Consider the following 72,089-nt stretch of genomic DNA (forward strand, 5'->3'; position numbering starts at 1 on the left):
ATAAAGCAAAGGACGCTCCCCCCGCAGCAGCTCCACAAGCCGCTGTCCAGACCAAGTCAGCTAAGCCTCCAAAACCCAAGTTGACAAAGTCTCTCCCCCCCCACCCGATTACATGATGCAAGTTCGCAACCTGTGGACGAGTCAAACGTCTTCAAAGCATCAAACTTCGCTCTATCTTTCACATAAAATTTATTAAAATAGCGCTTTCGCCGGTTAAGGCATCATCAGTTTGAATGATGCCTTAACCGGCGAAAGCGCTATTTTAATAAATTTTATGTGGAAGTATACAAAAAATGTCTTTTACATTAAAACCAACTTACTTCCACCAAGGATACAAAGCAGAAAATTCGCTCTATCTATCGTTCAGAATGAGGATTAAAGACGAGTTAGGTTCATGCCTGACTTCTCAACGTCAACTGACCTGTCCCGCCTCATGTACGAAGAGATGATAGTAGACGACAGTCAGCTAAACAAAACGCTGATCACTGAAGACCTAGACTACTACACAACTGCAATGATATGGCTACGCATCCTTGGACTCAAGAACAAAAACCAAGACGTAATGACTGATGCAGAACGTCGTGTGGCAGAATTGGTAGGTGACACCACCTTCAATTTGCCCGAACCCCTTCGTCTGTATTTGCTCACTTACGGCAACATCACGACAGCCATCGGAACTCATCTGTATCCAGAGTTTCCTCCCCTCCCTGAAGCTTTGGCCCCTTGGCCTCAGTTTCCAAACATCGACGTCCCCGGCTTTTACGCAACAGGCCCAGTCGACCTAAAGACTCACAATCTCTACGAGGAAGTTCCCCCCCTTGGTATGGCACTCGCAGCCCTCGTACAAGCTCAGGCTAACAACGTAGGCGCAATAAATTTATGTCCACGATATAAAATGTAGTTTGTAAAAAGTGTCTGTTTATTTTTGTTTGCCTTGGGTGTGTCTAATTAAAAGTCCAAAGAATTAACAGAAAAAATCAGAGTCCTTGCTTAGTTATAGAGATAAATGGAATAAAGTTAACATTACGGAAGATAAGAAAATCAGACTCCCCTTAATGCACTGAGGTTTTATAGACATTGTTTTAATATAACCCCACACAAAGTAGTCAAGTAGATATAAATCTGGTAATCTTAGTGGTTACTTGCTCTTCTGCTTATCCAGCAATTTGTAAAAATACTGTTTTAATACTCGCAGACATGCAGGCCACAGTGTAAAGGTACTCTACCCTACTGGAATCAAACTTAATTACAATTTTTAGTCGTTACTTGGATAGCCGGATAGACCTGATTTACTGGTATACCTCGGCATTGAGGTTCCCATCAATAAAAAAGGGCCCAACTAACTGTCTCAAGAGATGCACAATTATGTGCACTACGATGATTTATACACAATCTCTAAGGACGAGAGAGCATCGAGTTATCTACACGCAACTTAGCTAAGGTCAGAAAGGTTACCTCAGAGGTATATGTACAAAGGAGTATAAATTTTGATTGAAGTTTAATTTTTATATAGACAACACTATGTCATCGATGTTGTGGATATGATTCCATGATATTTGGCTCAGCATTAGCGAATATTTTCACACTGGTCTTAAGGGTATGTGAAAGTTTCTTTCCTGTCTGTCTTTCTGACACAAAACATCCGGAGAGGAAAATGAGCTAGAGATATGAAATTTTCTAAACAACCTGAGCGAAGGATGTTACGCGACAAGTAGTGTGGCGTAATTTTATATACGAGTAATTATAGCAATAACAAGGAATGATTCCTAACAATCGCTGTTTTGTAGTCCACGTAATTTAAAAAGAAAAGAGTTCAGCGATAGTTGAAAAATGGATAGTGTAATATGTTATATCGGTCTTGACACGTATGTTTTTACGTTACTAAATTACTGAGAGGGTATCGGGATAAAGTATTAAACAGCAATAAAACGCTCATCAACGGGATAACATCATTAACCGCCCTCGAGGGACAGGGGCCACAAGGCTATTACTGCTGCCTCAGCCTTGTTAAGCTGCTCGCTACTTAAATATAAAAAGGACTAATTCTCTACACTTTTGGATTAGCGCAACGAGCATAGTTTTTACATACATACATATAGTTGTTTATAAACACTATGCATGTTTTTTTTTTAAAGAACAATCAAGAGGGTTAACTGATAGGAATTAATCCAAATACGTGGAATAAAATAATACATGGATTGGAACAAGGGTTGTTCAGATTGGAGAACTGGAAAACAACATGTGCTGTGGCACGCATGTGACAAACCTGTCACAACTAGAATTGATCAAAGTCCTTCGAGTGGAGAAAGGAAAGAAGAAGAAGGAGGAGGAGGAGAAGAAGCAAAGCACTCTCCTACATTTCATAGTTGGGCGCAAGAAAATATTTTATAAATTCAATAATATGTACTGGACAGAAGGCGTCCTGTCGTCAACATTGGAGAAACAACCATATGAGATCTGCACGACTATTGTAGAAATGAACGAATTCCAGAAAAGGTCCAAGCAGTAAATCAATGCCTTCAAGGAAGTAAACGTAATGTTGCAAGTTGAAATATTGAAGGAAAAGACACCAATGCAGGAAATATCTTTGCATCGAAAAGATGGTGATGTGGATCTGCTCAACTTTACAGCAAGGCAATTTGCGGATTAACTGAAAACCAACTCAGAGTGACTCTTTCCCTCAGGAGAAGATGAGGGAAATCTTCTCCTAGCAGGAAATGACAAATTTATACAGCAAGTGGGACCTGTGGTCTGTAAGGTAATGAGTGGCAGGGGCCAACTTAAAGGAGACTAGTACCGAGCGAGAGTACTGATGAGTGGCAGGAAGAGCGTGGTTAGCTGTTCTCTCAGCTGTGTCTCAGGAGTGATTCTGTTGTTGGTGTAGGTTTAGTGTTAGGTAGGGGTAGTTGTAGGGGTCGCTTCTCGGCCTTTTGGCTAAGATCAAATTGATCTTAGCCATAAGTTTGAGTCTCAGAGCGAGCGCTTGAGGCTTTTTGTTTGGATTTCCTGGGGGAGTGGTGGGACGCACTCCTGGCGGCTTCGCCCTGCCTAACCAGGAGTCCCGGTGGGGCTGGCTAGGGGCACCAGCTCTCCCGAATAAAGCGTTGAGCTGTAGGAGACCTCCAGTGCGGTGCTGTTCAATGTGGTGGGCCGCTGACCCATCATCTGCGGCACCGTGTGTCCTATGTAGGCCGGCTGCATGCCTAAACCTGCACTTTTTCGGATTTTTGCCTTTTTCTCGACTTCTTTTTGCTCAATTTTGTTCCGGTTTTTTGCATTTTTCTCCCACTTCAACTCTCCTTCTTCGTCATTGCATGCCGGCTTGGCTACATGCCCCCATCTATTTACTACGGGTCTTTTTCATGATTCTTTCCAATTTTTCTCTGCTTCTGCCCCATATTCTGCTTCCCCCCGTCTTCTGCTTCTTCCAACTTCAATTTCTGCAATTGCCGGTCCTGCATGGAGGCTCCTCCTACCCTATACATTGCCCTGCCGGTCACCAAGCGGTTTCAATGCCCTGTTTGTCGTGAATCGGGTGTGTTGACAATCAGAAAGCGGGAGGGACTAAAACGGCACCTCACTCAGGACCATGGGCCGGGATGGGAGCTCTCGTATGTGTGCTGCGATATTGAATTTAGTTGTCGTGAGCACAAGTACTCTCTCAAGAGAGCTAAGGCCCATTTTGAGGAGCAGCACCAGGGAACACCATTTGTGGTGGGGGATGAGGACGAGTTGGGGATTGCTTCAACATCCTTTGACGGCCTGCAGGACCTCATTTTGCGGGTCGCCACCCCTGCTCGTCCTACACAGGAGTCTCAGGCTTCACCTGCCCCCACATCTTCATCATCATCTTCCCCTGAGTCGCCGCCCACCCTCCAGCGGGCTAGATCAGCGGCGGCAAGAGCGCGGAATGCCCTGAGACGTCGCCGTCTGCCAGAGGATCGGGAATTGACCCCTCCCAGGGTCCCCTTAGACCACCCCCCACCTGTTGGACTACCTTCTCCGCCCTCTCCGCCGCCGCCTCTGCCTTCACAGGTACATCCGCCCTTGGCACCGCCTCCACCTTCGCCGGAGCCTTCGCCCGGCCGCCCTCCTTTGCCAGACCCCCCACCATCTCCGGCAACGCCCTGTCACGGAGCCATGCCGCTTGGCCGTCGCTCACCTGGAGCCCCAGATCCTCCACCTGATCCTCCGTCGCCTGGGTTACCTCCTGGCTCTCCTGCTGAGCTTCCTGACCATCTCACAGCTTGGCAGCGTCAGTGGCTGCCCCGATTCATCCCGGGGACCCCATGGGACGAGTTCATCGTCGCTCTGGATGAGATGACGGCCTCACTCTCGACGGCACCGCAGCCCACAAATCCTCCTAGGCTTCCTCGTCGCCGTGCTGCTGCTGCACCGCGTGACAATCGCCAGGACGTCAGGGAGGCCGCCAGGCTCCAGCGCCTCTACCGACAGGCTCCTCGGAAGGCGATGAGGGAAGTTTTGGGCTCCTCATCGCCATTCTGTTCCATCCCTGAGGAGACCATTAAGAGACACTTTGAGGCCTCTTATACCTCGAGAGACGGATGTGCCGGTGTCCCTCCGCCGAATTGCCTGGTCCCTCCCGCTCCGCACCCCCCTCCACTGCTTGACTCTGCGCTACCTGAGGAGATCTCCCTCCTGCTGAGGAGGGCCTCCAATACTGCCCCTGGCCTTGATGGGGTGCGTTACAATGTGTGGCGCCGTAGAGACCCGACAGGACACGTGCTGGCGGCGGTCTTCAACCTCTGCATCACCGCCAGACGCTTCCCGCCATCTTGGAAGTCCTCCTCTACGGTGCTGATACACAAGAAGGACAACCCTGGCGACATCTATAACTGGCGTCCCATCGCCCTCTCCAACACTGCGGGGAAGCTCCTCTGCAGTCTCCTGGCGGATCGTCTCTCCAGGTGGGCCTCCGAGAACAATCTCATTTCTGGGGCTCAGAAGGGGTTCACCCCAGCGGAGGGCTGCCTGGAGCACAACTTCATCCTCCAGGAACTCCTCGATGACGCAAGGCGGCGTGGGAGTGAGCTCTGCGTGGCGTGGTTGGACCTCGCCAACGCCTTTGGCAGTGTCCCCCACTCCGCCCTCCTCGCCGCGCTCCGTTCTGCTGGGCTCTCACAAGACCATCGAGGACTTGTACCATAGGAGCTGTACTTCCATCCGCCACTCCAGAGGATCGACTGACCCCATCGCCTTTGGAGCTGGAGTTCGCCAGGGCTGCCCACTCTCCCCCATCCTCTTTAACCTGGTGATGGAGTACCTGATTCGGCCGCTCACTGCACTGGAGGACCAGCATGGAGCAGTACTTCACGGCACCAGCGTCAGCGTCCTGGCCTACGCCGATGACCTCGCCCTTGTGGCGAGGTCGGAGGCGTCTCTTCAGGCTCTGCTAGACGTCGTCGTTCCAGCTGCGACGTGGGTTGGTCTACGCTTCAAGCCCACCAAGTGTGCCACGCTCCATGTTGCCCGGAGGACTGCTTGACCTTCTGTCTTCCGGATCTACGGTGCGCCGCTTCGGGTCCTCGGCGAAGGGGAGTCCTATCAACACCTTGGAGTCCCCACTGGGATGAAGATGGATCAAACCCCGGTCGCCACCATCGCCAGGTTGGAAGCCGAGACTGAGGCCGTCCTTCAGAGTGTGCTGGCGCCTTGGCAGAAGTTGCACGCCTTGCGGGCCTTCATCGTTCCGCAGCTGGAGTTCAACCTCAAGACCGCACGGATCCGCAAGGCTGCACTTAGGAGCCTGGACAGTAAGATCAAGTGTGGTGTGAAGAGGATCTTCAACGTCCCTTCACGCGCCAGTGCCGAGTTGGTCTTGCTTTCACCTTCCTGCGGCGGGGCTGGACTCGTCCCGCTGGCTGACCTCTCGGACCTGGCCGCCATCAACCACGCGTTCAGGTTCCTCACCTCACCGGATGCCAGGGTGGCTTCGCTTGCGCTGGAGGGATTAGCGGCCTCTGCGGGCCAGAGGAGTGCTGCCCGCGCCGGAATGGAGTTCCTTGTGGGATACCTCAACGGCGACTTCTCCGGGAACTCCAATGTCGCCACCACTTTTTCTACCGCGCGGGCAGCCTTGAATAGGCTGAAGAAACGCCTACCTGACCTGCGCTGGGGTTGGTGTGCCGGCAGGGCAACATTTCAAATCACGATCCCTAGGGATAGGGCCCTCAGGATCGTCGACAGGGGCTCCCGTCACACGCTGTCCGCCAATCTGCGCTCCTCGCTGCAGCAGCACTTCAGGGCCATCCTTTCCGCGAAACCCGACCAGGGAAGGGTGGCCAGGGTCACCACCACCTGCGCCACTGCCAAGCACATGCTGCACGAGGGACGCTACACACGCTTTGCGGACTGGCGGTTTGTTCACCGGGCCAGGTTGAATGTCCTCCCTCTCAACGGCAGCCGACGCTGGGGAGTCAACGATCGGCGTTGTAGGCGGTGTGGTCAACACGACGAGACCACCGCCCACGTGCTCTGCCACTGCACCTCCAGCCTCGCTACTGGCATCACGCGTAGACAAAACGCCGTCCAGGATCTCCTCGTCGCTGCCATCAGACCTGCGGAAGGAGTTGAGGTCCGCGTGAACCAGCGGGTGCCCCTACAAGCGCTGCTCCAAGGCCGAGACGATTTCCCGGAGGAGATGGTGCGCTGCCGTCCGGATGTGGTGATGATCGACGCTCACAACAAGATCGTCAAGATCGTCGACATCGCCGTTCCGTACGAGGACGGCTGGCGGGCCATCGAAGCTGCGCGGGAGAGGAAGCTGGACACCTATGGACCACTCGCCCGGATGCTGACGGCCGGGGGCTACAGGACTTCCGTGGACGCCTTCGTCGTCGGCTCCCTGGGTGCGTGGGACAGTGCCAACTGGGGGACCCTGGCGCGTCTCGGGATCCACCGGAGATACGGAAAATCCCTCCCCCGCCGCTGCGTTTCCGAGGCCATTCGCTGGAGCCGGGACATATGTCACCCATGTATCCGGCGTCCAGCAGTGGCAAGACTAATCTTCCATATGTTTTTTATTTATTTATTGCATGTTATTTATTATATATTGACTATTTTAACTATCGCATGTTATTTAGTATATATTGACTATTTTAATTATTGTTACTGTTATTGCATGTTATTTAGTATTTTAGTAATTTATTGACACTTGATTGGCACTCTCTCCTACCTTCTAAGACTCGACAATGTTATTATTATTTAGATTAAGATATTTGGATATTGTATTAACCATATTAGAAATTAGACACTAGTTATGTAAGATGAAAATAAAGGCAAAAAATAGAAGACCCAATCATTTCTTTGTTCATTCGGAACTCGCCTTGCACATGATACCAAGTGGAATTGGTTTGGTGTCTTGCTTCCTGCTGACTTACCCTTTGCAGGGAGCAAGAACTCTAAATTGATTAGTAGTATAATTTATCTAACTGTGCTTAACTCCTCCCTTATATATGGGATGTTTGTGTTTTCTAGTGTATCAGTGTATGTAGATTGTGTTAAGTGAATATATATATATATGCAGGGTACCCTTCTATTAGGTAGCAAAATTTGAGTTCTTCACTTTGTGACATCGTCAGTGTGAGTGTGCTTTGTGAGATGAGTCCACTTAGGTTCTAAGAAATGTTTGTGTACGTTTTTTTTACTTATTTATATTTAATTTATAATGAAACTTAATAACAAGTCTTATGGAGTAGTGAGCCGCAAATTTTAGCACAAACGTAGTGTTCTCGTGCCAGTCACTATTCCGTGACCGTCCCCTATTATCCAGGGCGTTGGTCGACTCAATGCTTTTCCAAATCTTTGGTGACTACATTTTAGTTGTTATACTTCATTTTAGTTGTTCAACAAAGATAATGCGTTTCAAAGCATTTTGACGGAAAATGAGTTGACCCATTAATAAATGTTTACTGCTAATTTGGGGCAATTTATTCATCATTTCTATGTATACGTATTTATCGAAATACTGCAAGAGCCTTCGTATGCATCATTTATGCTATAGTAACACATATATAAGTAGACACACAACACAAATAATAAAACACAAATAAATATATTAATACAAATATTAATGCAAAGTTCTTCAACTAGGTATAAATGGTCTTCATAAATATAAAAACAATTACATCAACACAGAAAAATATAAAAAAGAGTAAATATATGACTGAAAATAATAACGCCACAGCTGTGTCTGCCTTGTTGACGCGATCAAAATTACAAATACATAGGTCTCGGATACTTACGGTAAAAAGAGTATTTCAATGCTTGTTTATATTTACGGTCCACGACACTTTCCGTGCTATAGTAGTTTCCTTCGTTACTTGACCCGAAGAAGTAAATATATTTAGATACTTAGGGAAGATGGAAACAAGTATACACAAACTCGTAACATGAAATATGATTACCTGAATTAAGAGTTTTCATTTAAGAGTCAAGTGTAAAAGAAGAACGTTTAACGATAATGTACACATAAAGCAGTCGCCTGTTTAAATTAAAAGTATGGATACACTTTGTTTAGTTTTTAATGAATAAATACAAAAGGATGGAATTCGGGGTTTTAAGAAATATAAATAAACGTACTCTGAGTTATAGTGTTTCTACTGCAGTTTGTGCATTTAATGATGGTTATATAAGTAAAGTAAATTTATCAGAATCCAAAGAGTTCATGATTAATGTTATATGGTCTATGGTCCCAAAAAGGGTCTCTATTACATTACCTACTCTAAATTGTAGTGTTTCTACTGCAGTTTGTGCATTTAATGATGGTTATATAAGTAAAGTAACTTTATCAGAATCCAAAGAGTTGATAATTAATGTTATATGGTCTATGGTCCAAAAAAGGGTCTCTATAACATTACCTACTCTGAATTATAGTGTTTCTACTGCAGTTTGTGCATTTAATGATGGTTATATAAGTAAAGTAAATTTGTGGAGCATTTAGGTTTGAGTGTAGGAAAACATCTGGTGAATTCGATCAAAAATATATGAGCGAATTAAACTGCAAAAAGTTGAAAAAGGAGCTAATCAGATAGGCCAGGACTCATAAAAAAGAAAGGTTGAGGATCTATTTTATAAACAGAAGGATACAGACAACTCTGAACACTGTCCTGAACACTACCCAACAATTACATAGCTTTTTACACTTACTTTTGTTTCTTTTTATGATTTCCGAAACTTGTGTTTTAAATATTTTGATGCCACTATTTTCACCTCAGGAAGATCCTACACTAGTGAAATGTTTACTACATATCTTTTGTAATATGAGCTAATCATAGAAATAGGAGTTAATAAAACTTTAATTCTAAAAGTTGGAAAAAAGGTTACTTTAAAATGTTTTTTGATCAATTTATGTACATAATATACATTCTTGTAAATACATTTTTTCGTTTAATTTTGTTTGCCTCGTGAGCGTGTGTAAATAAAAGTCCAAAGAATAATGAAAAAAAATTAGATTCCTTTATTAGTTATAGAGATAAATAGAATATCGTTAACATTACGGAAGATAGGGAATCAGCCTCCTCTTAATGTACAGGGGTTTCGTTTTACAGACATTGTTTTTAATATAACCCCACAAAAAGTAGTCAAGTGGAGATAGATATGGCGATCTTAGTGGCCACTCAGTACTTGCTGTTCTGCCTATCCCGCGATATGTAATAATATTGTTTAAATAATCACGGACATGCAGGCCACAGTGTGGAGGTACTCTATCCTGCTGGAATCAAACTTTTACAGTTGTTGGTTGTTACTTGTATAGCTAGATAAACCTGATTTGGCAACATTTCCTGGTATACCTCGGCATTAAGGTTTCAATCAATAAAAAAGGACCCAACAAAGTGTCTCAAGAGATGCACAATTATGTGCACTACGATGATTTGTACACAATCTCTAAGGACGAGAGAGCATCGAGTTATCTACACGCAACTTAGCTACGGTCAGAAAGGTTACCTCAAAGGTATATGTACAAAGGAGTATAAATTTTGATTGAAGTTTAATTTTTATATAGACAACACTATGTCATCGATGTTGTGGATATGATTCCATGATATTTGGCTCAGCATTAGCGAATATTTTCACACTGGTCTTAAGGGTAACCATGATAGCAACTGGAAAATAAGAGAATAAATATATTTGTAAAGAACCTGAGTTCATTCACATGACATTTTAACATGTGACATTTATATTCATAAACTAAAAAAAAAAAAAAAAAATAGAGTACAAAATCAAAGCTGAAAGTCCGCGAACAGATTTGATATCAGTGCACTCTTGCGTTGCAGTGTTCTTGCAATGATCACATGAATTATTATTATTATTTGACACTGCAATGAAATCTTAATTCATGAATATAAATGTGAATGTATCATGGGGCATTATATCCAGAGAAAGATTTGAGCCGTAGATTTCAAATATTTCATGAAGCTTACTTCCTACATAGACAAGAATTTTAGAATGGTGCACATCCAAACATGGAGTTTGGCTGAGCGTCATTGAAGCCTATCAAGTAGTAGGCTGACAGAATTTCTTATTTTTCTGCCTGGATATGTAAAAGTTTCTTTCCTGTCTGTCTTTCTGTCACAAAACATCCGGAGAAGAAATTGAGCTAGAGATATAAAATTTTGTAAACAACCTGAGCGAAGGATGTTACGCGACAAGTAGTGTGGAGTAATTTTATATACGAGTAATTATAGTGTACCATAGTTCTAATTCATTTATGCTGAATCGCGGTAGGAAGTAGGCTCTTGTTAACTAGACGCGGTGCGTGGACATTGTTTGTTCAGTTAGACCGGTCAATCAGCTGATCGAGCGACGGTGATACGTTCCGACCCGGCTCGCGGCAGAGAGAGAAGCGGTCAGTCGAGTCTTGGAGTTTCAAGGAGAAGGTGTACCGGTCGAGTTAGAAGCTGAAGTTCTTTCTCTAACCCAATAGTTGGGATTTAGAGTAATTATTTATCGCGTGTAAATTCAATTTCAAGTATTTAAATTTTTAGTGCGTTTAATTTTCCGATCTGCCTCCGTAATCTTCAAAGTAGTAAGTCCCGTACCAGCGTATAGTTAATATCTTTTATTTTTATAATACTGTAATTAAAATTTCTAAAGTTTCCCATCTTTCAGAGTCTGAAAATTTAATTCAAATTTTTTGAAGTATTGTGAATTAAATTTTGGTGATAAAGTAAATATCAAGTTTTGTGTTATATTAATTTTGAGTATTTTGAGAAGAGAACTTTTTATTTTGTTTTGTTAATTTAAACCTTTTTGGAGAAGTATACATTTTTAGTTTAATTTTAATTTTAATACCTTTTGATCAGACTCTTAATTAGATTTGTTCCATTGAGTGACATTTTGAAGAAAATTTAATCAAAAGTTTGTAAACTTTGTTCACTTTTGGTGAACTTAAATTTCGGAATAAATCAAGTATTTCCGAAAAGTTGTTTTAATTTATAAAGTATTAGCTCCATATAAATTTAAAATATATGTGCTATAATAACGGTATAATAGCAATAACAAGGAATGATTCCTAACATTAGCTGTTTTGTATTCCACGTAATTTAAAAATAAAAGAGTTCAGCAACAGTTAAAAAATGAATAGTTTAATATGTTATATCGGTCTAGACACGTATGTTTTTACGTTACTAAATTACTGAGAGGGTATCGGGATAAAGTATTAAACAGCAATAAAACGCTCATCAACGGGATAACATCATTAACCGCCCTCGAGGGACAGGGGCCACAAAGCTATTACTGCTGCCTCAGCCTTGTTAAGCTGCTCGCTACTTAAATATAAAAAGGACTAATTCTCTACACTTTTGGATTAGCGCAACGAGCATAGTTGTTGCATACATACATACAGTTGTTTATAAACACTATGCATGTTTTTTGGGAAAGAACAATCAAGAGGGTTAACTGATAGGAATTAATCCAAATACGTGGAATAAAATAGTACATGGATTGGAACAAGGGTTGTTCAGATTGGAGAACTGGAAAACAACATGTGCTGTGGCACGCATGTGACAAACCTGTAACAACTAGAATTGATCAAAGTCCTTCGAGTGGAGAAAGGAAAGAAGAAGAAGGAGGAGGAGGGGAAGAAGCAAAGCACTCTCCTACATTTCATAGTTGGGCGCAAGAAAATATTTTATAAATTCAATAATATGTACTGGACAGAAGGCGTCCTGTCGTCAACATTGGAGAAACAACTATATGAGATCGACACGACTATTGTAGAAATGAACGAATTCCAGAAAAGGTCCAAGCAGAAAATCAAGGCCTTCAAGGAAGTAAACGTAATGTTGCAAGTTGAAATATTGAAGGAAAAGACACCAATGCAGGAAATATCTTTGCATCGAAAAGATGGTGATGTGGATCTGCTCAACTTTACAGCAAGGCACTTTGCGGAGTAACTGAAAACCAACTCAGAGTGACTCTTTCCCTCAGGAGAAGATGAGGGAAATCTTCTCCTAGCAGGAAATGACAAATTTATACAGCAAGTGGGACCTGTGGTCTGTAAGGTAATGAGTGGCAGGGGCCAACTTAAAGGAGACTAGTACCGAGCGAGAGTACTGATGAGTGGCAGGAAGAGCGTGGTTAGCTGTTCTCTCAGCTGTGTCTCAGGAGTGATTCTGTTGTTGGTGTAGGTTTAGTGTTAGGTAGGGGTAGTTGTAGTACCCAATCATTTCTTTGTTCATTCGGAACTCGCCTTGCACATGATACCAAGTGGAATTGGTTTGGTGTCTTGCTTCCTGCTGACTTACCCTTTGCAGGGAGCAAGAACTCTAAATTGATTAGTAGTATAATTTATCTAACTGTGCTTAACTCCTCCCTTATATATGGGATGTTTGTGTTTTCTAGTGTATCAGTGTATGTAGATTGTGTTAAGTGAATATATATGCAGTATACCCTTCTATTAGGTAGCAGTAGTTGAGTTATTCACTTTGTGACGTCGTCAGTGTGAGTGTGCTTTGTGGGATGAGTCCACTTAGGTTCTAAGAAATTTTTGTGTACTTTTTTTTTACTTATTTATATTTAATTTATAATGAAACTTAATAACAAGTGTTATGGAGTAGTGAGCCGCAAATTTTAGCACAAACGTAGTGTTTTCGTGCCAGTCACTATTCCGTGACCGTCCCCTATTATCCAGGGCGTTGGTCGACTCAACGCTTTTCCAAATCTTTGGTGACCACATTTTAGTTGTTATACTTCATTTTAGTTGTTCAACAAAGATAATGCGTTTCAAAGCATTTTGACGGAAAATGAGTTGACCCATTAATAAACGTTTACTGCTAATTTGGGGCAATTTATTCATCATTTCTATGTATACGTATTTATCGAAATACTGCAAGAGCCTTCGTATGCATCATTTATGCTATAGTAACACATATATAAGTAGACACACAACACAAATAATAAAACACAAATAAATATATTAATACAAATATTAATGCAAAGTTCTTCAACTAGGTATAAATGGTCTTCATAAATATAAAAACAATTACATCAACACAGAAAAATATAAAAAAGAGTAAATATATGACTGAAAATAATAACGCCACAGCTGTGTCTGCCTTGTTGACGCGATCAAAATTACAAATACATAGGTCTCGGATACTTACGGTAAAAAGAGTATTTCAATGCTTGTTTATATTTACGGTCCACGATACTTTCAGTGCTATAGTAGTTTCCTTCGTTACTTGACCCGAAGAAGTAAATATATTTAGATACTTAGGGAAGATGGAAACAAGTATACACAAACTCATAACATGAAATATGATTACCTGAATTAAGCGTTTTCATTTAAGAGTCAAGTGTAAAAGAAGAACGTTTAACGATAATGTACACATAAAGCAGTCGCCTGTTTAAATTAAAAGTATGGATACACTTTGTTTAGTTTTTAATGAATAAATACAAAAGGATAGAATTCGGGTTTTTAAGAAATATAAATAAACGTACTCTGAGTTATAGTGTTTCTACTGCAGTTTGTGCATTTAATGATGGTTATATAAGTAAAGAAAATTTATCAGAATCCAAAGAGTTCATGATTAATGTTATATGGTCTATGGTCCCAAAAAGGGTCTCTATTACATTACCTACTCTGAATTGTAGTGTTTCTATTGCAGTTTGTGCATTTAATGATGGTTATATAAGTAAAGTAACTTTATCAGAATCCAAAGAGTTGATAATTAATGTTATATGGTCTATGGTCCCAAAAACGTAACGGTAAATTAAGTAATATAGAACTTTACTTAAAGACATTTCTTACTTATTTTAACCTGACAAATCATAATTGTGGTGAACTTTGATAGAGTAATTCATAGGCCATTTGCAAAACGAGTGTAATAAAAAGTTACGATTTGTTTTAACGAGAAAGATGAGGGTGCCGTGAAGCAGTTTTCAAACAGGCGCGCGCCAAAATTAAAAACGTTACGTTAAAGTGGTGTAAATTGGTGAAATTATTACTTTAGTATTGTATTACCAGCCAATACAAAAACTAACTTCTTACATGTTTTACTATTGATATCACATGACTCTAGACTGTTTGTTTATAGACCTGTTTATTATACAATTTGCTAGTTAACCATTGTATAAAATTTAGATTGTTATATTTACTCCTAAATTTTACATACAAACACAAAAACAGACTAATGGATAGACATAAAACGGCAAGAATAAAGAAGGACATATTGGTCCTTCTTAAGTAGTTTTATTTAAGTGGTGTACAGCTTACAGTACTAGCCACTGTCTATAATGTGGTAACGATTGGGTTTCCTCACACTATTACAAATAATGTTTTGACGGGTTTATACATTAATGTTTCATACGAAATTTGAGAAAAAGTGAGTTTTAAGTATTTATGGGACTCGGTTTTTGCAAACAGTTTAAAACAAGCATTACATGCAATGAGATAAAAGGTCACAAGCATATATTCATCAACAACCGGCAACCAACAATTATTACCGACATAACTTATTTTTATAGTAGATGTTTTTGACAGCCTCTATGTGTAAGTATACCTGTAGAAGACGGTAGTAACTATGAATTATTAACATAACCAATTCATAATTCATCTAATACATTACTTTTAGAATATTGGTGATCCTGGTGATGTTTTACTGAACTACCATATATATTTGAGTCAAACAACTACATTGTGTGTAAAAAATATAAAGCATACTGTTATAATAATATTTAATTCCTAATGTTAACCAAAAGAGCTTAAAACAAAATTATCAGTGCAAGACTAAATTTTTCTAAAAAAAATATTTATTAGGAAAAATAATAGAGATTATACTTAATTTTATTCCTTTCTTAACTTTTGTCTAAACACCTTGCCTTCACCTTTTAAACTAATATGTCTTATTACTTAAAATACAAAAAGACTGGTGTATTGTCAGTTCAATAACTTTCAAAAGAGTATAACCTGACCTAGAATATGGTTTATGATCAAGATTGAATCACTCGAGATCATAGGACTAAAGCAGTTACAGAATGCAATAAACCTGTATTTTCTTCAGCGTTTTCACATGTTAGAGGAAAACTTATTGTCTTGAGAACAGACTTCTATTTTCACAACAGAAACACAATAAAACTTTTCCACTTGAGCACTTTCGGCTGACAAAGTGTTTAGAAACAATAGCGTGGCTTTTATAAATCATAATGTCGCGCGGAAAGACTCTGTATAAACTTTCTTTAAAAGGATCCTGGCTCAGTAAACAGTTTCTTTAAAAACAATTGCTTGATTTAAATTATTTTAACGATAAAAAAGTTTATGTACGATTTCGTCAACTGTACACTGCTGTATAGGAGTAAAAATTACACTAACTATTTAAACAGGATAAATAACTATATAACAAAAATTAATCATGTGTTTTTATGTATCGATCCTAGACAGTAGTGACATTCCTACAATGAGCAACATTTACCGTATTATTTATAAGTTATGATTAGGCAATATAAAAGATACAATAAACTACTAAAACAATGTATATTAATTTGGCACCATTTACCCATCTCTTAAATATATATATGTATAATTTGTATTTGGCCATATATGTCACAAATGCAAGTACTTTATACAGGGTGACAATTAAGTCTGGAACCTCTTTTTTAATTTTTGAACCATAATAGAAAGAAATACCAAAGTTCACAAGTGCTTACTGGTGATAGTAACGCACACATCTGCCCAATTACCGACCGGATAATCCCTTTGGGGGACAGTCCACAAGGAGTCAGATAAAATTCTTAAATAGCAGCATAGGTCAAGTTTGGTATTAAATTAAAGGTATTAATTAGCAGAGTACAATGCCGCAAACCGGACTTCAAAAGGTGGATTCATTCAGTAGTTATAGCTATTTGAATTTTAAAGCAATTGAACAATGTAAATTATTAAGTATTACAAGTAAACACCAATGTTTAAGAACCTGTGATCAAAGTAAGTGTTCAAAATGTTCCCCTCCCATCATCTGACAATGTAGTAATCAAAGGCAGGAATTAATAATTATTACCAATAACACAATTACTGTTAGAATGTGAAAGTGGCAGATTGAGTCATACTCAGCATCCACAGAAACTTAACGATTGGGCAGGTATAATAGGAAATCAAATTATGGGCCCATTATTTATCAATGGTAATTTAAATGGTGACTCGTAACTAGCAATGCTCCAAAATGAGATAATTCCTGCACTACAAGCTGCTCTTGGTCGACAATTTCAAAGAATTTATTTCCAACAAGATAGCGCGCCACCACACTTTGTTCTCCTTGTTAGAGAATACTTGGATACTGTTACATATTGGTAATATGTTGTATATTTTATATAGTAAATATCTATATTAATATGAATGTGGCAGTGTACCAGTATTGTAATGGCACACAGCTCCACGTAAGATAGATTTAAGAAGATGCTTAGAAGAATACATTGTGTTGTGAACATGTGCCGTATTATTTAAATCCTATTAAATCCTAATTAATAAGTAATAATTAAAATATCACCTAAGTGATATTAAACATGGTGTCAGGTGTGAATACTGTAAAAGTAGTGTCGTTAAGTAATAATGTCGATAACCTTGTTTTTAAGTAATGTTAATAGATTGAAATTATAACCTTAAAATGGGTTTTAAACAACCTCGAGGGTTAGTGATTGATGAAAACGTAGCAAACAATTGGGCTCTGTTTAAACAAAAGTTTGGAAATTTCCTCCTTTGCATCAGGCAATGATGGAAAAGAAGACAAGGTTAAAGTAGCAATGCTTTTACATTGCATAGGGGATGAAGGTATGGAAATTTATAATACATTTAAACAAGACGAAGCAGATACTTTCAAAAAAGTGATCGAACTCTATGATGCATACTTCAATCCTAAGAAGAATGTTGTGTACTGTAGGTATAAATTTTTTAGTAGAATACAACAAGAAAATGAACTTAAAGATCATTACGTTACGTCATTGAAAGCTCTAGCCAAACCTTATGATTTTAAAGAAGACGAAGACAGTCTAATAAGAGATAGGGTAGTGATTGGTATTAGCGACAAACAGTTACAGGAAGCTCTACTTAGAGAAAGCGATTTAACTTTATTTAAGGCGTTGAATCAGTGTCGAGCTGCTGAACTGAGTAGGCAGCAAGCACAGGTGATTCAAGGCAAGGTAGGCCTAGGTACTGCAGATAGCGTAGGCTTGCATGCAATCAACAAGAAAGGTTATATAAGACCTAAGTATTTCACTAATGATAGGCCTAAAAACAATAATTTTAGTTCAAACCAAAAACTAAGCGACCAATCAAGAGGTCAAGGAGCTCGTCAAGATTTTAATAAAGGACAAACGTATAAGTGTCCCAAATGTGGAACTGAGCATACTAGGGCTAATTGTCCTGCGTATGTAGGAAATGTGGACTTAAGAACCATTATGCCATTGGTTGTGATGGAGCAAATAAAAATAAACCAAAACTTAAGAAAACCGTTCATGACGCTACGATGGAGCGAGAAGACATGGAAGATATTTTCATAGGCGCCTTATTCCAAGAAGATGTATCCAGGGAGGTCCAGTCCAAAGAAGAGGTGTCCAGGGAGGTCCAGTCCAAAGCTGAGGTGTCCAGGGAGGTCCAGTCCAAAGCAGATGTGTCCAGAGAGGTAAACAGTCTTGAGAAGAAAGTGGAAGTGTTGTCGTGGATGCAAAATGTGAAAATAAATGATCAAAATGTGAGTTTTAAGCTTGATAGTGGTGCGCAGTGCAATGTGTTACCATTACATGTGTTGAATCAGTTGAAGTTACCTAAGGTAAGACTTGAGCCTAATAATAGTAGAATTCTAAGCTATGACAATCAAGAGTTAAGTTGTTTAGGAAATATTGTTCTTGACTCGGAGATTGATGGTAAAAAATACAGGATAAAATATGTAGTAGTAAAAACCGAAAGTGTCCCAATACTTGGTTTAATTGCTTGCGTAAAGTTGAATTTGATTAAAAGATTTAATAATTTGCAAGTAGGTCTAACTTCAGATACTAAAGAAAGTTTTGTAAATAAACATAAAAATGTCTTTACTGGAGTAGGAAAGTTCCCTAAAAAATTGACTCTAGAGTTAAAAGAAAATGCTAAATCTGTAATAAATTCTGTTAGAAGAATTCCTGATCAGTCAAACCTAAACTAAAAGAGGTCCTTGATAGGCTAAAAGAAAATAAAATAATTGAACCTGTAGACTATCTGACTGATTGGGTTAATAACATTGTAATAGTAGAGAAACCAGATAAATCCTTACGTATATGTTTGGATCCTGCTCAGCTTAATGATTGTGTAAAATTGGATCCTTATCCAATTCCCTCTGCAGATGAGTTAGAACTATTGTTGAGAGGAAAGTCTTGTTTTATTGTACTTGATATGAAATATGGGTTTCATCAAATTGAATTAGATCATGAAAGTAGCTTGTTAACAACTTTCATAACTCCTTTTGGTAAATATAAGTACAACAAACTACCTTTTGGGTTAAGAGTAAATCCGGAAATCTTTCAAAAATATAATGTACAAATGTTTGATGATATTCATAATGTAGGAATTTATTTTGATGACTTCATAATTGCAACTGAATCAGAAAAAGAACATAATGAAGTTTTAAAACATGTAATGGAAAGAGCGTTAAAAATAAAGTTCAATGCTAAAAAATTACAGTATAAAGTAAGCAGTGTCAAATATCTTGGTATGATATTTTCTAAAGAAGGCGTAACTCCAGAGCCTGAACGTGTCAAAAGTATTGTTGCGTTAGAAGAGCCGGAAAGTAAAAAAGAATTGCAAAGTGTGTTAGGTGTAACTAACTACTTATCTAAGTTTGTACATAACATGAGTCAGTTAACTGAGCCCTTAAGGCAATTGCTACAAAAAGATGTTGATTTTTTTGTGGACAAAAGATCATACAGAAGCGTTCAAAACACTTAAGTCTAAGATTGCTGAGGCAACATCGCTTAAAATTTTTGATCCTAAGAAAGAGTGTGAAAATTTTTGTTGATTCATATAATTTTGGGTTTGGAGCATGTCTCCTTCAACAAGGGTATCCGATAGCATTTGCTTCTAAAGCGTTAACCGATACAGAAATAAGGTATCCCATAATAGATAAGGAGATGGCAGCTATGTGTTTTGCCCTGTCAAAGTATCATAAATTTATTTATGGTCAAAAGGTTACTGTATATACTGATCATAAGCCTTTGGTTTCAATTGTTTCAAAAAACATGCATAAGGTTTCTAATAGGTTACAAAAGTTTAAACTTAATCTACTTAAGTATAATATTGAAGTTAAATACTTACCTGGAAAATCTAATATTTTAGCAGATTTATTGTATAGAAAAGTTTCATGTAAAAATGAATGAAAAGAATGAAAGTTATTTGAATAGTGAACTTGAAAAATCTGTTATGGTTCATAGCCTAAAAAATCAGTTAAGTATGTCTGAAAGTAAAAAACTAGAATTTAAAAGTGCTACTGAGAATGATAGTGTTTTGAAAGGTATTGTTAAATACGTACATGAAGGATGGCCTTCATATACAAGTTTGAGTAATGAAATGAAAACTTATCATAAAGTTAAAGATGAAATATCATATGAAGATGGTTTGTTATTTTTTCGCAACAAAATCATCGTTCCTTCTGTTTTGCAACAAAGTATGCTAAATTTAGTACATGAATCTCACCTTGGTGTAGTTAAATGTAAAGCCAGAGCAAGGCAAATTCTATATTGGCCTAACATAAACGGAGACATTGAAAACCTAGTTTTGAGCTGTCAGATATGTGAAAAATATAGGTTTGCAAACGTAAAAGAACCATTAATGTCTCACGAAACGGCTAGTAGGCCGTGGCAATTTGTATATAGTGACATACTAGAGTATGGTGGTCAAAATTATTTGGTAGTTACTGATGCTTATTCTAACTGGGTAGAATTGAGAAAATTGTATGATAAGTCAGCCAACAGTGTTATTAGAGTTTTGAACAATATTTTTTCTCAGTTTGGTGTGCCAGAACGCTTTGTTTCAGACAATGTTCCCTATAGTTCTCAAGTGTTCAAATCTTTTGCCAATGAGTACAATTTCATAACTGTGACAAGTAGTCCATTTTATCCTAGAAGTAACGGTAGATCAGAAAAAGCTGTTGCAATATGCAAAAATCTTTTGAGACGGGCCAAGGATAGTGGTAAGGATATTAAGTTGTTACTTTTAGATTACAGAAATACTGCTCTTAGTAATGTGACTGTCACTCCTGCACAATTGTTTTTGAATAGAGTGTTAAAGTCAAAATTGCCTGTAAATACTAATAACCTCAAGCGTAAAATAGTTAATGTCAACAGAAGTAGACTAAATAAAAAATCTAAAAAATATTATGCCAAAACATCAAAGTCACTTGGTAGTTGTGAGAAAGGTGATAATGTTTTGATTCAAAAAGGTAAAGAGTGGATAGGTGGTAAAGTAATCGAAAAGTTAAGCTTTCCCCCACGAAGCTATGTAGTTGAAGATAAATATGGGCAAGTGTATCGTAGAAATAGAATAATGTTGAGAAAATGTTATTATGAAGTTGGTAAAAATTATTATTATGATTTAATTGTAGAAAATGATGTGGGTAGGCCAAATGATAAAAATATGAAAAATGTTGTTGAAAGACCTAATGTTGTTCCTGATAGGCCAGTGCAAAACCAAACAACTAGATGTGGTCGGGCTATCAGAAAGCCTGCTCATTTGAATGACTTTGTTTAGAGATAACTTTTGTTTGAAAGTTGTTGGTAACATCCATTTTCATAATTATATTAACTTTAATCTGTTTGTGTTGTTTTATCATTTTTATTAAAAAAAGGAGGATGTTACATATTGGTAATATGTTGTATATTTTATATAGTACATATCTATATTGATATGAATGTGGCAGTGTACTATTATTGTAATGGCACACAGCTCCACGTAAGATACGTAGATTTAAGAAGATGCTTAGAAGAATACATTGTGTTGTGGACATGTGCCGTATTATTTAAATCCTATTAAATCCTAATTAATAAGTAATAATTAAAATATCACCTAAGTGATATTAAACAGATACAATATTCCTTCACAGATGGATTGGAAGACGTGGTGCAGTAGAGTGGCCTGCTCGTTCCCCTGATTTATCTCCGATGGATTTTTCAAAGATAAAGTTTATCTTACTAAGCCTCGAGATTTGGCGCACCTAAGAAATCTCATAGTCCAAGAAGCTCAAGATATTCTTCGTGACTACCTTCAAAATGCAGTGGATGGCTTTTACAACCGCCTAGGACATTGCCAGACGATGGGAGGGGAACATTTTGAACACTTACTTTGATCACAGGTACTTAAAAATTGGTGTTTACTTGTAATACTTAATAATTTACATTGTTCAATTGTTTTAAAATTCAAATAGCTATAACTAATGAATGAATCCACCTTTTGAAGTCCGGTTTGCGGCATTGTACTCTGCTAAGTAATACCTTTAATTTAATACCAAACTTGACCTATGCTGCTATTTAAGAATTTTATCTGACTCCTTGTGGACTGTCCCCCAAAGGGATTATCCGGTCGGTAATTGGGCAGATGTGTGCGTTACTATCACCAGTAAGCACGTGTGAACTTTGGTATTTCTTTCTATTGTGGTTCAAAAATTAAAAAAGAGGTTCCGGTTTAATTGTCACCCTGTATAAAGTACTTGCATGTGTGACAGATATGGCCAAATACAAAATAATTTAATCGTAAAAAGTGAGGGCTCTGTGGTGTAATGGTAGCACAATCACCCGGCAAGTGAGAGATCCGGGTTCGAGTCCCGACGGAGCAAGTACTTTTTGCGATTCAATGTTTATTGAAATTAAATAAGGCTACTGGCATTTATACAAATTTAATATGTGTGTGTATGTGTGTGTGTGTGTGTGTGTGTGTGTGTGTGTGTGTGTGTGTGTGTGTGTGTGTGTGTGTGTGTGTGTGTGTGTGTGTATATATATATATATATAAAACACTGTTTACCATTCAAAAGTTAAGGTGATTTGGGGTGAACTATGAGACACATGTATAACCTACTTTTTTAAATTACAACATTTATTTTAAAAGTAAAAAACATTGAAGTTTATCATTTGTTTTATTAGTGTTTCTTCACTTTCAACTGAAACAATTTTGTTTGTGTCAGATGGAAGTGAAGAAGCTAAAACTTACTCTATACTGACACCACTACCGTATGATGAGAAACTGCTAACAACTAACGTTGCTGATGAGGTGACTGTTAATTGCTGTGACAGTGTGAACGATAAGGACAATAATTTAGATGAAACAGCCATATCAACTATTTTTCAAACTGAGGAATCACAAGTATACGACATTGAAAAAGAACCAAAAAAGGGGAAGAAGATAAAATCCAACCAAAATAACTGGAAGGAAAATATAGCTAAACGCCTTAGAAACTCAGGTCAAGCCTACACTTCTTCCTCTAGCAGCAAACGAGTTTATAAAAAAAAGGTTTTAGGGAAAACCTTTTAGTGAGAAATGTCGACTGAAGTGCAGCACAAAATTTACAGGAGAGGAGCGTCAGAAAATACTTGGAAGAATTTTGGATACTAGGCGATAACGAAATAGAACGATATTTTATTTTAAATTCTATGCAGACTATAACACCAAGATGTTACAAAAAAGAGGAAAGTCGCAGTAAGTAAACAATGCATTTCACCTTAGTATAAATGACCAAAAAGTGCGAGTTTGTAAAGTTTTCTTTATGTCAACTCTAGCTATCAACAGTCGCCCTATTCGAACTGTTATTGAGAAAAAAAGCACACTCACGGGAGCTTCCATCAGTTCAGACTTGCGTGGAAACATGGCCACCATTCGAAACTTCCTGACTCCATAAAGAATGATATAAGATCTACATAGAATCTATTCCTAGAATGGAAAGCCATTATTGTAGAAGCAACACTACAAGTTGAATTTTTCGATGGTGGGAAGACTTATGTGTGACTTGAGAATGAAGGAAAGAGAGGAGCAAATGAGATAGCGTCCTGTGTTCTGAAATAACTTGAGAGCCTGCAGGATAAGTTGAAAGAGTGTAACAATAAACCACTTGATATTATTCTTTAATCGGAAAACTGTTGTGGTCAACAAAAAAAACCGGTTTGTGATAGCCATATACTTATATGCAGTAGCAAAATTAAATTTTATAAACTCAATCACACATAAGTATTTCATAACAGGTCATAGTCAAAATGAAGGTGACAATATTCACTCTATTATTGAAAAACAAATTAAATTAGCACTGAAATCAGGGCCAATATTTGCTCCTGAGCAATACATATCCTTGATTAAGGTAGCTAGAAAAAATTATCCTCCCTTACTGGTCCATGAACTTACTCATGAGGATTTTTATGACTTCAAAGAGTTTCTTACTCACCTTGGACAGAACTTCAAATGTAACGAAGAAGCATCACCACTCAAATTCAGTGTCATTAAAATTATAAGAGTAGAAAAGGAAAACCCATGTGTTTTCTTTTATAAGCTGTCCTTCAGTGACGAGTATGAAAAAGTAAATTTAAATCATACCATTGAGTCAGCCTCAAAAAATACAAAAAATTTGAAGACCAGGAAGACTAAAAGAGTAGGCAACATAAGCAGTCTAATACTTAAAAATGCGTACAAGACCAAGTTGCCAATTAGTGACAGGAAAAAGAAAAGTTTGATGGATCTCGTCAAAAAACAAACAATCCCTAAATTCTACTCATCGTTTTATGAAAAATTGTAAAACTATGACTACAATAATTGATGTTTAATGTTTATGTTAGTGTTATGTGTATACACACACACCTCTTATGTGTCTTAACGTACTATCTGTAAATCTAAAAATCAGTAAATAAAAACAGTTTTATAATTATTTCAAGGGTTTTAAGTTTAATTTGCCCTGGTATAAGTGAAAACATGTAAGAAATAATTTAAGGAAAAACGTCATAACTCAAAATAATATTTAAAATCTATTTAATAAAATGTAAATAGAAGAAAAAAGTAGTTATATGTATAGTTTAAATTCTGAACGACACATAGAATCTGTATTTTCTTTTCTTTCTTCAAACAATAACCTCTAGATAGATTTTTAAAGTGGGGCAAACTTTGAAGCGCTCTCCTGTAAAATTTGTAGGTCATGAGTTGTGACGTTTTTCTTGTGCATGAGCGATATACAGGGTGGTTATAAATTATTTTACACATTTTAAGATTGAATAAATAAATAACCAATCAACTTAAAAACATGGGAATTGTTTTATTAAATTGTAAATTTAAAACAGTTTTATATACTGACTGAAAACTAATAATTGTACACATTACAATAATTATAAAAAGTAATTATAAAAAGAAAGTAAAAATGTCACTTAAACTGTGGGTGTAAGGTATGATTCTTCTCAATGACTTGTGTTGTGACATAGTCAGCTGGTCAACAATGGATCTTTCCACACCAGCTGTTAATTACAGTTGACTAAACAAACACTAAACTAACCTCAGTATCAAAATGGCTAGTGTGCAAGAAAAAAGCAATGTGTGTTCTTTGGTTTCATGAAAACAGATCTGTAATAACTGTTCAAAGAAGGTTTCGTTTAGAGTATGGCCGCAATCCTCCGAGTAACAATTCTATAAAACGCTGGTATAGGCAGTTTGAACAGACGGGAAGTGTCCAACATAGAAAAGGTGCTGGTAGACCTCCAGTTTCTGAAGCTATTGTTGATCAAGTAAGAGAATTGTTTACGAGGAGCCCTGGTAAGTCTACTCAGCGTGCAAGTTTGGAATTAGGATTACCTCGATCACCAGTCTTAAAAATTTTGCACAAACACCTTAAGCTCCATCCATACAAAATTCAGTTATTACATGAACTAAAACCTAACGATAAACCTTCACGCTACGATTTTGCTGTTAGATTACTTGACCTCGACGAACAAACAATAAACATTGGAGAAAGCAATTTCTTGAAAAAAGTAATTTTTTCTGATGAAGTAACCTTTCATGTTTCTGGTAAGGTGAATAGACACAATTGTAGGATTTGGGGTACTGAAAATCCTCATAACGTTCGAGAACAAGAAAGAGACAGCCCTAAAATAAACGTTTGGTGTGCATTGTCTATAGATGAAGTGATAGGACCCTTTTTCTTCGCAGAACCGACAGTCACTAAAGAGGTATACCTCGACATGCTTGAACTTTTTTGCAATACCGCAAATTGAGCATAGACAACCAAATGTTTACTGGCAGCAAGATGGTGCCCCTCCACACTGGGGTAAGATAGTACGTGACTACCTAAATGACACGTTTCCTGGTCGTTGGATTGGACGGGATGATCCAATTCCTTGGCCTCCACGTTCCCCAGACATTACACCCTTACACTTTTTTTTGTGGGGCTATGTCAAGGACAGAGTCTTCGCCAAAAAAGTTCAAGATATTGAGGAACTCAAGAATAGATTTCGAGAGGTTATTGGAAGCATAACTCCAGCAATGGTCAGAAACACATGGTGTGAGGTTGAATTTAGACTACAAACTTTGCGTGCAAACCTCGGAGAGCCCGTGGAATTAGTTTAGTTTCCTTGTAAAAGTATGAGTAACAGTAATCTTTTTGTCCTTCATTGGTAATAAAACTGTTTTAAATTTGCTATTTAATAAAACAATTTCTATGTTTTTAAGTTGATTGGTTATTTATTTATTCAATCTTAAAATGTGTACAATAATTTATAACCACCCTGTATTGTTTTTTGAGCGTTTTAGAAAAAACGTCATTTTTAGAGTTGTGACACTTTTGTTCTTAAATAATGAAGAATCGTTAATACTAGTTTGCTTTACTAAAAATAATGACTACAAAACGTACAGAACTTATAGTAAAATTAGCAAAAAATCTTCGATTAAAGAGCCACTGTCAGTTAAATCAAAATTACGAAATTTCACGAAAAAATGAGACATGGATAGTTGATCCGAACATTGAAAATACTGATGTTGTACCTTCACAAATTAAATCTAAAAGCATTTTAGAAGACATCCAATAATTTTACAGAATTACATACTACAAGAAGACATTTCTACATTTCTACAAACACCAAGAAAGTTTTTCGAATAAATAACTATAGCGAAGACGAGTCCCATAGTTTTGATGATTCAGATGTTAATCACTATTACGAGCCTAATGAATGTACAAAGTCAAAACATGTTTTTCGTTATGGAAGGAAAAATTACACAAGTATCAAGCCAAGAAAAACAATATTTGCGTAATGTAAAGAGTTCAAGTAGTGATAGCGAGAAAAGTATAGTTGATAATGCGAGTGTTACCATAGATTTTCTAGAAAGAGAACCACAACAACAACGCAGAAGAGGAAAAAAGAGTATCTAATAAAAGTAAGTGGTTGAAAATAAAGCCAATCTACTGAAACAATCTGGCTAGGCGTATATTTCCATGTCAAAATCCAAGAAAGAGGTCCCAGAGAAAAATCTGAAACCTCGTTGTGATAACCGATGTAGGTTAAAATGTTCAGAAAACATAGCCCATGATCAGCGTCAAGAAATTTTTATAATTTCTGGAAATTAAAAGATCTTTCACGTCAACGAGACTTTATTGCTTCACATATGCAAGCTATTCAACCAAACTACAGGTAATTTAAACCTGATATTAGCAGAAACTAAATAACGCATTTTACTTCCATGTAGACAATAAACGCTTTACAGTTTGCAAACTATTTTTTTAAATACACTTAACATTACAGACAGGCTCATACGCACTGCCATAGACTTAAAGATAGATGGTGGTGGATTTGTGATGGAAGATCTTCGTGGTAAACGTCAGAAACACAAAATGTCGGATGTCGAAATTAAAGAAGGAATTAGAAGTCACATACAATCAATCCCTAAAATAGAAAGCCATTACTTGAGGGAAAATACAACCAGAGACTACATTGAAGGAGGCAAAACAATACCTGATTTGCACCGTGACTACTAAATTGATTGTAAACAAGAAAACCGCCCATTCGGCAACTATGTAATGTATCATTCAATCTTCAACGAGGAGTATAACATATCAATGTTCACACCGAAGAAAGATCAGTGTGAACTCTGCCATTCATTTAACACAGCAGAAGGGACTGATAAAGAGAAGATTATTGAAAAATATGAAAAGCATATAATCGATTAAGACCTTTCAAGACTCCAGAAACAAGTCGACAAAGAAAAGTGGGTTGTGGTTGCTTGCTATGATTTACTCGTACTAGCAGCTTTACCTTGTCCAAAAGGGGAGGTTTCTCTTATGTACTGTGAATGCAAAGTAAACGTCTTTAATCTAACTGTTTGTGAACTAAAAAATGACTCTGCAACATGTTTTGTCTGGCATGAAGGGGAAGAGAACAGGGGATCCAGCGAAAGCAACATGCGTTTTAAAGTTCATTGAGAGCAAAACAACCAATGTCAATGAAGATGCAGAATTTATTTTTTATTCAGAGAATTGCGGTGGGGAACAGAAGAACAAGTTCGTTTTTGCCATGTATTTTTATGCTTTGGAGAAATATCCAATAAAGTCCATAACACATAACTTTTTGATAAAGGACAATAGGGAGAATGAAGGCGATTGCGTCCATTCTATGATTGAAAAACAGGTGAAAAAGGCTTTGAAATCTGGACCCATATATCACCCGGGGCATTATGTTTCCCTTATGAAAACTGCAAAAATAACTGGAAACCCATATAAAGTGGTTGAACTGAGTCATACTGATTTTATGAATTTCAAAGATCTGTGGGACCAAATTTTAGTAAATTCTACAGTAACAACTAAAGCAAAAGAGTGTTCACGAGTGACATTGAATTTGTAAAAGTTAACAAAAACAGTCCTTTAGTTTTTACGTTCAAGACTACTTTTGATGGGAATGAAGAATACAAGAACATATGAACTACATATGAATAAATCTTAAAAAAAACTTCATTATCTTAAATATCTGTAAACATAATTTAGGTGAAATAACTGAAATGTATATTAGTAGTGCCTAATATGCCTATTATCAACAAAAAAAGTATTAGCTTCACATTAAAAAAAACTACTGAGAATACGAGTTATTTTCATTACACTTCAAAGCCCAATTTATACAAATAAATAATGAGTACAGAGTTAGTATTTCGTTAATATTAACTGTCTATACTAATTTATCTTGTGTTTTAATTATAAGTGGATTACAAATATTTAATATTATTGATTTTTAATATTTATACTGTTTTTTAATATTGATTTTTAATATCAATACTGTGAAATAAGAAGAAACGTTTTCCAATTTCCTTGGCTGAGTGAAGTCGTTTTATTACATACAATATTGATAAATACAACTGACAGCTGTTACTCTTTTCTACTCGACAGTTCTATTTACCGCCTTGATAGTTCACTTGAAATTCATAACGATGTTATCAATTCCATTGGCAAACAATAAAATGAGCGGAAAACATGATTACGTAGTACGATTATGTTTGCAATAGAATATAGTTAAAACACATATTTTAGCTTCATCGAAAATATTATTATAAATTATTCCTAAAATATATTAGGCAGCAGTAGTGTATTATAAAAAAGGCTGATTTGTTGCAAATGTAATGAAGTAAACTATACGTGTAACCATATTAAATAGTAATTAATTCATTTTATTTTGAGAGCATTCCGATAATCCTTGTCTCTTAAATATAACAGTTCAGTAAGTACTGTTCTTGATATCACAGAAAGTAAAGAATTCTATGTATTTAGTTCTTTTTGGAGGAAAAGTTTTCAACAATAAGTAATATTATTTATAATTTTTTAACGTTTGAAAATCAAAGCCCGTCTGAGTTTTGTTTTCAATTACTTAAATGTGGTAAAATTTATAACTATTATAGAGATCTGATTGAAATCATTAATATGCCTTGCTATTATAATTGGGTGTTCAACCATCTGTAATATCACATTTGTTTACATAATTTTTCTTTTCAAAATATTTACACGAGTATTACGATGTTTTCTCTCTTCATTGGTCTGTGAAACATGTGTTCTTCGCGATGATTTTTCTTCCAGTCACACGACATGGCGGTCAGTATTGTGTTGCGCATCAGCCATTATTTTTGTTTACGTGCCGGTAACCAAGCGTTTCTATAAATTAATATGAACTACAATAATTAGTTATACAGTGTTTAGCCGTATTTGTTACCGTATAAGTAATACAGTGACTGAGTTGTGTTCAAACAAAATACGTTACTTTCAGTGTAAAAGAAAGTGAGTAAAAACAGTGTCTTTGTTTATATTTTTAGACTTTTATTTAGAGATGAGCAGGTCTAATGGAAACATTGACGACGACGACGACGACCGTCTTTTACAAATGTTGAATGAAAGTGTTTCTTCTTCATCCTTCATTAGCAGTAGGCAGGGTGGTTCAGGCGATCAAGGAGAGGTTAGTGAGAGCGACGTGGAACTATCAGAAGACTCTGATTTAGAAAGTTTGAGTGGTTATGATGATGACACTGATGCAGATAAAGACTATGAACCTTCTTCGACTGATTCCGACTCTTCATTTAGCACCAGAGGTAGGCTAGATATAGCTACATCTACTCCTATAGCTAAAAAAGACCGCAATTAGTAAATAATGGTCACGCTAGGCATAAACGTCTCAGAATACTCAGTAGCAGTGAATTAGCCACAGCTAATGTGTTAGAAAAAGATTCAATCCTGGATGAAATTGATGATTCTGATGATGAGACCTATCGTACTGCTGATGAACAGCTACCTTCTGAATGGGAGGAAGTGGGGCCTGATGATGACTTTCCTCTTGGCTATGTTACTTACAGAGAACTTGCAGGACCTAAACATATGCCAAATCCCCAGTCTGGCCCCATGGCTTATTTTTATTTGTTATTTACAAACTTATTGTTTACAAGCTTAGTCAGAGAAACTAACAGATATGCTGACCAGTGTATTTCAAAGGGCATGTACAATGACAATTCCAGAATAAATGTATGGCTACCTGTCACTATCAATGAGATGAAGGCATTCATTGTGACAATTTTGAACATGGGTATAGTATGGTTGCCAACAATTTTTAGCTACTGGTCCACATGTCCCTCCATAAACCAAACTTGGTTCAGACAGATGTTTTCACGGAACAGATTTCAACAAATCCTGAAATTTTTTCATATGGTGAACAATGAAGTGTTAAGACAGGCAAAAATATGATCCCTGCGCAAAGTTTTACCCAATTGTTCAGCATGCAAATGTTTTTATTTAGACATCATTACACTGCACACCACCAAATTTCGGTAGATGAATCTCTAATTGGTACTAAGTCCAGAACAATTTTGCAGCAGTATCTCCCGAATAAAAAACATCACCTGTGGGGAATCAAGGTTTGGATGCTATGCGATTCCGTTGTAAATTACTGTTTAGGGTTTTTTGTCTACAAAGGAGCACGTCACGATGACCCACAAGAAAGAAAAGAGATGAAGGAACTAGGAACAGGTTTCTTTGTTGTAAAAATACTGCTGACACTCTGTAACTACATAAACAAAGGATACCATGTTTTTGTGGAAAATTTATTTTCCTCGCTGTCTTTAGCAGACTACTTATACAGTGTTGGTACTTATTTCACTGGAACTGTACGGTCAAATCGGAAAGGTATGCCAGAACACTTTAGCAAGACAAGATTTGCAGTAGGTTTACCAAGTGGTCATCGAGAGTGGCACTCGCTTATATAAAATACGTGCAAATGTTAAACTGCTTATTACACAACTCAAAAAGACAATGTAATAAATAAAAGGACACCTTCTGAAATTTTTAAAAACCTTTGCTGCGCTGGTAATCTTCAGGAAACATGTTTGGGAAGGGAATATAACACTTGTGCTGTCAAACAAATCGAATTTAATAAAATTTACATCACAGAAAAAAAACTTTTATGAGAGATAGTTAACCAAGAAAGTACCTATAATGATAAAAGGAAATGTGAAACTCAGCCAAAAACTGTTAAAACAAGAATAGAGTGTGAATTAGGCAATTTAGTTAAGGAAATGAAGAGGTTGATTGCACCCTACCTGAATCATATCTGTAACATTATCTTGTATTTGAAGCAATACGAGATGTGAAAGAGAACTTGACTGAATGAGAAGCTTTGCTTTACTTCGACTACTCTCAGAATTCATTCAAATATTCTAGTGAGATACAATAATTTCAGTTTAGTGGAAGTAGGACCCAAATCACCATTCATACTTCAGTATTTATAAAAATGACAATAAAATAGAGCACAATAGCTTCTGGTCAAAATCAAAAGGTCTGCGACATGATCGATCACCCGTTTGTGCACATTTAGATCCAAACATTTAATGCATAAAAATGATGGGGCCAAACAAAAAAATCCATTTTCTTAATGAAGGACCATCGAAACAGTGTAAGTCATTTGCCATTTGAGTCATTTAGTCTGGAATCATCTGTATACAAACCTTGCCGCTGACGATTTGGTATGGCACTACTCAGAAGCAGGACACGGGAAAGATGCTGCTGATGGGATCGGTGGAAGTGTTAGGAGATTGGCAGACAGTTTGGTTAGCAGAGGGACAGATATTGCAACTTTTTAACAGTTTGAATCAGAGAAAACTGTCAAGAGACAACAATTTTCTATGTCTACAATGACAAAATAATTTAAATAGATAAAATTTTTCCAGCGAAACCTCTGAAAACCTTCACTGGAACGATGAAGATACGCCAGCTGACCTGGGATAAAGAAAAACCCCATGGTTGTAGCCCTGAAGATTAACCTGCCTTAAATGTTCAAGAGGTAAACCATGTTCGAATCTTTTCATGGGTGAAATAAAATTGATGACAACTGAGAAGAGAGAAACAAATCAACCCAGTATCGTTTTGCATAAATAGCCCGGAAGATTAAGCTGCCTTAAATGTTCAAGAGGTAAAAGATGTTCGAATCTTTTCATGGGTGAAATAAAATTGATGACAACTGAGAAGAGAGAAACAAATCAACCCAGTATCGTTTTGCATAAATAGCCCGGAAGATTAAGCTGCCTTAAATGTTCAAGAGGTAAACCATGTTCGAATCTTTTCATGGGTGAAATAAAATTGATGACAACTGAGAAGAGAGAAACAAATCAACCCAGTATCGTTTTGCATAAATAGCCCGGAAGATTAAGCTGCCTTAAATTTTCAAGAGGTAAACCATGTTCGAATCTTTTCATGGGTGAAATAAAATTGATGACAACTGAGAAGAGAGAAACAAATCAACCCAGTATCGTTTTGCATAAATAGCCCGGAAGATTAAGCTGCCTTAAATGTTCAAGAGGTAAAAGATGTTCGAATCTTTTCATGGGTGAAATAAAATTGATGACAACTGAGAAGAGAGAAACAAATCAACCCAGTATCGTTTTGCATAAATAGCCCGGAAGATTAAGCTGCCTTAAATGTTCAAGAGGTAAACCATGTTCGAATCTTTTCATGGGTGAAATAAAATTGATGACAACTGAGAAGAGAGAAACAAATCAACCCAGTATCGTTTTGCATAAATAGCCCGGAAGATTAAGCTGCCTTAAATGTTCAAGAGGTAAAAGATGTTCGAATCTTTTCATGGGTGAAATAAAATTGATGACAACTGAGAAGATAGAAACAAATCAACCCAGTATCGTTTTGCATAAATATATTGTGGTTTATTTTGAGTAAGTATAAGAAAAAAGCGTAATAAGTACAATTTGTTTGCATATTGTGTGTGTGTATTTGTTTGTGTGTAGGATGTATATTTAGATGATAGCCTTGATGACACACCCAACAACACACCTAAAGTAAACGACTAATTTATAGTCAAGATTCGAGGGAAGTCCAGCTTCTATTACTACATTGGTCATGTCCAAAATAACTCAATGATGTTCTTTTTATCAAATTCATTAAGAGGAGTGGGAAAGTATGTATGGCCAGTAATGGAAGATATTTCATCTGTTGAGTTAACGGATACCAACTGGTTAACTCAGAGTTAACCAACTTCTAGATTTTATTAGAGGCAATGATGATGCTATAACAAACACAGTCAATATAACTTTACTGCCTCCAACAAACGCAACAGATGATATGACTGACGAAGACTCTGGGGATGAAGATAACGTCAAAGTAGACAATGTACCTCCAAGCCAAATAAATGCTCCTGCTTTGCTTGAAGTAGTAAATGATGAGTTGAAACAAAAAAATTGTGACAGTGAAAAAAACAGTGCGCCTTCCAGAAATTATTTCTACAGATTAAAGGGCTCACAAATGAAAGAAGACATGCCCTTTGTGTCAAGCTAACAGTACTCAGATGACTGAAAAGAAAAAAGAGGCTTTCAATTGGAAAGTGAATTGTGACCTAGAAGCAATACTAGAGGAGTGGCCATTGATGACTACGGTTGCTAACAGAGAAAAACCACCTTTAGAATATTTCCAGTTGTTTTTTGATGAAGATGTGATAGAAATGATTGTACAATATACAAATCAATATGCAGCTAAGAGAAATCGTTTGGACGATTGTTCAGAGAGTGAAATAAAATGATTTCTTTGTATTTTGCTCCTAAGTGGATACGTTACTGTCTCCAGGAGAGAGATGTACTGGGAACAGTCATCGGATTGTCATAACCCTCTTGTAGTAGAAGCTCTCTCACGTGACAGGTTTAGGTTTATAATGCAAAACTTGCATGTATGTAACAACGACGAGCTGGACCATAAGGACAGGTTTGCTAAAGTAAGGCCACTACTTAAAGAAATAAATCGAAGATGCAAAAGTTTTATGCCACATCTCCAAAATCACTCCATTGATGAAACTATGGTTCCATATTTTGGCCGACATGGAACAAAGCAATTTATAAGAGGGAAACCTATTCGCTATGGTTTTAAGTTCTGGTGTGGAGGGCGAAGCAATGGATATTTAGTGTGGTTAGAACCTTATCAAGGTTCAGGAACCTTAATTGCAAAATATGCCAACTGTGGTCTTGGTTATGGTGTTGTCATGACGTATGCCGATACATTAGAAAACAATGCCGTACACTCTATATTTTGACAATTTTTTTACATCATTTCAATTGCTAGGTGATTTAAAACAAAGGGGAATCAATGCCACAGGTACAATAAGAAGCAACAGATTTGGGAAAGAATGTTCCATCTCAGACCCACAAAGTATTAAAAAAACCAAGAGGATCTATGGAGTATGCTTGTGATGATGACAGTGGTCTTTTATTAGTTTCTTGGAATGACATCAGTGTCGTCAACATTGCGACCAATAGTGACAGTGTACACCCTTTACTCCAAGTGCAAAGATATTCTCAAGAAAGAAAAAGTAGGATATCAGTTACACAACCAAAAACTGATCCACAACTACAATGCTTCCATGGGTGGTATAGATAGAGCGGATCATAATATATCACTGTACCGAGTTTCCATTCGAGGGAAGAAGTGGTACTTTCTTATCATTACCCATCTCCTGGATGTTGCTGTTCAAAATGCATGGCAATTGCACAGGCAAGATGGCGGAAAACTAGATCAGCTTGCCTTTACAAGGAGGATAGTCTAGGCAGTGTTAGGGGGAAACAAGAGTTGTTTCTGGAAGAGGACGTCCATCTACCTGTTCAAAAGGTGACTCTAGGTAAGATTACCATAAGAATTTTATTTTATTATTTTTTTGGAAGTGTTTTTTTTACCTTTTTATATAACATTATGGGATGGGATTTCAGATATAATAGAATCGACCACATTGTTTCCGACTTAGAAAATGACCTACGCACGGGGAAAAAGAAACAGATGCACTGTCGGTTATGTCACAAAAAGACAACTACAAAATGCATAACATGTGAAGTGCCACTCATGTTTCATGCTTTTAGCACTATTATACAAAGTAAGTGCTCATAATATAAGTATATCTTTCTTAAGCGCTTTTAGTTTAAGTATTATTTTAAAAACCAAATTGTATTTATAATTAAGAACTTTACATGTATTTGGCTGACGCCCTTCCAAAAGGAAGGCCGATTTTAAGAAATATAGTTTCCAAAATGGCGAAAACTTAATATCCTGTTTATTTTCATCCTAAACTATTAATATAACAAAATTTCACTTTTTTAAAAACCGAAAAATAATTCAGCCATATCTGGTTTAAAATAAAAATTAAACGTAGTTATAAATTCATTTTGGATGCCATGTGGAATAACCTTTAATCGTTAACTTTTGAAATCAAATGTATGGAAAAATTATATATGTTACCAATAGACGAATTTTAAATATTTTAAATTGTGTATATTAATAAAACAACAACTGTTCCAAAATGACTCCAAAATTACAAATAATACCAGAAAGTTAAGGAGACGGCAATCGAGCTGTGTATATGGAGTGTTGAACACCAACTAAAACGGGTATTACAGCATTAGAGCCCACACACAAACAAGATTACCATTTAGCATGTGAATTGTAGGAGGGATGAGGAGTATCACTGTGGGTTGACTAATAGGATTGAGTAACCGCGGAGTCAACACTACAACAGTACAATCCTCTTACTGGCGGCAGTCAGCTCTCTCGCACAACTCTACAGTCCAAGTAATCTTTGTGTCGGCTCCTTCTAGGCTGCAGTCGACAAATTAATGTCGAGCTCAATGGTGCAATTGAATAGTTTATTTCAGAAACCCCCTAACCGACATTTTTTTTTAATTTGACTTTTTGTTAGAAAACTATAGTATTAGTATAAACACACAGTTTGGTGTAGAAACCCCTTATCTGTAACCTCTATAACCAACACTAAAATGCAAGTGAATATTCTGTTTAGTGCAGAAACCCCTCAAGTGACAACACTTGAGGGGTTTCTGAAACAAATAGGGGATAATTTAAATTTATGAGAAATGACAGTTGGTAACACTGAGCCAGTAGCATTTTCCCACTCATTCAGTTCTGGTCAGCTGTTGTTTGTTTGTTAATACTGCTTATTTAACTAACCTAAACCTAAACTTGTCAGAAATCTGAGTTAGTGAATAGTGATCACAGTTTTGTTTATTAACTATACGTGTTTGTCACAATGAGTGAAAGTTCTGATGAGGAGCAACAACCACCAAGGAAGAAAAGAGGAACAACACGACCAGAAAGTTATAAACGTTATATCATACGTGATGCCAGAGTAAAGGGGGCAGGTTATGTTTCCTACAAAGGTAAGCAGGTGTCAAGTAAAGTGTTTACCGAGGATATAGTTTGTAAGTGTCCAATCAAATGTCATCGTAAGATAAACAATGAGTCCAAGAAAAACATTTGGAACTTTTTTTACTCCCTGGAAACAAAAAATGCTCAAGATGTCTACCTGCAAACACTTGTTGAGGCCAAAGAAATTGGTAGGCGTTCCAAATGTGGACAAAATATTGAATCAATGAGTGAAGAACCAAATGAGCTAATGGAACAGGACACTAGAAGTTTCAAGAGAAATCATACTTATGTTTATCATTTAAAAATTAACGGTTGTCTTATACCTGTTTGCAAAAGTGTGTTTTTAAAAGTCCATGGAATTTCAGCTGATCGTATGAAAAGGATTTGTCAGCTTTTGCTCCAGGAGAAAAGTCCACGTGACTTGAGGGGCAAAACCCGAAGTGGAAACGCCATACCAGGAAATATCTGTATACTTATTGATCAACATATAAAGTCATATGAAATAAAGGAAACTCATTATGGTGGTAAGCCAAAGAAATACTTAGATGCTCGGCTTACTGTCAAGAAAATGCATGAAATGTTTATAGATAAACATCCTGATCTAGAAAAAGTTGTAAAATACAACTTTTATTACGGCTACTTTAAGGAAAATTTTAATTTCTCATTTGGTCGTCCTCAAGTTGACGTATGCTGTCAGTGCGAAAGTTTTTCCAGTAAATTAAAGGATCCCCTTATGTGTGACAATGCTAAACGTAATGTTGCTGCTGAGCTAATTCTTCACAAAAGGAGAGCAAAAAAATTTTATCATTCCTTACAGTTAGCAAGTGAAGATACAAATGATGACACTGTTGCTATATGTTTTGATTTTATGCAGAACCTCCCCCTGCCCCACATACCCGTACAGGAGGTATTTTACATGAGGCAATTATGGGTAAACAATTTTTGTATTCATGATTTGAAATCAAATAAGGCCAAGATGTACGTCTATCACGAAGGGGAAGGAAACAAATCTCCCAATGAGGTGTGTTCTTTTATTTTTGACTATATAAAAACGGAGATCCCAGATTCTGTAAAACATTTGATCTTATTCAGTGATGGACCTTTCGGCCAAAACAAGAACAACACTGTAATTAGGTTTTTAATGAATTTGTGTGACAACTGCAACCTAGAGACAATCACTTACAAACTTCCCAGTACGAGGGCACTCGTACTCTCCTTGTGATAGGGATTTTGGTTGTATAAAGCGTCTCATAAGAAAGGTAGACAGGATCTACACCCCTGAAGAATATAGAGAACTTATTTTGAGGGCTAGTAATACAGGCCGCTTTTCAGTTCACATGGTTAAAACAGATGAAATCTTGAATTTCAAGGACTGGTGGCCACTTTCTTATAAAAAGTCCACTTCTGCTTCTGATGAAACTTCAGGAAGGAATGTTCCGAAAAAAAGACAAGGAGCCCTTCAAACTTTCAACATATAAGCAGTTTTGTTTCAGCTCAAGAACAAAGGGAAAAGTAGTAGTGAAACCGTTTATTGATGGTATGATTTCATCTACATTCACCTTCCTGAAATGTGATAAGCCTCCAGAACTACCAAATCAGCCGGCCTATCCCCAAGGAAAGGTAAGCCTAAACTTATTTCTTAAAATTTGTTCCACTAAAATTTAGACTAACTCCATGAGAATAATGTAAAGGAATGATAAAATTAGCAAACAAGTTTTTGTTATTTTATTTCTCATCAGTAAACTGCATTTTTTATAAAAAGTGGAATGGTTTCAGGTACCCATTAACAAGAAAAAGATACAGGATTTGAGAAAATTAACTGAGTACACGAGAGGTTATGAACATTTTTATAATGCAATCCTACTGTGGCCTACAACTGACTCTGAAAACCCTGAGGAAGTGGATCAAGGGTGTGAATAAGTTGCACTTCTGTCTTTTTATTTGCAAATAGATGTTTTCTCTGTAATAAATAATCATTTTTGACACTTGTTCAGTGTGTAATTTATTTTAACTACACCAAAAATACCATAAATAATATAAAGACAATGAAAAGTGTATATGGAACAACCATTTGGTGCAGAAACCCTTCAACTGATTTTTTTTAATAATTTTTTTTCTACAAAAATGTAATATGTAGAGAGATAAAAACACAACTAAGCAATTTCTAAATGTAGGTGGAACCAACGTAAAAAACCTAAGATAAAGAAAAAAAAATGTGTTTGTAGAGGAGAGTTTTTTATTGTTTTCCTAAAATTTACTTTTTGTTAGTTAGGGGGTTTCTGAAATAAACGATTCAATTGTGTACTAAGAAGTCAATTACTGCACGGCAAATACAGAGATCTTCTAAATACCGTAATCAAGGAATAATTTTACATTTTATTTTACTTTACTCTGGCAACAAGAAAATAAAGCTAGTTCTATACTTGATTGAACCACAATAATTTTTAGAAAAATTCAAATCGTTACAAAACTTGTATACTCATTAAATAACCTGAAAATGTATTAGTCTAGATTTTGCAGTAACTGAAACTGTATTAGTAACAAGACAAAATAAAGCTTGACTGTGATAAAAGACATGGTGTATAACAAAAACTAATAGAGGTTTCCTAAAAAGTTTAAACTTAGGTGGGAGTTAGAAGTGTTAGATGTGGAAATAGTGCTTGACATTAGAACCAGATCCAGGGTTAATTATGAGTACATACGCTGATACTGTAAGATATTACTTAACACACGTCAAGATGATTCAGGGCGCCAACTGCAGATCCTCCTTGCGGCGTCTCACATCAAAGTACACCTGCAGGCGCCCATGTAGAGTGTTGCCTACATCAGGCTCCCTGATATTACACAACAACATACCTACTTACATCGCGTGTAATTATAAACAAGTTTTAATGATCTAATCAACACCTTTCTTTTATATTAAAAGACGATAAAGTAATATATAATAATATACGTATATTTTATAAATTTGATTATTGTAAACTCCTTCGGGCAGAACTTTCTGATATTGAGGACTTCGAAATGTAGAATGAAGGTAATAAATGGTAATGAATAATGATACTTGAATATAATGATAAATGAATAATGAAGAGAATATTTTGGGGTCAGAAGTTTTAGAATAAAGGTTATTTGGCGGAAGTAAATATTCCTGATCAATTTCAACCAACAGCTAGTTCCTTGACATTGACAATGGTCAATCTAAAGATGACAACAATTTAAATACAGATAACGATGATAAATTAGTTGCAGTTGACTACGATACTGATGGCATGGTGCTATTGGATAGCCTATAAAAAAATGGCTGAAGGCAAGATAAATTTGTAAATCGCGTAAACTAAATGATTGTGACGACTTCACCGAATAAACTACTAACGTAAACTTATAATCTTCACCTCAGGACACGTTAAATCCGTCAGAATACTTTTATGAAATGTTAGAAAAAAGTATATTTAAAAATCTCGTCTACCAAACTAACATATATTCTACACAGCAAAACGCAACCAGTTAGAACACGTATGTTGAAATGGAACATTTCTTGGTATCCATATGCTGTAATGTCTTAAAAATACCTTCATACAGAAGGTTCTGGGGAGGTAGCAGACGTTATCCACTTATTCCCGTTGTCACTAACCGATTCGGTACCTTGAGGACCTACATCCACGTCAACGACAACACAAACGCCTCCAATGCGAATGACCCATATCATGACAAGGTTTTCAAAGTACGGCCTCTTGTAGACAAAGTTAGAAAAAACTTTAAAAAGAATTGAAGTAGAGAAGAAGTTATGCGCTGATGAAATGGTAATACCATTAAAAAATCGGTCTGTGATGAAGCAATACAACGAAAATAAACCACACAAATGAGGGTTGAAAGTTGTTGGTTTAGCTTTTAAAAGTGGTATTAAGCATGATTTCTAGGTTTAAATACGCAAAAGAACGATCCCTGTTGACAAATTGGGGATTAGTGGAGAAATAGTGGTGCACTTTAGCGAAGTAGTCCCTAAATATAACAACTAAAAGCTCTTTATTGACAAGAATCGCTGAGTGGAAAAAGGAAAATATTCCATATTAATCATGAAATGAGTTGAGATAGCCATTTTGTTATTTAAAGAGAGATTCATCTGTTGAATGCAAAAAGGAACATATTCCTATAGTCTGTAATGGGCATTAGAACAGCACACTGAGACGTTGAGTGGAAGAAGGGACATATTCCTGGAATATGTTCCTTTTTCCACTCAAATCAACACTTTATTTCTCTGTGGATCTTTTCTTGAACTAAACAGCTGACTTCTGCACTGGTTTTTTTACAATCTGTTTCCTTTGGATTTTATTGGTTATTTAATTAGTTGAATTCAAGGATTGTGTTAAGCTGTTTAAAACAGTAATTACTGAGGTTTTAGTGATAGTTTTAAGTGTAGTGATGTCTGAATCAGAGAGTGGAGAACCTAGAAGGAAGAATGAATAAAGACAAACACATAAAGGAAAAGGAAAAACATGCGAGGCGACATGGTAAGGAATTTGTAACCTCTAAAGGTGTGTTTGTTGAGGCCAAAGTAACTGGACCAGAATGTGGCTGTAGAAAAAAATGCATGGAATCTATTACTGAAAACGGCCAAATGAGTATTATTGAAATGCTCTATGATGGAAAACCTAAAAATGAGCAGGATACATTTTTAATGGCATGTATTGAAAAACATGATGTTGCTAGACCATAGGCCATTAACTCCACAGTCAAAGAAACATAACTTTTCATTCAAGTATTTTGTATTATTGAATGGTGAGCGTATTGAAGTTTGTCGAAAGGCTTTTATTAGCCTTCATTCCATTCCTCACAAAGTAGTTTTGAGGTTAAAACCATTTCTGATTAGTAGTACAACCTCCATTGACATGAGAGGGAAACATGTAAATCGTGGAAATGTTTTGTCACCTGATGTATTGAGAAAAATAGATGAACATATGAACAGTTTCCCAAAATAGTATAAAATGCCTATTACTTATTTGGATGCGACTCTCACTGTGAGGAAAATGCACGATATTTTTCTTGAAAAGCACGAAGACTTGAAAAATATAGTTAAGTATGAGTACTTCTTGAAATATTTCAGAGACAACTTTGGATACAGATTTGGTAGGCCCCAAGTGGATGTTTGTTCCACATGTGAGGAATTACAGACAAAAATAAAATCAAAAACTCTCAACGCTAAGCGCACAGCAGCAGCGGAGTTTGTAGTACATAAAAGACGAGCCAACAAGTTTTTTTCAAAGCTGCAAGAAATAAAAGAACTTAGTAAAGCTAGACCTGAAGTTATGGGTATTGTTTTTGACTTCATGAAGAACTTACCACTGCCACATTTTCCCGTTCAAGAAATGTTCTACTTAAGAAAACTCTGGTATTACGTTTTTAATACTTTTGATTTAAAAAATGACACTGCAGTTTTTTACAACTACCCTGAAGGTACTGCCAATAAAGGACCTGATGAAGTAGCCTCATTTATACTAAACTTTGTGGATAACTTCATCCCTAATACAGTAACAGAACTGCACGTCTTCAGTGACGCTTGCGATGGACAAAACAGAAACCACACATTATGTAGAGTTCTCACTGCTTTGACCATGAATAATCGATTTAAAATCATTCATCAGTATTTCCCAATAAGAGGCCATAGCTTCATGCCATGTGACCGCACATTTGCAGTAATTAAGACAGCTGTAAGGCGACACGATCGAATTTACTCCCCGGACCAATACAAGGACATCATAGAAAGTGCACAAACATATAAAGTTATTGTTAAAATACATATAAAGTTAAAAACGAAGACATACTTGACTGTAAGAACTGGTGGCCCGAGTTTTATACTAAGTTACCTAAAAGCCTTGAAAGTAAGACACCCTTTTTTCAGCAAATGCAGGCACTTTACTGTTGATAGTGAGAGAAAAGGCTATTTAAAAACTTCTGAGTTTATCGATGCTGTGGTTCATATGACTTTCAAGTTAAATAAGCCTAACATTGTTGATGTACCCCTACCAACAAACAGAGTCTACAACGGAAAGGTAAGACTACTTAGCTGTTTTTAAGATAATATATCTGTGATGTCCATTGGCTATGGCTATGCACACTTACATTAACTTAGTTAACCATATAGCCTAAAGTTCATGTTAAAGGTTTGATCTATTAAAATAAAAATACTTTCTCCAATGAAGTCTTTTTTTTAGGTTCCAATCAAAGAACAAAAGCTTCAGGATTTGGGAAAACTAATCAAGTACATACCACATGATTTCTTAACATTTTATGAAGAGCGCAGAACTTGGCCTACTGGAGCGGTTGATGATGACGCCAATGAACATGAATAAATTTTATAACAATACAGAACTATGTAAATTGAATTTATACACTAATTTCTAGTAAAGCACAACATTTGTAGTAATTTTCAAGTGTTTTTTCACCATCCACTCAAAACAATACTTGTTGAATAGAAAAAGGAACATATTCCATAAGATAGAAGTCGACGTAAGTCATACATTAACAATAATATACCAATATTATATGATATAGATGTAAACAAAACAACAAGACCTATAAACAATCTATAGTAACTTTTTTAATCAAGACACTAGTTTGGGCTTAAAAAGGTTTTTTTTGTCTCCTGTAAAATTTCTTCCTTTAGAATATGTTCTTTTTTCCACTCAGTGATTCCTCACATGCTCTTCTTTTGTGAGAAGAAAAGCTTACGCATACTAGCAACAGGTACAGCAAAGAAAACCAAATCGGGAACCACCACCCAACAACTTATTGGTGTTTTTGTTGCAACCACTTATTGGTAATAAGTGGTTGTCCACTTATTAGCAATAAGGGCTGATGCAACAAAAACTAGGCACATACGATACAAAAGTTGTAATCAGAGACGTGCAGCCAGGGGCGATTTATGCCTCGCTCAAGTTCTTCCGCCTGGGTAAGGCGTCTCAGGACAGAATTCGGCCAATTAAGCTCATCCTGCCTTCTGAGTCGGAGGCCATCAATCTTCTTAAAGCATTTGCAAAAGAATCGTCCAAGTTTGAGTACTTAACCCTTTGACCGCCAACGTCCGATTGATCGGACAGTGTAGGTTTATGCCAAAACCGCCAACGTCCGACTGATCGGACAGCCTAGGTTCGTTCCAAAACCGCCAACGTCCGACCGATCGGACGTTCAGGAAAAAATATTTTTTAAATATACATATGAACTTTAAAAGTTTGTGTCGACACTGTTCGACTTCCTTTTGACTAAATAAGATGATATGTGAACAATTTTAATGTTGGCAGTCCTGGAGACCTTGACTCAGCTGTTTTGTTTACTTCTCTAACTCGCCGAGCGTGCGCTAGTGTTTACGACTAACCTATTTGCCAAGTTCCCGCCTTTCTCATAGATGCCTACTTGGTTTTTTGTTTAGTTTTTCTCTGAAGTTAGTGATCTGTATTATTTGTGCAAGATGAGTCGTTCGCCGGTGAGTGACAACACAATCCACAATATTATTGTTGAGGACGAATTTCTTAGTGATAGTGAAAATAAACAATTTGCAAAACAGTTCGTCATCTGAAGTAAGTGAAAGTGAAGCTGATGATACTGACTTGGATCCTAGTTATACTCCTACCCCTAGTACAAGTTGTAATTTTCAAGGAACTTTAGCTAGCAATAGGCTGTAAATAGGTCAGTTAATTTCGTCATCTGAGGATGAAGATCGAAGTGCAGCAACTACAACTACGCCGCGGCCACGTGGCCGGCCCCGCCTTCCTGAAAACATCTCAAGCAGTGAGTCTAATAGCGACGATGAATCAGTGGGAAAATATAGAGAAAAACAATGACCCTGGGTATAACCATTCTTTTTCAGTTCAATGAAATTCCTGGCTGTGTAAACATTGTCCTCCTCGAAATTCAGCCCCCATAACTTATTTTGATCTTTATTTCCCTATGACTTTTTTGAACATATTAGTGACCTACACTAACTTGTATGCTAGAAATTTTATTCAACAAAACCTCCATAAATTAGGAAATCACAGCAGAAGTCGAGCTTGGAGGCCTGTCAGCTTTGTTGAGATAAAAGCTTTCCTAGCTGTTGTAATAAATATGGGTTTGAATAAAAAGCCTACGATTGAGTCATATTGGGAGTACAAAGTCATCCCAGAATTCACCTTGGTTCGGGAAAATGTTTTTCTAGAAATAGATTCGAATCAATTCTGAAATTTTTCCATATGCTAGATACGCGACACTTGCCTTTCACCAAAGGAGCCTGGATATGACCCATGTGCTCGATTTGCTCCTATTGTTGATCATGCTAACAATGTATTCAAGCATTACTATGCACCAAATAAACAGCTGTCCTATTGACGAAAGTTTAGTGGGCACTAAAAATCACACACAGCTGCTACAGTACCTGCCCAACAAGCACCATCATAAGTGGGGAGTAAAAATTGTGGTTGTTATGCGACAGTGTTACTCACTACTGTTTATCTTTTTTTTGCTACAAGGGTAAAAGAGATACAGAACAAAGCAATGGACGTGTCAAACATGGACTTGGGTATACTGTTGTAATGAAATTGTTAGAAATGGGAAACTACTTGAACAAAGGGGTTTCATGTATTTGTCGACAACTTTTTCACCTCATTTCCGTTGGCCAATGATTTGTACGCAAAACTTACTCAATCTGACAGGCACTTTACGAATAAACAGGCAAGGAATACCCCCTACCCTTACACAAAAATTTGGTGTAGGGCAAACTAAATATTGTCGCAAAGGAAAAATGCTTTTGGTTGCTGCCCGATTGAAAAAATCGCAAAAAAAGCAAGTACTTCTCTTGTCAACTAATGCTGAGGCAAAAAGTGAGTTGAAAAGTAAAAAACGGGGAAATAAAGTATTTATTACCAGCAAGCCTTCTGTCATTCGTCAGTATAACTCCTATATGGGTGGCGTAGACACGTCAGACCAAATGTTGTATTGTTACCTGGACGAACGACGTACGCTTAAATATTGGCTAAAGGTAACATTCCACATTTTTGGACGGATGATTGTCAACCTATATGTCCTATACAAAAATAACACAGACAATCCGATATCGAGACTAGATTTTACTGTGGCCACTAGTCGAAGGACTTGCTGCCGAGTGGCTCGGTGACCAAAGCGCCAGTTCAAGCACAACGTGCTGGCAATGAAACCTCTTGACCTATTACCTGGTGGAAAAGAAAGAAATTGCTCTGTGTGTAGTAGGTTGAGCACAGCCCAAGGTGGCAAAAGGAAGAAAAGTAGGTACATTTGCAAAAAACTGCAAGAAAAGTGTTCACCCTTTGTGCTTGCCGAAACATACATGCTAAAGGAATGTGAACTGATTGTATATATTTGTAAATATGCTTCTTTTACTAATATTTTGATAATGTTATTTGTGTATTTTCCTGTGTTCTTCTTTGAAGAAACACTTTTAAATTGACAATTATCAGTACCTATAAAACTTCCATTACTATAACACGTAAGTATTTTTAAGCTTATTTAATATAAGTAGCTCTTGAAATATTAGATTATTTTCAAATGTTAACATTTCAAATTTACTTTTGTAAACACACTAATTTTCTAGATAGAGTTCTAAAAATTTGTAAATAGTTAGATATGTAACAAGTGCACAAAATACAAATGTTTGCGATGTATAAAAATATTTTTTTTACCACTGATTTTTTAGTCTAAAGTTAATTTTTTAAATAAAAATATTTTTACTTTAGGCGTTATCACATTATAGAAAACTTTTTTTTATATGTAGTGTTATTTAATCAACACTATTCGATAGCGTATACAATATGCTAGAAAACAAAAAAAAAAAATCGTTTCCATTTGCATAAAAAATAAGGATAGCACAGAGCGGAACGTAAAAGGTTGTTAAAAAACGTCAATTATGCCTTGGCGGTATTGGGTAGTACAGCGGCTGAGACGCCTGGCGGCGACGGGTAAGGCCGCGGTCCTCGGGCGCTGGCGTTCAAAGGGTTAAAAGAGATCTCTCTTTCAAATGATAAAACTCCTAAGGAAAGGGACTATTTAAAAAATCTGCGTTCCACGTTAACTGCAAGAATCAGCAACGGCGAGCAAGACTTAACCATTAAATTTATAAAAGGCATCCCGAAAATTGTTAAAAAAATTAGTTCATTCCAACGGCATACAAGATTTCTCTGCCTATTACCAAAATGTTAACGGGTTACGGGGATAATTGCATGATTTTAAAATGAACTTATCAGTCTGCGATTATGACATAATATTGCTCACGGAGACTAACTTAAACTCTGATTACTCCAACTCAGAACTATTTGGCCAAGAAAAATATGCAGTCTACAGGACAGATACGTCTCCTCAGACTAGTTCTAAGGAAAGTGGTGGCGAAGTTTGCGTCGCTGTCTCAAAAAACATCCAAAGTAGAAGGATAAATGTCGATACTAGAGCTTCGGAGTGCGTCTTTGTTTCCATCAACAATAGCAAGATGTTTAATATCCTTCTTTGTGTTGTGTACATACCTCCAGGTCAACCAGTAACCAAATACCTTAAGTACTGTGAGTTGGTCGAGGAAGTGGCGGTTCAATTTGGGGGTTTTTCAGATATACTGATCTGTGGAGATTTCAACTTCCTGGCGCTATTTGGAATGCCGATCTCAGCCCCTCAAACCAGTCATCCCCAATCGGAGCCATTCAAGACCTGGCTGATCTACTATCTCTTCACCAAAAGAACCTCATATTAAATAAATGAAAATGCCTTTATTGCAAGCGTTTCTCAGTATAACAACTGCTTTACAGAACAACTCTTGTCATATCTTACACTATTTACAATACTGGGAAATAAAAATAAAAACTAAAACCTATAGACTAAAGAAAACACCCAAACAAGACAAATAAATTACTGCACAATCATTTTTCTTAATTTACTTTTAAAAACAGTAACAGAAGTCTGTTTAAGGTACTGGGGGAGGTCATTGTACAACTTTGGGCCAAAGTAAGAAAAGCTCCTCCTCCCAAACTCATGCTTGACTCTGGGAAAGTGAAGCAGGTCACCATGGCGGACACTGCGTTGAGATACATCCTCCCGAAATTGGAGCTTCTCGCTCAGGTACCGCGGCTCACCCAGCGCAAGCACCTTGTGGATCATGCCACATGTCAGGATCCTGCATACATTTTCCATGGGGGACAAACTGACAGCATCTCGGAAATGAATCGAACTGCAGAGTTTTGCAGTCTTTGAATCCGATCTATGTCTCCCCTAGAGATACTGTTGCCGTATGCAGGATAGCAGTAGTAAAATACAGATAGAACAAGATAACTCATAAGCCGGAGCTTAGCGGATTCTGGCAGTAGACTTCTAAATCTGTACAGACCCCTCAGCCTACCAAGGGCATGCTGGATAGCATGAGTGCCATGATCAGAAAAGGTGAGCTCACTGTCAAGCACAACTCCGAGAGTCTTGACTGACTCAGAGACAGACAGGCTCTCCCCACTGAGCCTTACTCTCACTCCTCTCTGACCAAGGGCCTGCACCAGATTGTGTGGGGCAAGATGAGGGACAATGCTCTTACCTATATTGAGTTAAGGCCATTGATAACCGACCAAGTGTTGATGTTCACTAGGTCGGAATTTATTTTCTCAATAGCCTCATCAATGGAGCCAGGCTCGTATGACAAGCGCAACTGACAATCATCTGAGTACAGGTGAGCTGTACAGCTTTGAACACAACTGGAGAAGTCAGACGTATATAAGTTGAACAATATAGGTCCAAGACAACTTCCTTGAGGAACACCTCGCCTTTTGACAAGTGAAGTTGACGTCCCACTTCCCATCTTTGTAACCTGACTTCTATCTCCTAGGTATGATTTTACCCACTCGATTTAATTTTTGCCAAAGCCATCATAATGCATCTTAGCGTACAAAAGTTCATGGTTAAGGGAATCAAATGCTTGTGAGTAGTCCAGTATCACTAGTGAACTAAACACCCCTTTATCTTTCGCATCAATTAAGTCACTTAACAGACTTACCAGGGCAGTGCATGTGCTATGATTTTTTCTAAATCCAGATTGTTTTTGGCAATATGTTTACTTCGTTCATATACTGTGCTATTTGACGTGTTACTATCTTTTCCATAATCTTTGATATTGCTGGTAAAATCCAGATGGGTCTCAGTTGTTTGAGACTTTTAGGGGACGTTACTTTTGGCTGAACAATGAATGGATGAACAATACTCATTTTCCATCTCTGCGGGAACACACCGCTCATCAATGATTTGTTAATGAGATGAGTAATTGCACCCAAAGCATACGGACTCACGGCCTTAACCATTTGGATGGATATTTCATCACTATCAACAGCTCTAGATTTGATTTCATTTAGTGCTTTTTTACATCATCTTCAGTGACAGCAGAAAATCTAAAATCATTCATCGATTCAATTCTCTTACTAGTTCTGAAGAAATCAATTTCTTCAACTCTGGCTTCATTTCCATTCTCCATATTGACAAAATACTGATTGATGTCATCAAGCTTCAGTTGGTGTGGAATGTTTTCATTTCTGTTTTTCATAACTATATTACACTGTTTCAAACAAGTCCAAAAATCTTTGGTATCCTTGTTAGTGGATAATTTCTCAGTAAAAAAAAAAAAAAAAAATTCAACAGTATGAATGTACAACTGGACTTGGTTTTTTCTTCAAGCAATACCTTAAGGGTGACCGAGGCGGCGGATCCTCTGGCAAAAGTAGAACCTTGTCACCACCACTATTGATATCAAGGCAGGCAGAAAAGGCATCCCAGAAATTAAATGAGCAAACCCTGTATAATTTTAAGAAATGTGGCCAAGAAAAAATATACATCCATTTACAGAAACTGGACCTCACCATTGTTACATCAAACCCTGATACGAACGTTTTGTTTGAGCAATTCACTTGGGGAGGTCGTAAAACAGTACATACCAACAGTTAGACTAAGTAAAGCAAACTTTCCAATTTGGTTCACAACAGATTTAAATAATCTAATCATCCTTAAAAAGACTTTGCATAAAAAATACAAATCTTCATTGAACCTGGCAGACTATTTCAATTTCTCTAATGTCCGTGCCGAATGTAAACGACAAGCTGCATCATGCTTCCAGGAATTCATTAAACGGACTGAAGATTCAATAGTAACTGATCCTAGCCAGTTCTGGAAGTTTTGCAACTCCGGAAAATCTCAACACGGCTCAGCAAGAGAACTTTACCATGAAGGTGTCACTGCTACCACTCCCAAACAGAAGGCTAACCTCTTCGCCAGGTACTTCTCATCTGTTTACCTACAGCAGCCGCCTGTTCCTTCCCCATCTTTTAAGTATGAGAGCTCTCAAACCTGGACTTCAATCCAACTCTCCAAAGATTCAGTCAAGGAAAAATTAGATTCTCTCGAACCAGCAAAGTCTGTGGGCCAGATGGTATACCTCCTTCTGTTCTCCGTAGAGCCAGCCGCCTACTTGCCACGCCACTCTGGACTCTGTTTAATGTTTCCCTACTGAGAGGCGTCTTTCCAGATACATTTAAACTCGGTCATATCATCCCAATTTATAAATCTGGAGACGCTAGTAATGTCACTAACTACAGACCCGTAACTATTCTGTCTGCAATCGCTAAGATCTTTGAGAGCCTAGTTCTGAATGTCGTACAAAACTTTTTTATTTCTATTATTCCAACCTTCCAACATGGCTTCATGCCCGGTCGATCAACTTCCACAAATTTCATTTTCCTCCAAGACCGTATATTGACATCTTTCAAGGATGGATTTCAAGTGGATGTGATCTACATAGACATGACTAAAGCCTTCGACTTGATAAGCCATGTTTTCTTGATAGCGAAGTTGAAGGAGTATGCTATTGATGGTCAGCTATTGAACTGGATCGAGAGCTATTTGACTAACAGACGCCTTGCGGTGAGATATGGGTTTGCGGTCTCTGAGTTCTTCTTGGCTCTATCTGGAGTGCCGCAAGGTAGTCATATGGGGCCCTTCTTCTTCAACGTTTATGAAGCAGATATAGCAGCTTCCACCTGTGCATATATCTTGATGTTTGCAGACGACCTTAAACTGGTTCGAGTTATCAAGAGCTTTGAAGACTGCCTCTCCATCGAAATGTTCAGTTTTTATTAATTAATTATTCATAAATCTTAACTCATTTTATCCTTCCATAAAAATGAGTTAGAATATAACAATCATAACAGCCCTTTTCTAGATTTATTAAGCATTAAAAAATACAACTGGCTATTTTTAATTTGATATATGCAGAAAACCAACAACAAACTACAGATTTATCCCACTTCAATCATTTCATCCCCCTTCATAAAGCACCTTTTTTACAGATTAATCCATATTATTTTATGTACTACTTTATCAACAACAGAATTATAAACAAGAAGTTAAGGAAATTAAAGGAATAGCAATATTACTGGGTACAAAACTAAAATGATTCAAAATACGGTAATAAATAAATTCTAGAACAACTCTATATCAAATCAAATGTAAAAAACCTAGAACTAAATAACTGTTCTCTACAATAATATAACTACAGAAATTAGTAAAAGTTAAAAAAAAACATGCCTATATTAAAATTTATTTTTAAACTCCAAAACTAAACTAAAAATGTAATTATTATTTTATATTTTGCCAAATTTATAATAATATATATAATTACTGAATACTTTGCTTAATATGCAACATAGTTTATAATATTTCATTACACCTTACACATAACATTTAAATATTTATTGCATAGTAATTAAAACTTATTCTTATTCCTAAGTGTAGAATTCTCTTTTAATGTTAAGTACAACTTCCATCATTTCTTCAGTGCTTATTACTAGTTCATGTTTCAATCTTTTTCACAATCCACATTGTACATAATCACGACATACTGCAATTTTATAAACATACATTCTATAAAACATTCAGTTTAAATTAGTGTCTAGACAAATGACTAGTTAACATCACAGAAATCCTTTTATGCTTTAAAATCTTTCATCGACCAATTTTAATCAAAGAACGTATAGGCTTGTTTTAATCTGAGTTTGTTTCATTAAGTAATATCTATGAATTATTTTACCAGATTAATATAATATATTGAGAATTGTTATAACGACGGCTATAATACAACTTTTAAACTACTACAAGAGGTCAAATTTCTCATCTCTCTTAGTTGGAAGAAAGGTAGATTTCAAATGTGCTGTTATCTAGAATTGTTATAAACATTTAATTTTATTCTATACCAGAGCGGCAGCTAATGGGGGGGGGTCGTTTTCCCCAGGCATCAAAATCATAAATGTTCGAGACGTTCCGTTACAACTACTGTTTACGCATAATTTTGTTGAAGAATGGCTTTACTGATTATAAAAATGTCCGATTTGTTGGATTCACATACACCTTAAGTAGTAAAATAAAACTTATAATATTTGTTATGATTATTATTTTTATACTAATGTATGTGACAGTACGTAAGAGAGAAATATAACTACAGATGCCGATAAAAGCAGCTGTTAGCCATAAAGAGTTACTACCTGTTCTTTTATCAACGGAAAATATTGTGAATATTAAGGGCATAATCCCGGGGCCTTCCCACGATATATGGGAAGACATTTCAAAAACCTTTTTAATCACAGTATACAGCCAAATTATATTTACCAACAAGTAAAAGAAAATATACATGAACTATACTGTAAGCTTTTAGAACATAATAATATTATTAGTAATTCAGCACAAGAAAGCGAAGATTTTGATGAAGACAAAGCTACACGAATTTAACAAAGGAAATGATTTTACGTAATCCGATTTTGTATCAAATAATAATGGTCCAGTTGTAAAACAAAAAAAACCTTTGAAGTATTGATTTTATCCTTTGATTGGGAAAAACTCAAACCAATTAAAACTAAATACAAGCGTAAAAAGCGAGAACGCTTCAGAGAAATGACTGCGTTACCGCCCTTACAAATGGAAATCGACCCTTATGGACCTAATGTGGGATCAACACAAGCTGACATGTCCTTACAGTTTCTCAAAGAGCTGTGTTTCGATAGACCCTTCAACAAGAGAACAGTATATTAACATTTAAGCCTGTTGCAATGATTGTGGTGCCGAAACTACAGGGACAGTTTTTAATGAACCTTTACAAGGTGAAGCCGTTTCACTTCAGTGGAGATGTGAGGACACAAGCAATACCTCACAAGAAGAAAGGATGGCTTACAGGTGATCAAAGAAAGGAAGTTTCGTCAAAACTTTGGCATGACTCTGCACATGTGTTTCGCTGAAAGCTAGCAATTAAACCTTGGACAAAAAAGATTTAGAATCGCCTAATTTATTTAACGAAAGTTTGTTGAGAAAGGCAAAACAAGAAGAAAACTATTTAAGTTATAACTTAGTGCACGGGTCGGATCAGGTAGTATGTCTCGGACTAATGAAACATTCGCATCCACATTGTGGCTCTATTCATGAAATTGGGTTCGACAAATTTTTCGTTCATTATCACACAGACACTCAGATGGAAATTTACTAAAATTTCAACAGGTATAGTTTTACTTCTGTCTCTAAAGATGCGACAGGTTCTTTGGTACAGAAAACGTTAAGACATGATGGACCACCACATCTTATTTTATATGAGGTTGTCTTTAACACGCCGTCCCAACAAATACCAATCCTGCAAATGCTTTCCTAAAACCAGGATGCGAACAGTATACTTTACTGGCTGAATAAATGGCTTCGGTTAGGTGCACCGATCCTCAATGAAGTGACTATTGATGACTCGAAAGCATTAAAATCAGCTCTGAGTAGTTGTTTTAAACAATCTGATAACATAAATGACTATGTTATTTGATTGAGTCACTTATCTCTGTTGACTACAGGCGGACTTAAGACTGTCTGACAACTGACTGACGGGATTGTCCCTCTCCTCTCCTCGTTAATCTAAAGATAGAGAATCCGTTTATATAAGTAATTATCCTATTTTTATTAATTTTTGATCACTCATTATTTTTATTTTTTGTCTACTTTCTCAACAATATTGCTAATTATCAGAATTCCTAAGTCATATACATAAGTTATTCTGCTTCAGATAACTTCTTTCATTTTAAACATTTATAAAATTAATCTACACACTGCTCAAGATAAAATTATAATCCTAACAATTTCAACTCGAGTCTACGTACATGCTTTTTTCCCATATTATTTAAAATTATTCGGAAATTATGTAGCAAATTAAGTGCTGTTTTCACTAGGTATGTGTGAATATATTTATATATGTACATTGTAATTTATTTCATTGCATGGATTTATTTCTTGTGATATAAGACTTCTTTATATTATTTTAGCGTTAGTTATTTTGAAGTGTATTACTAGAATACTTTTGTGTATTTTAAAATAATTAGATATTCAAATGCTACATTTGTATCCTTTTCAATATAAAGATTTCACAAGTCACAAAAATCTTTCTTCGGTCATAATACAGGATAGTTGACAGTCCCCATTCCCACAGTCAGTTTGTTTCCAAGATGCTTCGATGCTGTCTGTGGAACCATGTCACAACTACCTACATGCTCCATAAGGCTTGATTTAGCTTAATTTTTAAAAGCAGCTATAGATTGGAACATGTGGAAAGACAAACTGACTAAAAGGTTGAAAGAATTATACATACATTGTTTAGAACTCGTATATTTTTAAATGCAAAGAAAATTTTACTTAATAGGCAAGAAGGGAAACTTGTTGTAACTTTTGGAGTTTAGAAAGCTACACTGGGCAAAATAATCTTATTATTCAAAATGTTGAGCTAGTTCCTAAAAATAACGTATAAAAAATCGAAATAGTCATAGATATAATAAATACCACTGAAACTTAAAAATGGGTACAGAGTGTGTAAAACATTTTTTCTATCAACTTAGGACATAAAGGGAAAAAAGTTCCAATTGCCCTAAAAAAACCAAAACAACGTTGGTACTGCAAGCGAAGACAAGAGAGGTAAATCTCTGTGCTGTAAATAAAATAAAAAAGGATGGTAAGGCTACACATACTAATCAACATTAGTAATTTACTAGCAGTTCCTTCGCAGTACTGTAGAGCCAGTTCACAGAAAAATTATCTTCCCAAGGAGTTTGCAACTTTCACAAAACTATAAAAAATGTATAAAAACTATTGCAGTACAAAAAGCCAAAATACAGTGGATGAATCTGTATTTAAAGATGCTTTTAGAAAGAAATTTAACATTGAAATTCATAAAAAAATGTGTATTGTTTGTTAAAAGAATATCAATACATTGTCAGAAGAGAAAACAGTGGGCCAAGAGAGAACCTGCATTAAGATGAAAAAGATATCATAAAAATAACTTTTAAAAGTGATTAAGAGTATTTAAATAAAAATGGTCAACTGTGTACTAGCTTTGATTTACAACCATTTTTAAACATACCACAAGGAAAAAACAACATGTTGCTCTACTACAGTAGAAAATATTCATATTCGAACTTAACAATATATGAGAGCTTCTATCTTTATCTTTATCTTTATTGTGAATCATGTCCTGGTCAAAATAATAGTGGACAAGTTGTGTCTATGCTTTATTGTGCGTTACGAAGATGGTCTAACTTGGAGAACATAATTTTGACATTTATTTTACCTGGACACACAATGATGCCTGTAGATTCTGTTCAGGCCTGTGGTGAACATGAACTTAAAAATAAAACTGTATGGGCACCATCACAATGGCCAACTATAGTAACCAATGCTAGGAGTAAGCTGAAACCATACCAAGTAGAAGTGCTACAGTACGACTTTTGTGACTGGAAGGGTCTCCAAAGCCAAATTTGGCCTATTTAACAAAACAAGAAAAAAGACAAAGATACTGGTATAAATATACAAAACTATAGAAGAGTGGAGATAACTAAGGGTTCTGAAGATATTAATATTATCTTATGGTATGCATTACATGACAATTCCATTAAAAGAACCCTTGTCGTTAAGTAAAAAATGTCGCTCTAATAATCAACACTCCTCTCACTGCCGGCTATTTATAGAGCCCAATTGCCACTTGCAAAAGCCAAGTACAAGGACCTGAATGACCTGTGCAAAAAACAGATAGTCCCTACTAGATACCACAAAGAATACATTTCTATGCCATCAAACATTGGAGTCGGGATGAGCTCCCAGAGACACATAAGGATTATGATGACCATATCTAACATAATGTATTTTTTATGAAAAGTGTTAAAATACAATCATGTTTGTAATTAATTAGATGGTAATGAAAATAATATTGAGCTCTTTTATTAGAACACAACCAGTGTTTTATTTCCAAATACATAAGACAAATGTGGCATACGTCCTCATGACTATGTACTGGTAAGTAGAGCTAGAATAGCGTACCCAGAATATGTGGATTACACCCTCTTAATTACGTTTTTCTACATTTAGCCAAAAGGCTATAACCCACACATGAGTGTACGTTGATATTTTTATAATCTGTTTATACTTGTTGATATTTTATTTTATTATATTTTATAAGTTTGTTTTACAATATTAATCTTTCAAGAACAGTTTGGAGTGACTAAGTTTAGTTAGAAAATATGGAGACCAAAACGGATTTTTCTCATTCCAGTAAAGTTTTGAAATTGTGGGTTACGATCTTAATGGGACTATTCACTTTTAGAGTAAAAAAGATTTAACACCTTAAAAATAAAAGTAATTTTAAAGGTAAATAGGACATCATAATTTACATCGTGAAATTTGTCATAACGTGGTAATGAGGCGGTTAGAGTCAAAGGGGTGTAAGTGACAAAAATAAAAAAATTGAGTTAGTGCTTGGAAACGCTAGATGAGATACCATTCTGTTACGTGGTGGCAAAGGGATATAAATTGATTCTTGACAGGTGCTGAAATCTAGCGAGTTTTCTAAACACTACTGAACAGATGTACTCATGTGTTTGGTGGTACTATAAAAGAACATGTTAAAATAATTCAATGTGGAAGAAGGATACAAGCACTTACATACCTATGATTCTCAGTTGTTTGGGTTTGTAGGATCTTGGTGCAAAACAAAAACACTAGGTGAAACCTTCCAATAGGGTGAGTGCACCTGTGAATGACCACCCCTCAGTGAATGACCGTTTTTCATAAAAAAAAATAATAATATTAAGAAAACAGAGCATCCTGACCAATCACAACTAATATTAAAAACATCTGTGGTCATTCTCTAGACTGCATCCAGTTCCACAACATTTTGGAGGGAAAGCAGTGGTTGAATTATTTGATAGTTAGTAGCAGTGTCTTCGACTTCCACTAATCACTACACCAGCAATAAGAATCCCGTATGTCAGGTAAGTGTTGACATCATTTATTGAAGACAACTAAGAAGTTTTGTTATGTTTGTAGCTATTTATATTGTTATTCAAAGCCTATATTTTGGTCTGAAAGTGATTTCACCAAGATAACCTCAAACCTTTTAAGTGAAAACAAGTGGTCATATACTAAATCGGATCCCAAGGAATAACCAATGAATGACCATTTCGGTCATTCACTGGATTCAAGTTATTATTTTTTTTCTGAAGTGAGCTGTTTATTATAGAATGCTCAATAGCAGCAGACTTTTACCAATCAGCTGGAATATGCCTTGGTCATCTTCTTCCAGTAAATGACCGGGGGTTAAAGTTGGTGGTCATTTATGGGGTCAGAATCGGTCATTTACTGGCAACAGTAAAATAAAATAATTCAGTTGATTATATCTTAACTCCAATTTTAATTTAGCTTTTCTTTTCAGAGTCATGGCTGAAGCAGAGAACAACAACGCTTCTGGAAATGAAGAAAATAACTCAAAAAGGCCGTATGTAAGCTTTAAATACAGCTTAGAAACCCTAAAAAAGCCTTCCAAGAGGTAAAGGCTGGACGGATTTCTGCAAACAAAGCTTCTAAACTGTATGGTGTACCCAAAGGAACACTAATTTCAAAATTACATTCTGATGCACCAATTCAAAGAAAAATGGGCCCTACTTCAGTTCTGTCAGACGAAGAAGAAGGAAAGCTGGAAGATTGGATTTTGGCTAAAGCCAAACTTGGTTTTCCAATGCATGCTGACGAAGTCATGGACACTGTACAGAAAATAGTAAAAGACGAGGGTAGAGAAACTCCATTTAGTGACGGCCGGCCAGGAAAGAAATGGCTAGAACTTTTTTTGAAAAGACACCCCAACATTGCAAAGAAAAATACGGAAATTATATCAAAGGCGAGAGCCTCTATAACGAAACCACAGATAAGAGAGTGGTTTTCTGAATTGAAGAACTACTTAAAAGATGTCAATGCAAAAGATATTTTAAATGATCCAACCAGGATTTTTAATTTGGATGAAACAGGTATGTGTACCTGCCCAAAATCAGTAAAGTTCTTGGGCCAAAGAGGTATAAAAACTTCTACGAAATATCTCCTGGGCCAGAAAAAAATGCATAACAGTTTTATGCATATTTTCTGCAGCAGGCAAGGTAGTTCAGCCTATGATTGTGTATTCTTTCAAAAGGATGTACCGTTATTATAGCACATATATTAAATTTATATGGAGCTAATACTTTATAAATCAAAACAACTTTTCGGAAATACTTGATTTATTCCGAAATTTAAGTTCACCAAAAAATTAACAAAGTTTACAAACTTTTGATTCGATTTTCTTCAAAACTTCACACAATCGAACAAATCTAATTAAGAGTCTGATTAAAAATGAATTAAAATTAAAATGAATTTAAAAATTTATACTTCTCAAAAAATGGTTTAAATTAACAAAATAAAATAAAAGTTCTCTTCTCAAAATACTCGAAATCAATATAACACAAAACTTGATATTAACTTTATGACCAAAATTTAATTCACAATACTTCAAAAAATTGAATTAATTCTCAGACTCTGAAAGATGGGAAACTTTAGAAATTTTAATTACAACAGTATAAAAAATCAAAGATATTAACTAAACGCTGGTACGGGACTTACTACTTTGAAGATTACGGAGGCTGATAGGGATTTAATACGCACTGAAGAAAATTAAAAACTTGAATTAAATTTACACGCGATAAAAGGAATTACTCTAAATCCCAAACTATAGGGTTAGAGGAAGAGCTGCGATTCTCAACAGGACCTTCTCGTCGTGGCTTCAAGACTCGAACTGATCCCCCTCTCTCTCCAGCGAGCCGGGTCGGAACGTATCGCCGTAGTCATCTCGATCAGCTGATGTACCGGTCTAACTAAACAAACAATGTCCACGCACCGCGTCTAGTTAACAAAAAGAGCCTACTTCCAACCGCGATTCAGCATAAATAATTACGTCTACGGTACAAGGATGCCACGTGATATAGTTGACTCTGTCCCTCCCACATTTTCTATAGGGAGGAGTGATTCAAGTTGGATGGTCAGTGGAACTTTTTATGAGTACATGGCCAATTCAATGTATCCATGGCTAGTTGATTCTAAAGTACAGCTACCTGTCTTGGTGTTTTTGGATGGCCATAAGTCACACATCAATTTGGAGCTTTTTAACTTCTGTGTTGAAAAACAGATTTTTATTTTCTGTTTGTTACCAAATGCTACCCACATACTGCAACCATGCGATGCAATCTTCAAGCCTTTGAAAAACGCATGGAAAATATCAATCAGGAAATATAAACAAGAAACCACTAAATCAGTTCGAAAGTAAACTTCGCACCTCTGTTTGCTGAGGCATTTCAAGCGATCGCACAATCTACAATTCAGCATGGTTTCAATGCGTGTGGCCTTTATCCATGTGATCCTAATTCGGTAGATTACTCTAAATGTATTTCTAAAAGAAGAAAGGAACTGGTAACTCAATGTGAAAACAACTCTCCATCTGATAATGATTATAAAGTTGCACTTCGAGTTCTTGCATATGAGATGGCTTCAAGACTTACAGAAGTCTTCCAAGAGATACATATTAGGGAAGGCAGCCCTGCAGAGACTGAGAATTTAAATATCTAAGGTATTTGGAAAACGATTTAAAATAAAACACAAACTACAAGCAAATATGTAATTCAGGAACCTGAAATTCAAAAAGTAGTCAATTTGGAGAAAGATGCTGAAGAAATACATGAAGAAATAGAAATTAAAAATGGATTAGAAGAAGTGGTGAAGGAAGGCTTAAAAGAAATAACATCATAAGAGACTGAGAAAGTTCAAATCATACATGACGAGAGTGAAACAAATGCAACAGAGCTATCTTCTGGTAATTCAGCAGATGTTTCAAGTATGTTGATTCCTATTGATGCCATCGTGTTGGATGACATGGACTATGGGCTTTTTGAAGATACAGAAATAATTCAGAATTCCCAGCCCATGAATACCTGTGGCGGAATTGAAGTAGTGGGGGTGGAGACTAATTTGAATTATGATCTTCTATCAAATGAAACTGTGATTGACTATGTAAATCCACAACCAAGCACAAGCTTTGCTTCTGATCAAGTCCTAAAAGTTAATGACTTACAACTACAAATATACTTGGAAAAAGAAACTAGGCCCATAGACGTTTTTCAACAACATTTACATTGGCCTAAAATTGAAAAAAGGGAAAAAAAGAACTCTTGAAAAAGCCCCCTATGCTATGACATCTACTGGCTGGAAAGAATATTATTTGAAGAAAGAAAACATTAAAATAGAAAAAGAAGAGTCTGTAAAGAAAAGAAAAAATGACAGAGAACTAAAAAAAACTAGCTTTAAAAAATACTAAGGTAGAAAAACAAAAAAAGGTGAACGAAAAAGGTGTTAAAAAATACTTTCAAAGAAATCGAAAACAGGGGAAAGAAAAATTGATCTTCAGCCTTCAATAGGTAATGGACCAGATCCTGATTTTCTAGTGAATGACTACGTCATAGTGAAGTGTGTGTTGACAGATCAGTACTTCCCTGGACAAATTGTGGATAAAAGTGAACTTTCTTACACGATAAGCCGTTGGGTTAGGATTGGTCGATCTCAGAGGTGGTTTTGTCCTCCTAATAGAGATATGACATGTAAAAAAGAAAGGGAATATATCATCAAGAAGATGAGTCCACCAACTGAAACTGCAGATAAAGGACTATACTTAATTCCTGAAATGAACAATTTTAACAATTAAACCAAATTACTAAATGTCAAAATCAATTTCTACAATCTTCTGTTAAAACAATGTTAGACAATACTTTGTACTTATGGAAATAAAGAGATTTTGATTTTTCTGAGTTTGTAAAATTTATTAATAAAATTTTTTTAAACTAAAACTTGCCTAATAGCCTACTCATTTAGCCTATTATTTCCTTATTCTATCAGCCCCAGTGCATGACCGCTAATACCATTCAATGGCCGCTCATGCAATAGTAATGTTTACCAATAAATGACCGGTCATTTACTGGTGCTCCATTAGTCATTTATTGGTGCTGAGCAGGTCATTCACTAGGTGACTGAAATTTGTACTTAAAATGTTATTTACATATTCTAAGTATTACCAAAACACTTTTAAGTATATATACTCTGCAAAATAAACAATAAGCAACAATCGTACCATTCACTGATTTTTATATAGTCTCATACATGAATCACAGAATATACTCGTATTTTATAAAATACTCTCTTAAACGGTCATTCACTGGTGCACTCACCCTAGTTGTTTTAAACTGTTCTATTGCTCCATAGTTTTCAAGAAAATGAATGAAGAAGAAATCAATGAGTATTTATTTGAAGACAATTCAGGTAATAACCTATTCTATTAACATATTAAAATCTCTGTGTTCCTAACCTTCAAATTTTAGGCTAGAGCCTTATTTTACTCAAGACATAACTGTTTCCGCTAATAATAGTCTAAATTCTTTAAATGTATCTCATAATATTGTAGTTTGTTTTCTAATATAATAATTTTCATAATATTACTATAGCCAAGTGTTGTGAATTTTATAACAGGCTAACACTCCATCACTGAACTAGGCCTAGACCTACGAGTACATTGATATTTTTAACAATACGTTTTGACGTTGATTATGTATTTTCAACAAGCTTTCGAACGAAGTAGAGGACAACAAAAGAATCATTCTTGAAGTACCTGAGCCATTGAAATTTATTTATTCCTACTACAGAGTCTTTGAGATACTCACACATCCCTTCTACTGTCAGAAAGTCATCTGTTTTCATTTGTACAACTTGAAACTTACGGTGTGCAGGCGCAACAGCAGTTACCCAGTCATCCGGCACAAAAACAAACTGTAAATAATGAGTTTTTATTTAGATTTAAACTTAATCATTGGTTTCAGAACCTGACCCTCCTGACGATACCGATGAGGACAGGAATTACGATCCAGGCCAAGAAGAAGAGGATTCATCAGAATCATCTCTATCAGATGCTGAAAAACTAACACAAAGTAAAAGGACAAGGAAAGGACTGAGAATCCCAGAAAACTGGAAACGGAGTAAAGCAAAACTCTTGCGGAACTCTGGCAAAGCTTACACCGATTCAAAAGGGAACCAAGTAAGAGCAAATTCAGTACAACCCTATGATCATGTTTGCCGGTACGAGTGCAGAAATATTTCTGATAATAAAATAAAACAAGTTTTTAATGAGTTTATGGGGCTTAAAATCATGGGACTTACAGTCTGCTCTTATAAATGGATGTATGGAACTATGTATACCTAAAAGGCAACAAAGAAATGTCGTGAAATCCAGACATAAGAGTGTTCTGCTAAAACTCCTAGGAAAAAGGGTTTGCAAGTCTTATTTCCTTAAAACTCTAGATATTTCTCAAAAAAGATATGACAATGTTCTAGAAACAAAACAGAATGCAGGGGCAGGTGTTTCTCCACGGGACCGTAGAGGCAAACATGCCCCTAAAAAAAAAATATCTGGGGAAACCATAAATCACATAAAAAAAAACACATAGAATCATTCCCCAAAGCTACAAGCCACTATTCGAGAGCATAAAATCCAGAAACAAAGTACTTGAAAAGCAATTTAGACATTAAGAAAATGCACAAACTGTATGTTGACCTTTGTAAAGATGAGGGGTTGACCCCTGTAAAAGAGTCATTCTGCAGACACATTTTTGTGACTCAATTCAATCTTAGCTTCAAAAAACGTCGTAGTGATACGTGCAACAAATGTGACGGATTGGTAATGAAAATTAAAATTGGCACAAGTCAAGATTCTATTCACAATAGCAAGGCTGAAAAGAAAGTCACTTCACAGAAGCTGAAAATGCTAGAGCAGCGAAAAGAAGTGCTGAAGAAGAATCTAAGACAAATCCGACTGTTGTAGCGATATGTTTTTATCTCCAGAAAACCCTGCCTACGCCGATGTTAACTTGCAACAGAGTTTACTATGCAAGACAGTTATGGACCTACAATTTAGCGATACATGATCTCGGAAGCACACACGCCACGATGATGATGTGGAGAGAAGCAGACGCGTCAAGGAGATCGCAAGAAATTGGATCCTGTTTGTTAAAGTATGTTTTGAAACTTCCTCGGACTGTCAATCACATTATCGCCTACAGTGACAACTGTGGAGGTAAGAAAAAGTCCCAGTTTATCACTAGGTTTTGGATGTACATAGTGAACAACACGCACATCAAGGGAACGGACCACAAGTTTCTTGTCGCTGGCCACTCCTACATGGAGTGCGATGGAGATTTTGGTTCCATCGAAAAAACCAAAAAGAAAATACAGTTTGTTTTTGTGCCGGATGACTGGGTAACTGCTGTTGCGCCTGTACACATTAAGTTTCAAGTTGTACAAATGAAAACAGATGACTTTCTGACAGTAGAAGGGATGTGTAAGTATCTCAAAGACTGTAGTAGGATTAAGTAAATTTCAATAGCTCAGGTACTTCAAGAATTATACTTTTGTTGTCCTCTACTATGTGAATGAAACTGAGCCGTTCAAATCATATGACATGAGGAAACTTAAGGTCGGACGTCAATCAAGTGCTTTTACTCTGAAACCTCTGTAGGGGATACCGGCGCAAGTATTCGAACGGGGCAAGTTTTCTTTCGATTATAGTTCGTCAATCGTGGGACAGGTTGCGCCACCAGTCGGACAGAGGGGTTTATCGATCCAGGACTCAGTGGCCACGTGATTTTTAGATGTTGAGAAAGCTCCGTTCGGACAGTGTCGTGGATTTTGTTGCTTTACAGCTGGTGAGTAAATTTTGATCTTTTTACATAAATTAAGCTTATTCATGTAAAAGTTTAGTTAAAATTTTATAATTAGTGTTACTAGATCAAGCGTTTTCTTCTTCACATAACGATATTCCCATTTTTTCATAAACTACGATTGTGTAATTTTTGAGGTTAAGTTGAAGTCAAACAATGGCAACGGGGCAGGTTTTCGAATACAGCTTGGGGCAAGTTTTCGCGGCACGAAAACGTGCCCCGATTACCTGATTAAAAAAAATATATTTTATTATATAGAAGGTTTATTTTCAGATGAATCATGGTCCGAAATAACAAAAGAAAGACGAATAGATGCACCTATACAGTTGACGTCATGATAGAAGCTGTAAAAGCTGTTCATGGAGGTAGAACTATTCGAGAGCTTGCCAGAACCTATGAATTGTGTGATAGAACCCTAGCAAATTACTGTAAAAAGTAAACAAAACCTACAGTAGCCTCTACTGCGAGTGCTGCTACACCGGATGATAGACAAACACCTGGTGGCTCCAATGATATCCCTGATGCTCCAGCTGAGGTGGGCATACCACTTCCATGGGCAACATTTGGTTCCGCCAGAATTTACAGTGGAAGTCAGTTTAAAATTTATCTAACATTTATTAAAATTAGAGCTATGAATTAGGTTAGTTTTTTTTTAATACTTAGCACCGTAATTTATTGTTATTAGGAGCAAGTTATAACGCATATGCACAAATAAACCTATGAGAGAACTAATTCTATTGGGTTTGATATGTGCAGGTGTTTGATCCCGACCAAGAGAAGATGCTGGTTGACTATTTAATAAAACCTTCCAACATCTACTTTGGTCTGTCCCCCAAAGAAGTCAGGAGATTTGCTTACACATACGCAGTTGCATGCAATCATAAAATACCACCGAACTGGTCAGAGACAGGAATGGCAGGGCCAGACTGGTTCACAGAATTTATTAACAGAAACAAACAAATTTCGTTTAAATCTCCACAACCAACAAGCATGTCCCGTGCTACCAGTTTCAACAAAAATAACGTTGATATGTTTTTCTCTAATTTGAAAACTGTGCTGAAGGGAGTAAAGTTAGGTGCAAACGACATATGGAATGTAGACGAGACGGGAGTGACAACTGTCCAAAGACCAAACAGGATTGTAGCCCGCCGTGGCTTCAGACAAATAGGAAAAATGACTTCTGCAGAGCGTGGATCTTTGGTCACGATATGACCATTATAGGGTAATACAAATGAAAGCATGTGATTTTATGGATTTTTCTGAGACAGTAAAACTCTTTAATTACAGATCAGTGCCATACACTCAAGTTTCAGTTATACACTACACCCAAACCTCTTCCAAGACATCTCATGATCAGTTTGAGCCATACAACTCTGCAAACATAAAGTTCATGGAAACTCCAAAACAACGGAAAAAATGGAAACAAGAATTCAAGCATGCCTGCCTTAGAGGTGAAGCCAAAAGTACTAAAATTTTCAAATGCAATTACCGATAAAAAGAAAAAAGACATTAAAAGTGCCTACTCCTACATGCAACTCACAGACAGAGAGTTTTACAATGTTCTTTTTAAATGAGAGAGCCATTTGTATCACTATCTTTGATTACTTCTAATAAAAGCCCTAACTAATTGTCTTACGGAAACTACAACTGAATAAAATATGTAAAGTTCAAATAAAATTAATTATTATTTAAACTGAGTTACACCACTTTTTTACCTTTCTCGTAACTTTAAAAAATATTGCAAAAATGATGCATTACATGACAATTCCATTAAAAGAACCCTTGTCGTTAAGTAAAAAATGTCGCTCTAATAATCAACACTCCTCTCACTGCCGGCTATTTATAGAGCCCAATTGTCACTTGCAAAAGCCAAGTATAAGGACCTGAATGACCTTTGCAAAAAACAGATAGTCCCTACTAGATACCACAAAGAATACAATTCTATGCCATCAAACATTGCAGTCGGGATGAGCTCCCAGAGACACATAAGGATTATGATGACCACATCTAACATAATGTATTTTTTTATAAAAATTGTTAAAATACAATCATGTTTGTAATTAATTAGATGGTAATGAAAACAATATTGAGTTCTTTTATTAGAACACAACCAGTGTTTTATTTCCAAATACATTGTACCATAAGGCAAATGTGGCATACGTCCTCATGACTATGTACTGGTAAGTAGAGCTAGAATAGCGTACCCAGAATATGTGGATTACACCCTCTTAATTACGCTTTTCTACATTTAGCCAAAAGGCTATAACCCACACATGGGTGTATGTTGATATTTTTATAATCTGTTTATACTTGTTGATATTTTATTTTATTATATTTTTTAAGGTTGTTTTACAATATCAATCTTTCAAAAACAGTTTGGAGTGACTAAGTTTAGTTGGAAAATATGGAGACCAAAACAGAGTTTTCTCATTCCTGTAAAGTTTTTAAATTGTGGGTTACGATCTTAATAGGACAATTCACTTTTGGAGTAAAAAAGATTTAACACCTTAAAATAAAAGTAATTTGTAAGGTAAACAGGACATTATAATTTACATCGTGAAATTTGCCATAACTTGGTATATAATAATGACAGTTTTGGAATATAATCACTATATTATAAACGTCTACTAATATTTGAAAGTAAATTTGTTTGTAAAAACACAACATTTTGTATTAAAAAAACTTATAGTTTGAGGAAGGTGGATTTTTATGTTTGGTATATAATACCTTTTAGGGGACGTTTTGTATATTTTGAAAAAATAAACACACATATTTTTTCTATTTTGTGTGAGCGTGTACATTGATTTTTTTTTACTTTTCTTTTTTCATTTGTAATAGCGACAAATCCTTCATTGAAAAACATAAATAGATTAAAATACTGATAAATGTTCCTTGTAATATACTGAAAGATAAAATATCTAATAATGTACACTGTACTTCAATAATAATCATTCTACATAGGTTTGAATGATGACAACTAGAAAAATAGTACTTGACATTACAGGAATTAATAATTTTGTACAAAAGCCAGATCCAGGGTTAATAATTATGAGTACATACGCTGAAACTGTAAGAGATTACTTAACATGCGTCAAGATGATTCAGGGCGCCAAACTACAGATCCTCCTTGCGGCGTCTCACATCAAAGTACAGCTGCAGGCGCCCAGGTAGAGTGCTGCCTACCTCAGGTTCACTGATATTACACAACAACATCTACTTACATAGCTTGTAATTATAAACAATTTTAATGATCTAATCAACACTTTGCCATAATTTTCTTTTATATTAAAAGACTTTAACTGATATATAATGATATACATATATTTATAATTTTGATTATTATGAAATGATCCATATACAATAAAATTAAATAAATATAAAGATTTAACTTTTACAGGATACAAAGCATTTTTTTTTTTTTTTTTTTTTTTTTTTTTTTTTTTTTTTTTTTTTTTTTTTTTTTTTATAAGGGGCGAAAAACGCAGCGGTTATCATCGCCCTCAAGAGAAGATTGGCACCTACTCGTATTTGGTGGTGTCAATTAGGCTAACATAGATTACATTCTATAAGAAAAAATATAAATAGGAATGAATGCAAGTAGTTGAGTAAATAATTTAAAATAACCTTAGAACTAGATAACAATACATGTAACAAGGGAAAGACTGTAAAGAGGTCTTAACCCATATAGGGGCTAAAAATATAAATAGAACAAAATAAGGACAAGGTACATAACATTAATTAAATAAACTGTAAAAACTTAACAAATTTTACTGCCACCAAGGTAGCTGTAAAGGGGCTAAATTGGCAGCTGTCATAATAATAATAAATAAAAATTAAATAATAAATTAATAAATATTAACAACAATCGATAATCGGAATAGATAAACTTATACTATATTTTGTTCATCAGCGACGTTGCTTTCAGAAAACATAAAAGTGTTTGAGTTGCTGTCTCGTCGTCGCAGAGAATATCGTTCAACGAAGCTGGCAGATTCGAGTTGCGCCTAGGATACAAAGCATGTCCTATATACATTATATTGGGTTTCATATCTGTACGACAGGTAAAGGATATTTTTCATGGGGTTCTTCTATATTCTGAAAAATATTTGACATAGCTTGTACTAATACTAGCGTTAATGGTTAACTGTGCAAAACTGCGCGCAGCTTGCAAAAGCAGGTCTTTACTATTTTTTTCATAGGAGATATTACAAAGAAAAAAATATTTGGTCAGATAAATTAGTATCTCTTAGAAAAACCTTTGATAACGGATTTATGAATCAATTTTAAGTGGTTTGCTTCACATTAAAAATGTTGATCTAAATTCCTGCACACAGCCTTTAATTTATTTGTATTCAATCGCACTACACCAAAGACGCACTACCCTTATATTTTTCATTATATTTTATTCTTTGTTCTTAAGAAACTTGTCATGTTAACATCAATATAGCCTATGCTTGGGCCATCATTGTCAGTTAAGTTTAGAGCTTAAGTTATCAAATATGATATGAGGTAGTTAATTTTGGTTTTGAATTATTTCAGCGAACCGGAAGAAAGTGAAAATGTTCCAGGGAATGAAAACAAACTACGAGAGTTAAACCATGTCCTTCTTCGCAATAATGATAGGCCTACGCCTGACCCAGTCATGCAAGAATCTTGTAAAACATGCCCTCAAGAGCAGGATGGTGAAATAGTACACCAATTACTTGATAGACCTATTAACAATTCAATGGTGTAAGTATGGTTACTTTAATTTCAATGGAGTTGCAAGATTGTTTTTATGTTGAACCCAAAACGTTTTGTAGAACACTGTCACCATTCCAATTTTTATATAATCAACAGTGACTTAAAATGTAAAAGTCAACTCATTGTATTTTGATTTGTTTCAGTTGCATTGAGGACTGTGAGTTGGAATCAGATATAGATACAAAAGTTCAAGATAATAATAGCGTTTTCCGCCAGCTGCACTATAATGTCTTAACGCCTGATCTAGTTGCACCAGAGCTTGAAACAAACGTTCAAGAAAAACATGATACAATATTATGCCAACCACTTGATTCAAAGTAAGCAATCATTTTTATAAAATATACCCAGTATACATGCTCTTAGGTTTCCTCCTGAAAATATTTAAAACATGAAATGTTTTTTTCAGTATTGTTGGTCTAAGTTTTTCTAAGTAGTCTACTATGAGTAGAAATAACTGTATCAATTTTAAGCCCAACTTAGTAAATGATAATGATTTTGTAATGGTAAATGGATAATTGATATTCTGACATTTCTTTGGCCCACTGTATAATGCAAAGAGTTCAGTTTGTAACGTTTGTTTAAGTGATACTGATGCGAATGAGACATATTTTGCTGGAGACCTATTTGAGAATTTCAACGTTAACTCTTTAGAAGTGGGACATGAAGTTACGCTTGTGTTGAATTTTCTGCCATCGGAATCAACCAACTTCAGTGAAGATACACGAATTCGTTCCATGAACAACCAACAGAATGCGTCAGAATGCTAAAAAAACAATTATGTTCCTCCTGAGTGACACTATGCATGAAAGAGAACATTCAAATAAATTCGATTTAGATATTAGTGACGAGCAACTTTTCTCACAACTAGATGAAGTTCTAATAAATTATTTACAAGCAATGAAGGAAATGAAACATTGTCTGGAGATATTAATGTTGGTGACCAACCCATACCTACTACTAATAAACCTTCAACTAGCAAGAATAAGCCTACTTCTTCTCTTTCTGAAACTAAAATAAAAAGGGGGAAGATTGTAAAAGAGGCCTAAATAAAAAAAATGCCAAAAAAAAAAAGGGAGGAAAGCCTAAAAAAGGCCCCACGAAAATCGGAGCACAATCAGTTGTTATTTTACGAAGAGAAAATACGATTCAAGGGGAGTTTTCTTATTTCATCAGAGATAATGAGCCTCGATAGCCCAAATGAGTATTTTAAATATTTCTTTGGAAATGAAATAATTGAAAAAAATTGCTATGGAAAGTTTATTGTACTCGACACAACAAAATCCAGATAAACCAAAAGTAGTGACCGCAAGAGATGCTAAAAGATTTGTAGGAGTTTTGATCTTTTTATCTATAACTAGCTGCAGTAGTTTAAGAGATATGTGGCATCCTGTACTAGGATATGAAGTTGTCAAAGACTGCATGGGCGTCAATAAATTTGAGGCGTTGCGCTCAGTAATTCATTTCAATGATAATTCTACGGCCAAAGAGCCAACGGACCCAGATAGGGATCGCCAGTTCAAAATAAGGCCGTTGATTGAATACCTAAATCAAAGATTTGTCAATCCCAATGCGCCCAACTTTATCTGTGGATGAGCAAATATGCGCCACTAAAACCAGGCATCACATGCGGCAGTACAATCCCAGGAAACCACATACATGGGGTTATAAGTTGATCGTTATTTGCGACAATAATGGGTATGCCTATAAATTTTAAATTTATTGTGGCCAAGAGCCTCCTAAACTTCAGAACGAACACAAACTTGGTACTACGGGAAAATATAGTAGTCAGATTGGCAAGAAAAGTGCCTAGAAATCTAAACTACACTATATATTGTTACAATTACTACTCAAGTATCCCATTGTTTGGGTATTTAAATAAAGAAGATATTTTGATGCTCTTAACCTTTCGTCAAGACAGATTACCTGATATTCCTTTACCGCCTAAAAAAGAGATGAGAAAAACAAACAGGGGTTCTACTGAGGAATACACTACCACAGAAAACGACTCTTGCATTTCCATTGTAACATGGCATGATAATGACGTTGTGACAATTGGATGAACGTTTTGTGGTGCCTTGCCGATGGAAACCATTCAAAGGTATGATAGAAAAGAAAAGCAATATATTGTGATACAATGCCCCAAAATTGTCAAAATCTACAACAAGCACATGGGAGGTGTGGACCTGATGGACTCCCATATAGGGAGGCACCACATACAAATTAAGAGTAAAAAGTGGTACTTTCGCCTATTTTAACATAATTATGATTGATATGGCCGTTGTGAACTCGTGGATACTACATAAAACTGTATCAAATACTTCTCTTAGCAAAAAAGAGTTCAGAACTCAGGTAGCATTGGCTTTAATGCAACTGGGAAAGAATGATACTCCGGAACGTGGAAGACCATTCAACATATCACAACCAGAGGAAAAAAGACCAAAGAAATCAGCTGCGGTAAGACCACCTCACATAGTTACAAAAGACAAAACTGATCATTCGCCAGTGTGAGAGAAGAAGAGGAATCGGTGCAAATTGGAAAATTGCAAAGGGAAAACTAACGTTGTTTGCAGCAAATGTAAACTGAAAAACTGCAAAGGGAAAACTAACGTTGTTTGCAGCAAATGTAAACTGAACTTATGCTTCCATGCAAAAAAAAAAAAAAAAAAAATTGTTTCAGACTATTTCACATGTGAAAAGTGTGTTTTTAAATTTGCCATTCACTTATTTTGTTAGTTTTTAAAAGATATCCTTAGAGAATTGTTTTAAATGTATTCAGTGTGCTTTTTAAATACAACTTTAAATAAGTACAAAATGTGTTACTTTATTTCATAATGTCACCCAATTGGAACATACAATATATTTTGAATATTTACCCTATAACGCATGATGTCACTCAAAAGGGACATTTAACAAAAATTAACTTTTTAGGGATTAAAGTGAATTATGATTTTTTTTTAAAATTATTTTTCAATGTCTTGTACTAACGTTTTACAACATTTAAAATTTTTCTGGTCTAAAAGAAAAAGTCATGCATAAAAGGGTTAAGTTAAGAGATTGTTCTAATATGGTAAATCTCAAAGGCATTTCATCACAGAGGACACTTTAAGAGATCAAAGTAACTGAATTTGTAAAAAATTGGTTTTGTTAATAAGTTCGAAACTAGAGATGATCATTTCTCTTCTGGACCCAAACATATATTTACTGTAATCAAAATCAAATCTGGCCTGTATTGAAAATCCTATGTATATTATATTGGTAAAGAGGTCTAAACTATGATGTAATAGCCTACTGCCGCATTTACTTGATAACCTATTCAAATCTTAAAAAGAAAAAAAAATCAAAAAGTTAGGAAAACCTTAACTTTTTTCCAGTTTTTCTCTATAAAAGAGCTCTAATAAGCTCGATTCGATATTCATATAACTCTCTTAGAAGACAGTCACACTGCCGGAAGGAAGAAGAGATAGCTGGAAATCCGGTAGAGATAACCAGGTACCATCCTGCACCACGGGGCAGTATGGCA

General features: G+C 36.1%; 2 protein-coding genes across 2 annotated transcripts; both read left to right on the forward strand.

The window, feature by feature from the left end:
- Positions 1-5,596: 5,596 nt before the first annotated feature.
- Positions 5,597-12,416, forward strand: LOC124358478. The gene is made up of 2 exons (XM_046810772.1): positions 5,597-6,995; positions 12,058-12,416. The coding sequence occupies exons 1-2, from the start codon at positions 5,597-5,599 to the stop codon at positions 12,414-12,416; spliced, it is 1,758 nt and encodes a 585-aa protein (XP_046666728.1).
- A 25,418-nt stretch (positions 12,417-37,834) lies between these two features.
- Positions 37,835-38,633, forward strand: LOC124357803. Its single transcript, XM_046809858.1, has 2 exons — positions 37,835-38,264; positions 38,421-38,633. Exons 1-2 carry the CDS (start codon positions 38,058-38,060, stop codon positions 38,562-38,564), a joined length of 351 nt encoding a protein of 116 aa, XP_046665814.1. The 5' UTR covers positions 37,835-38,057; the 3' UTR covers positions 38,565-38,633.
- The last annotated feature ends 33,456 nt before the right edge of the window (positions 38,634-72,089 follow it).

Source organism: Homalodisca vitripennis, chromosome 3 (assembly GCF_021130785.1).
Source record: "Homalodisca vitripennis isolate AUS2020 chromosome 3, UT_GWSS_2.1, whole genome shotgun sequence".
NCBI classification, from domain to species: Eukaryota; Metazoa; Arthropoda; class Insecta; order Hemiptera; family Cicadellidae; genus Homalodisca; species Homalodisca vitripennis.

Coding starts and splice junctions, on each gene's coding strand:
- LOC124358478 (XM_046810772.1), top strand. CDS start 5,597: ATGGATCAAACCCCGGTCGCCACCATCGCCAGGTTGGAAGCCGAGACT. Junction 6,996..12,057: donor CCGGGACATATGTCACCCAT/GTATCCGGCGTC, acceptor AATTGATCAAAG/TCCTTCGAGTGGAGAAAGGA.
- LOC124357803 (XM_046809858.1), top strand. CDS start 38,058: ATGAAACTTCAGGAAGGAATGTTCCGAAAAAAAGACAAGGAGCCCTTC. Junction 38,265..38,420: donor CGGCCTATCCCCAAGGAAAG/GTAAGCCTAAAC, acceptor GAATGGTTTCAG/GTACCCATTAACAAGAAAAA.